Raw genomic sequence first — 72,089 nt, forward strand, 5'->3', positions numbered from 1 at the left:
AGGACATATAACTACACAGGTACATGTCCTGCCTTTTACCTACACAGCACCCTGCTCTAGGGGTTACCTAGGCCACACATTAGGGATGACCTATATGTAGAAAAAGGGGAGTTCTAGGATGGCAAGTACTTTTAAATGCCAAGTCGAAGTGGCAGTGAAACTGCACACACAGGCCTTGCAATGGCAGGCCTGAGCCAGGGTTAAGGGGCTACTGAGGTGGGTGGCACAACCAGTGCTGCAGGCCCACTAGTAGCATTTAATCTACCTGCCCTAGGCACATGTAGTGCACTCTACCAGGGACTTAGAAGTAAATTAAATAGTCAATCATGGATAAACCAATCAGTAGTACAATTTACACAGAGAGCATATGCACTTTAGCACTGGTTAGCAGCGGTAAAGTGCCCAGAGGTCAAAAAGCCAACAACAACAGGTCAGAAAAAATAGGAGGAAGGAGGCAAAAAGTTTGGGGATGTCCCTGTCAAAAAGCCAGGTCCAACATGACCCCCTACCAGCCTAAAGCCAGGGGTGAACAATCACTATCCTGATGTACTTCCCTGTTTGAGGCGACAGAACAAGGACCCAGGCCCACAACAGCAGGGGCATGCTCCAGTTCTTCGCCTTCCTGACTCCAATTGGATCCCTCTGTCCATACTCTCAGGGCCCACTAAGCCAACCCATGGGGAACCTTTCTCCTTACCTGCGGATCCCATCTGTGCAGCACCTAACCTTACTTTGCTCACAGATGTATCCCAGGAGCAGGATAGTACCACCATGACCAACACAGTGGTGTTGCCCACTCTACCCCCGGGGTGTGACACTTGTCCCCTCCCCAGGGATAACTCTGTCCACCCGGACAGCAAGCCACAGTGGTTACCGACAGCTGCCAGGGATGAGAGCCAGGCCCTAGGCCTCTAAAAGCTCTCCCACCACTGTGGCTGTGGAGTGTGGGGGGCGGTAGCCCCAGGTGCTGGGCACCCTTTAACCACTCTCCCTTCCACCAGGTCAGGGATGACAGCCTGAACCTGGTCCTCCCCTCTGGGGCTCTGTACCCTCCCTCCTGGAGCGGTACCCCCAGAGTCCAACATGGTCAGGGTGCTTATAGAAGTCGCCCTGTACCATTCCTTCACCAGTGCCGGGCTGTTAACCTGCAACTGGTCCTCCAACCTGGGGTCTGTACCTTCAGGTTGGACTAGGGCCCGGGGTGAGGCTTCCCTCCCCCTGCCCTCCCTTCTGGGGTCCAGCACCCTCCAACTAGGAGTGGCCTCCTCAGAAGACAACATGGTAGGGGCACTGTTATCAGTAGCCCCTCCCTCCAGGTCCGGGGGGACACCCTGAACCTGGTCTTCCAGCCCAGGGTCTGTACCCTCAGACTGGATCACTGCCTGGCAAACCAGGACTTTCTGGGAGGCACACCTACCCCCCACCAGGTCAGAGTTTAACCTCTGCACCTGACCATTCAACTCAGAGTCACCACCCTGAAGTTGAACAATTGCCTGGCACGCCAGGACTTCCTGGAGGGCACACTGACCCTCCACCAGGTCAAAGTTTAACCTCTGAACTTGGCCATCCAACTCAGAGTCACCACCCTGAAGTTGAACAATTGCCTGGCACGCCAGGACTTCCTGGAGGGCACACTGACCCTCCACCAGGTCAGAGTTTAACCTCTGAACCTGGTTCTCCAACCTAGGGTCACCACCCTGAGGTTGGGCAACTGCCTGGCACACCAGGACTTTCTGGGAGGCACACCTACCTCCCACCAGGTCAGTGGTTAACCTCTGAACCTGGTTCTCCAACCCAGGGTCACCACCCTGAGGATGAACAATTGCCTGGCATGCCAGGACTTTCTGGGGGGCACACCTACCCCCCACCAGGTCAGAGTTTAACCTCTGAACCCGGTTATCCAATCCAGAGTCAACACCCTGAGGTTGGACAACTGCCTGGCATAGCAGGACTTCCTGGGAGGCACACCTACCTCCCACCAGGTCAAAGGTTAACCTCTGAACCTGGGTATCCAACCCAGAGTCACCACCCTGAGGTTGAACCATTGCCTGGCATATCAGGACTTTCTGGGGGGCACACCTACCCCCCAACAGGTCAGAGTTTATCCTCTGACCCTGGTTAGCCAACCCAGAGTCACCACCCTGAGGTTGAACCATTGCCTGGCAGGCCAGGACTTCCAGAGAGGCACACCTACCTCCCACCAGGTCAGAGTTTAACCTCTGAGCCTGGTTCCCCAACCCAGGGTCACCACCCTGAGGTTGCGCAATTGCCTGGCACGCCAGGACTTTCTGGGGGGCACACCTACCCCCCACCAGGTCAGAGTTTAACCTCTGAACCTGGTCATCCAACCCAGAGTCAACACCCTGAGGTTGGACAATTGCCTGGCACAGCAGGACTTCTTGGGAGGCACACCTACCTCCCACCAGGTCAGAGTTTAACCTCTGAACCTGGGTATCCAACCCAGAGTCACCACCCTGAGGTTGAATCTTTGCCTGGCATGCCAGGACTTCCTGGGGGGCACTCTCACCACCCACAAGGGACACACCATCCCCAAGGGCCACACAAGAGTCTGGTTGGCGCAGGTCTCCCGACCTCTGCCCATCCGGCAGAGTCTGGGTTTCCCCCAAACCAGAAACGGTTTCACCTGGGTCATTCCTGGGGGGCTCTGCTCTCAGAGCTGACCCCTGACTCTCAAGGTCCTCCACTGGGGTCTGCAACCCCCTCTCAACCCTATGTCTGGACTTCTGCACCCCCTCACTAGGAGGGGTACTTCCAGACACCAGAACTGTTGGGATGCTGGCTACAGTCCCCCCCCTAAGTTCTTCTGACACTGTGGGGCTTCCCTCAAAAGGTGGCCCTACGGTACAGGCTAGGCTTCCCTCCTGGTGTTCCCTCATGGAACCCTCTAGGACCTGGGACCTACCTGGGACACTACAATCCTTTCCCACCTCACTCGGTTGGGAACCACCTAGACCACTCTCTTCAGGAGCACCCCCAAATGCCTCTTCAGACTCTCTGGTACTCACCCAGAAGTCTGCCTCCATTGTAAGTTCCCTGGGTCAGAGAACTCACACTCCACCTGGTGTTGGCGTAGCTCTGGAAAATAAGGACCAGACATATGCTCTCCAGCAATTACATCACTCTGCCCTTCACATGTATTAACCACAGTACCCTTCACCCAACCACCCAATAACTCAACCTTGGAAAAGCACTCTACCTCACCCTCCTGAGACTGGTGAGACAGTATCTGTCTGTCCCTGACACTCAACCCATACTCTTCTGGGATGTCTCTACACTCTATATCCAGGACGTCCACCAGGGGGGAACCCTTTTCTCTGTCACTCTCTGCTAGAGTCAGTAAAGTGTCCCTCCCCCCAGTAGGAATATGACTCCCTGTGCCAGTTCCCCAATCCTTCTCAGGGACCCTGTGCATAACGGGAACTACCACATACCCTTGAACCGCCTGGGGTGTGTCAACTCCCTTCTTCAAGTTGGGCACCACATCTCTGGGCTTGTGCCCTTCTTCAGCAGTACTAGATGCAAGATTTTTGCTGCCACCATCTGAACTGGACTCAGCCCTTCCGGCCTCCAGTTTCAGCTCTTTACAGCTCAGCTCTTAAGCTGCAATCTTTTCTTCTTTCAGGGCTAAGAGTCTTTTTGCCTCAACCCTTGCAAGATACTCCTCAAATTGTTGCTCCTGTCGCCTTTGACCTCAGAGCCATTCATCTATCTCTGGGTCTCTTTCCTCATCTGAGTAGTCTTCCTCCTCATGTGAGCAGTCTTCCTCCTCATGTGCGTAGTCCTCCTCCTCATTTCCTGATGATATGCAGAGCTTTGTGTAGGTTCCTGTTCTCAAACCAACAAGGAGAATTGCTTTATCAGTCTGCATTGACATGGATCCCTGATAGTGGGTGTCAAGAAACACTGACACAATGAAAGGTCATTTCTGCCCCATACTTACACCATGTTTCCACCCAGAGGGCCCTATTTAGAGTATGGGAGATGGGTTGCTCCGTTACAAATGTGACTGATATCCTACCCACCTTATTACATCTGCCATATTACATAATGCACCTGAAGCAGTTAGGATATCTACAGTGTTTATGATGTAGTAACCCATCCACTAAACTCTTAGAGAGAGGAATATTGAAGGGGGGGAACTAAAACAGCTATGAGAGGCATTAAAAAAAAGGTCTAATGAATCTTAGTCAGGACACGACAAGGAGGAGCATGACGTGAGGCAGCGCTAAGCATGCCAGACTGGAATAACAGGACTCCTCGCACTAAATCCAAGAGAGGCTGTGACGTCAGGAGTTCAACAGAATAGCAATATAGAGCGGCACCATATCCCCAAGAGGTTTCGCAGCTGGGGGGCGCTAACTGTGGAAGAAGTTGTCGAAGGTGATTTGGTGAAAGAATTAATGGTGTACTTCCGCTTACCACTAAAGCTCATCATCCCGCCACCATCCTGGTGGGCCAAGTGATGTTAGAGAAAAGTGGAGGAGGGGAAATGGGATCTGAAAAGAGAGTCATTTTATCATTTTTGAAGGCTGCTTCTCCTTGGACGTGGAATTTAGTCGAATTTCTGAGCCCAACCTGGAGCTAAACTGAAATTTTGCTAAATATTGCACAAACAAACAATCAACCAACCGCTAATTCAGACCATAAATATCTGTTTACTGGTCCTGTGTTATTCCAGGCTCCTTCATACAGATTCGGCTCTTAGTGTATTCTACACATCCCATTATTGAATACTCAGAAGCCAGGCGCTGCATTTGGCCTGTCCAGGGCCCTCATTTTAATCAGCAGCCAGGCACAGAGTTTAAATGTCAGACCCTGGGAGAATCCACTCACATTAATGGGCTATGAGCAGACGGTGAGGGCTTAACCAATAATATTTACTTTATTATTACTTTTCGTTTTACACTTCCTGGTGAGACTCAGGGCGAATTTAGGAAAATGTCACTTGCTAGAGGTGAAATCTATAAATAGTCACCTCTTAGATTTGCAGAGCTGGATGACTGACACACACACACAGCTTATGGTCTATGAAGAAACAATACTAATAAACACACATGCACATACGTATACCCACAGTGCAAAGGTCAAAGTCTATAATATTACCCCACTACAGCAAAAGTAACATGCGAAAAATTGTGGCCCTGATTTAAGAGGGCCTAGCGCCTCCTTGCGCCACATTAGCATAATTTGTTTATGCTAATGTGGCCCAACGAGGCCAAATTCACTGCTCCATATTTACAAAGTTGAGCAACGATGCATTGTCCCACTTTGTAACCCCTTGCGTCACAATATGCCTGCGCCAGGCATAATGTATGCAAGTGGGGGGCGATCCCCCGTTAGGGAGGGCCAAAAAATGGCATAAAGATTTATTTGCTCCATTTTCTTTGGCATTTTTAACACCTGCTCAGGTCAGGCGTTAAAAGGGGGCACACCACTGGTTACAATAGGCCCCTATGTACTGTTCAGGGTTAGCGCCAAACTTTTGGCAGTAACCCTGAACAGTACATCAATAGCGTCAAAAATTCTGACGCTATTGCCCCCTACCCTGCTCCATTGTTCACTGTATTTTAAATATGATGCACACATTGTGACTTTAGTGGGGCGCTAAGAGGCGCAAAGAAAGTGGCGCTGTACTGGGTGCAGTGCCACTTTTCTTAAATCTGCCACTATGTTTACAGCCTCAAAAGTTCCATGGCACAATTACATTATACAGTGAACCAACTCTGCTAATAGTCACCAGGCTTTTGCAAAGTGATTTAATCACTTTTCATGAATTTCATGAATCCTGCTTTTGATAAAACACATTTGTAAAACAAATACAACCCCATGAACATGGGCGTAATGGTCAAAATGCGTTGATCCTGGGTAGAAAAACGTTTTTCATGCATAACACCCCTAGGATTTATTTTCACTGAAAGAAACACAGTATGTATACAACACATGCCATAACTGGTGACACCAACCATGCTCAAAACACCAATTTCGTAAAAAGTTACAGAAGCAAACAAAAGAGCAACCAAGATAAAAAGGTGACATCATGATGGGTTGCGCAAGTTATGGTGTGTATTGTGTTCTTTGCTAATCATAAATTGAGAATTTCAGTGATTTGACAAGTTTGTATTAGGATCAAAACTCACTTCTTTACTTTTTCAGGAATTCTCTTTGTTTTTTTATGATTTGCTTTATTTTCCATGCAGTTGCCCTGCACTCAACCTGTTTTGAGTGACCAGTCCCCATTATGCATTGGTGTCAGCTTATCCTGCAGGGGCTGGATCCAGGGCCTGGCTTGACCCTGTGCATAATTTCCGGGGGCACTGTACAGCAGAGCTTGACCATAAAGCCTGACTAGTGGTCAGGCCCTCCTCTCTACTTTGTGCCTTCAAAGCACAGATAGATACTCATTTTATTGTTTGGCTTGCTTGTGCTTCTTTTTTTTTTACAGTGCATGAAAATCGTGAGTCGGCTCTGATTTGAGAGGCAGGAATTAAATGGACATCAAATCATAAAATCATGAGTCACCTCTAACCACCGGGTCGAGTGACGAAAACCGCACTTTTTTCTCAGGTGTGCCTTATACTTATTTGATGCGTCTATGTATTCTCCACGGGGATAGTCAACGCTGAGAATGACCCCATGGCTGTGGACTTTTTTTTGGGGCACTACCGAACTCCCGAAATTAGTAGTGATTTGCAATTTTCATGGTCGAAAAAAAATAATTCTGCCATATTGTAAACAATCACAGGTGTTTAAAAAAATGCAATATATGATTGACTGTATTGACGCCTCAGTTTAAATGGCAGAGATATACAAAATTGTTAACCCTTGAAGTATTGCCCAGCACCATTTTTAAACGTGAATATCTCACATGTCAAAAACTCCTGAAAGGACGTATCCCAAATGAAAGAAAATGTTCTTTTTTGTGTAAATTTTTCCTTCATGACAAGCTTGGTGTAAATCCCTTCAGCGTTTTAAGCTCTATATTTCAGGAAAATTTCCGATGGGAGGTAAAATTAGAAGTGATGCACTTTTTCACCTTTAACCTTTTTTGTCTGGGGACATAGACAAAGCCCAAAACGTGGCATGCTGAAACGCATGTGACTGAGCTAGTAGAGTTCCAAGTTTCGTGCAAATCCATCAAAGGGTCAAAAGTTACAAAGACATCGAAAAATGACTTTTTAGGGGAACGTGTAGGTGAATCATATCTACTTAGTGGTGACCACTTAGCTTTGGTTAGAAGATCTTATCATATGTTTAAAGAAATCTCAGAAATTTAAACAGTTAAGGTGCACTTATGATTGTCAATCAAAGCCCCCAAAACACTGAAATCTGCCAATTACAGAAAGAACTGCCTGCAACACGCAAGCAGCTAGTAATCTTGCAGTGGTCCACTGCTGGAGAATAATACCTGAAGGGTTTGTTTGTTTTTGTTTTTTTAATTAGTCCATGGTAGGTGTAAATTGATCCCCTGGAAAAAGCCCACTCACCTCAGGATTTGCTCTTAAAACAGGCAGAAAAAGTGCCAAACTCTAGTAGGGATGGGTTGGGACCAGAACATTAGAATGTTTGACTAGCAGGGAACAACCTCTATCCAGGTATTTGTCTCGACTAGGCCAGTGTTTTAAGAGGAAATAAAGATGTGCAACTAGTGACTACCCCAGAGTACCTTTTTGTTACTGAGAAGTGCTGGTACACTCCCTTTAAAAGTATTGCACCAGTGCTGAGAAATAAAAGAACTCTCTCTTGCAAATTAAAAACGGGCAGGTACTTAATACCGGACACTACCTGGCCATTTAAAGCAGTGGTCTAGTTTCTACGTAATTTCGTTTAAAGAATGGATGGTGGGTGAGTTACATGTGTTGTGACCTTTTTTCAATTTGCTAGTTGTTTTGAGATAAAAATACTAACCATGAATACCATTTATCCTTTTCTTTAAACATTCTGTGTGTAATAAATGCGAGGCAAAATGTTTTGCACCGAAAATCTCAATCTATCCTTTTTACTTTACTATACCAGAGTTGGCAGGTCCCCAGCCTACTGTCTCATCAGTCCCACAGGGCCCTCCTGTCAATCACTATCCAGAAACCCCACCTTGAATGTCAGTTGGTGGGAGAAATCAATTCACATTAGAGAAATTCGAACCAAGCATTGGTGCTTTCCTGATAATATACATTTTAATTTAGCTGTTGCTGCTGGAGTCCAGCGTAAAGTTAGAAAAATGTAACTTGCAAAGTCATAAACTATCTGCTTTTACAGAAGGGTGAGCCAGAGAGGGCTCCAGTCTGGCTCAAACCACGTCTTAATCTGAGTCCACAGATGTTTTACTCGGACTTGACTCAAAGTCCTTCTTAATTCTTTGATGGAAAACAAGCCAAAACCTTTATTATTCATTTCAACCACAACCTTCTTTTGTGTATTTTCATTTGGTTACAGCCTTCAGGTTACAGCCTTCAGTGGGTGCGATAAAGGAGGGGCCAGAAAATGTTGCTGCTTTTTAGGTCTCAGCTAGATAGCGCATGCTCTGTCTCAAAGAGATGTGTTCTGTTCAATCTGTGGGCTTCAGCCTGTCATTAGGCTTCCCATTGGCTTGCTTCATGATTACTCTCATATTCTTTGTCCCCATTTGCCCATGGCATGCATGCTTCATGCCTCTTCTTGTATTTAGCCTTTCCTCCAGAGCATGAACCATGTACTTGTGTCCATCCACTGTTCCTGTTTAGGAGCTACTTTTATCTTTGTGTTTGAGCACTCCACACAAGTGCTCATGTTTTTACAAGTTCCCTGTTCTTTTGTTTTTGTTCTCAAGCACTCTGCAGTCCTTTTTCTAACCATCTTTTTTTATGCACATTGGTAAAGTGTGAAGTAAGTATCGGAGTGCTTTAGATGAACATCAGTTGTGTCACTGTTAGAAATGGGTTTTTTGGTTGGCAGTCAGGTTGCCCTCTGTCCAAGCAAGAACCCTCACTCTAGTCAGGGTAAGTCACACACAATCCAAAATCAGCCTGTGCTCACCCTCCGGTAGCTTGGCACGAGCAGTCAGGCTTAACTTAGAAGGCAATGTGTAAAGCATTTGTGCAATAAATCATACAACACCATAGCATAACACCACAAAAATACACCACACAGTGTTTAGAAAAATATATAATATTTATCTGGGTATCTTCAGGTCAAAACGATCAAAGTTGCAATATGAATTTGTAAAGATATCACTGAAAAGTGATATAAAGTGTCTTAAGTCTTTAGAAAGTAAACAAAGTCTCTTTCAAACACAAAGTACCTGGTTTCTGGTGGAAAATCTCCTCAGAGGGCCACAGGAGAAGAGGTATGTGGAAAACTGGTGTGTGCGTCGATTTCTCCACAGCACACACGGACTTGCGTCGTTATTTTCCACGCGGGGAGTCGTGCGTAATTTTCCGGCGTGCGGACAGTCTCTTTCTGTGGATCGCTGGGAGTACCAGATGTCCCGGGTCTGTGCGTGGATTTTCCTGCTTGTTTTCCGGCTGCGCGTCGTTCTGCGGGGCTGCGCATCGAAGTTTCGATCTCACGGCAGGCGCTGCGTCGATTTCTCCTGGGGAGTCGGGTGGCGTTGTCCTTGCGAGGCCGTGCGTCAAAGTTTTGATCTCACGGCAGGCGTCGCGTCGATTTCTCCTGGGAAGTCGGGCGGCGTTGTCCTTGCGAGGCCGTGCGTCAAAGTTTCGATCTCACGGCAGGCGTCGCGTCGATTTCTCCCGGGAAGTCGGGCGGCGTTGTCCTTGCGAGGCCGTGCGTCAAAGTTTTGGTCATCCCGAAGGCGTCGCGTCGATCAGCGTCGGTGTGCGGCGTTTTTCTTGCCGTGGAACAAGCTGTGCGTCTAAAAGTTCGGCGCACGGAGCGTCCAAGAGGAAGAGAGAAGTCTTTTTGGTCCTGAGACTTCAGGGAACAGGAGGCAAGCTCTATCCAAGCCCTTGGAGAGCACTTTTACAGCCAGACAAGAGTTCAGCAAGGCAGCAGGCCAACAGCAAGGCAGCAGTCCTTTGTAGAAAAGCAGACAGGTGAGTCCTTTGAGCAGCCAGGCAGTTCAGCAAGGCAGCAGGCCAACAGCAAGGCACCAGTCCTTTGTAGAAAAGCAGACAGGTGAGTCCTTTGAGCAGCCAGGCAGTTCTTCTTGGCAGGATGTAGTTTCTGGTTCAGGTTTCTTCTCCAGCAAGTGTCTGATGAGGTAGGGCAGAGGCCCTGTTTTATCCTAAGTTGTGCCGTTGAAGTGGGGGTGACTTCAAAGAGTGTCTAAGAAATGCACCAAGCCCCCTTTCAGTTCAATCCTGTCTGCCAGAGTCCCAGAAGGGGGTGTGGCAGTCCTTTGTGTGAGGGTAGGCCCTCCACCCTCCCAGGCCAGGAAGACCCATTCAAAATGCAGATGTATGCAAGTGAGGCTGAGTACCCTGTGTTTGGGGTGTGTCTGAGTGAATGCACAAGGAGCTGTCAACTAAACCTAGCCAGACGTGGATTGAAGGGCACAACAAGATTTTAGTGCAAAGAAATGCTCACTTTCTAAAAGTGGCATTTCTAGAATAGTAATATTAAATCCGACTTCACCAGTCAGCAGGACTTTATATTACCATTCTGGCCATACTAAATATGACCTTCCTGCTCCTTTCAGATCAGCAGCTGCCACTTCAACAGTGTCTGAGGGCAGCCCCAATGTTAGCCTATGAAGGGAGCAGGCCTCACAGTAGTGTAAAAACGAATTTAGGAGTTTTACACTACCAGGACATATAACTACACAGGTACATGTCCTGCCTTTTACCTACACAGCACCCTGCTCTAGGGGTTACCTAGGCCACACATTAGGGATGACCTATATGTAGAAAAAGGGGAGTTCTAGGCTTGGCAAGTACTTTTAAATGCCAAGTCGAAGTGGCAGTGAAACTGCACACACAGGCCTTGCAATGGCAGGCCTGAGCCAGGGTTAAGGGGCTACTGAGGTCGGTGGCACAACCAGTGCTGCAGGCCCACTAGTAGCATTTAATCTACCTGCCCTAGGCACATGTAGTGCACTCTACCAGGGACTTAGAAGTAAATTAAATAGTCAATCATGGATAAACCAATCAGTAGTACAATTTACACAGAGAGCATATGCACTTTAGCACTGGTTAGCAGCGGTAAAGTGCCCAGAGGTCAAAAAGCCAACAACAACAGGTCAGAAAAAATAGGAGGAAGGAGGCAAAAAGTTTGGGGATGTCCCTGTCAAAAAGCCAGGTCCAACATGACCCCCTACCAGCCTAAAGCCAGGGGTGAACAATCACTATCCTGATGTACTTCCCTGTTTGAGGCGACAGAACAAGGACCCAGGCCCACAACAGCAGGGGCATGCTCCAGTTCTTCGCCTTCCTGACTCCAATTGGATCCCTCTGTCCATACTCTCAGGGCCCACTAAGCCAACCCATGGGGAACCTTTCTCCTTACCTGCGGATCCCATCTGTGCAGCACCTAACCTTACTTTGCTCACAGATGTATCCCAGGAGCAGGATAGTACCACCATGACCAACACAGTGGTGTTGCCCACTTTACCCCCGGGTTGTGACACTTGTCCCCTCCCCAGGGATAACTCTGTCCACCCGGACAGCAAGCCACAGTGGTTACCAACAGCTGCCAGGGATGAGAGCCAGGCCCCAGGCCTCTCAAAGCTCTCCCACCACTGTGGCTGTGGAGAGTGGGGGGGCGGTAGCCCCAGGTGCTGGGCACCCTTTACCCACTTTCCCTTCCACCAGGTCAGGGATGACAGCCTGAACCTGGTCCTCCCCTCTGGGGCTCTGTACCCTCCCTCCTGGAGCGGTACCCCCAGAGTCCAACATGGTCAGGGTGCTTATAGAAGTCGCCCTGTACCATTCCTCCACCAGTGCCGGGCTGTTAACCTGCAACTGGTCCTCCAACCTGGGGTCTGTACCTTCAGGTTGGACTAGGGCCCGGGGTGAGGCTTCCCTCCCCCTGCCCTCCCTTCTGGGGTCCAGCACCCTCCAACTAGGAGTGGCCTCCTCAGAAGACAACATGGTAGGGGCACTGTTATCAGTAGCCCCTCCCTCCAGGTCCGGGGACACACCCTGAACCTGGTCTTCCAGCCCAGGGTCTGTACCCTCAGACTGGATCACTGCCTGGCAAACCAGGACTTTCTAGGAGGCACACCTACCCCCCACCAGGTCAGAGTTTAACCTCTGCACCTGACCATTCAACTCAGAGTCACCACCCTGAAGTTGAACAATTGCCTGGCACGCCAGGACTTCCTGGAGGGCACACTGACCCTCCACCAGGTCAGAGTTTAACCTCTGAACTTGGCCATCCAACTCAGAGTCACCACCCTGAAGTTGAACAATTGCCTGGCACGCCAGGACTTCCTGGAGGGCACACTGACCCTCCACCAGGTCAGAGTTTAACCTCTGAACCTAGTTCTCCAACCTAGGGTCACCACCCTGAGGTTGGGCAACTGCCTGGCACACCAGGACTTTCTGGGAGGCACACCTACCTCCCACCAGGTCAGTGGTTAACCTCTGAACCTTGTTCTCCAACCCAGGGTCACCACCCTGAGGATGAACAATTGCCTGGCACGCCAGGACTTTCTGGGGGGCACACCTACCCTCCACCAGGTCAGAGTTTAACCTCTGAACCCGGTTATCCAACCCAGAGTCAACACCCTGAGGTTGGACAACTGCCTGGCATAGCAGGACTTCCTGGGAGGCACACCTACCTCCCACCAGGTCAGAGGTTAACCTCTGAACCTGGGTATCCAACCCAGAGTCACCACCCTGAGGTTGAACCATTGCCTGGCATACCAGGACTTTCTGGGGGGCACACCTACCCCCCAACAGGTCAGAGTTTATCCTCTGACCCTGGTTAGCCAACCCAGAGTCACCACCCTGAGGTTGAACCATTGCCTGGCAGGCCAGGACTTCCAGGGAGGCACACCTACCTCCCACCAGGTCAGAGTTTAACCTCTGAGCCTGGTTCCCCAACCCAGGGTCACTACCCTGAGGTTGGGCAATTGCCTGGCACGCCAGGACTTTCTGGGGGGCACACCTACCCCCCACCAGGTCAGAGTTTAACCTCTGAACCTGGTCATCCAACCCAGAGTCAACACCCTGAGGTTGGACAATTGCCTGGCACAGCAGGACTTCTTGGGAGGCACACCTACCTCCCACCAGGTCAGAGTTTAACCTCTGAACCTGGGTATCCAACCCAGAGTCACCACCCTGAGGTTGAATCTTTGCCTGGCATGCCAGGACTTCCTGGGGGGCACTCTCACCCCCCACAAGGGACACACCATCCCCAAGGGCCACACAAGAGTCTGGTTGGCGCAGGTCTCCCGACCTCTGCCCATCCGGCAGAGTCTGGGTTTCCCCCAAACCAGAAACGGTTTCACCTGGGTCATTCCTGGGGGGCTCTGCTCTCAGAGCTGACCCCTGACTCTCAAGGTCCTCCACTGGGGTCTGCAACCCCCTCTCAACCCTATGTCTGGACTTCTGCACCCCCTCACTAGGAGGGGTACTTCCAGACACCAGAACTGTTGAGATGCTGGCTACAGTCCCCCCCCTAAGTTCTTCTGACACTGCGGGGCTTCCCTCAAAAGGTGGCCCTACGGTACAGGCTAGGCTTCCCTCCTGGTGTTCCCTCATGGAACCCTCTAGGACCAGGGACCTACCTGGGACACTACAATCCTTTCCCACCTCACTCGGTTGGGAACCACCTAGACCACTCCCTTCAGGAGCACCCCCAAATGACTCTTCAGACTCTCTGGTACTCACCCAGAAGTCTGCCTCCATTGTAAGTTCCCTGGGTCAGAGAACTCACACTCCACCTGGTGTTGGCGTAGCTCTGGAAAATAAGGACCAGTCATATGCTCTCCAGCAATTACATCACTCTGCCCTTCACATGTATTAACCACAGTACCCTTCACCCAACAACCCAGTAACTCAACCTTGGAAAAGCACTCTACCTCACCCTCCTGAGACTGGTGAGACAGTATCTGTCTGTCCCTGACACTCAACCCATACTCTTTTGGGATGTCTCTACACTCTATATCCAGGACGTCCACCAGGGGGGAACCCTTTTCTCTGTCACTCTCTGCTAGAGTCAGTAAAGTGTCCCTCCCCCCAGTAGGAATATGACTCCCTGTGCCAGTTCCCCAATCCTTCTCAGGGACCCTGTGCATAACGGGAACTACCACATACCCTTGAACCGCCTGGGGTGTGTCAACTCCCTTCTTCAAGTTGGGCACCACATCTCTGGGCTTGTGCCCTTCTTCAGCAGTACTAGATGCAAGATTTTTGCTGCCATCATCTGAACTGGACTCAGCCCTTCCGGCCTCCAGTTTCAGCTCTTTACAGCTCAGCTCTTGAGCTGCAATCTTTTCTTCTTCCAGGGCTAAGAGTCTTTTTGCCTCAACCCTTGCAAGATACTCCTCAAATTGTTGCTCCTGTCGCCTTTGACCTCGGAGCCATTCATCTATCTCTGGGTCTCTTTCCTCATCTGAGTAGTCTTCCTCCTCATGTGAGCAGTCTTCCTCCTCATGTGCGTAGTCCTCCTCCTCATTTCCTGATGATATGCAGAGCTTTGTGTAGGTTCCTGTTCTCAAACCAACAAGGAGAATTGCTTTATCAGTCTGCATTGACATGGATCCCTGATAGTGGGTGTCAAGAAACACTGACACAATGACAGGTCATTTCTGCCCCATACTTACACCATGTTTCCACCCAGAGGGCCCTATTTAGAGTATGGGAGATGGGTTGCTCCGTTACAAATGTGACTGATATCCTACACACCTTATTACATCTGCCATATTACATAATGCACCTGAAGCAGTTAGGATATCTACAGTGTTTATGATGTAGTAACCCATCCACTAAACTCTTAGAGAGAGGAATATTGAAGGGGGGGAACTAAAACAGCTATGAGAGGCATTAAAAAAAAGGTCTAATGAATCTTAGTCAGGACACGACAAGGAGGAGCATGACGTGAGGCAGCGCTAAGCATGCCAGACTGGAATAACAGGACTCCTCGCACTAAATCCAAGAGAGGCTGTGACGTCAGGAGTTCAACAGAATAGCAATATAGAGCGGCACCATATCCCCAAGAGGTTTCGCAGCTGGGGGGCGCTAACTGTGGAAGAAGTTGTCGAAGGTGATTTGGTGAAAGAATTAATGGCGTACTTCCGCTTACCACTAAAGCTCATCATCCCGCCACCATCCTGGTGGGCCAAGTGATGTTAGAGAAAAGTGGAGGAGGGGAAATGGGATCTGAAAAGAGAGTCATTTTATCATTTTTGAAGGCTGCATCTCCTTGGACGTGGAATTTAGTCGAATTTCTGAGCCCCACCTGGAGCTAAACTGAAATTTTGCTAAATATTGCACAAACAAACAATCAACCAACCGCTAATTCAGACCATAAATATCTCTTTACTGGTCCTGTGTTATTCCAGGCTCCTTCATACAGATTCGGCTCTTAGTGTATTCTACACATCCCATTATTGAATACTCAGAAGCCAGGCGCTGCATTTGGCCTGTCCAGGGCCCTCATTTTAATCAGCAGCCAGGCACAGAGTTTAAATGTCAGACCCTGGGAGAATCCACTCACATTAATGGGCTATGAGCAGACGGTGAGGGCTTAACCAATAATATTTACTTTATTATTACTTTTCGTTTTACACTTCCTGGTGAGACTCAGGGCGAATTTAGGAAAATGTCACTTGCTAGAGGTGAAATCTATAAATAGTCACCTCTTAGATTTGCAGAGCTGGATGACTGACACACACACACAGCTTATGGTCTATGAAGAAACAATACTAATAAACACACATGCACATACGTATACCCACAGTGCAAAGGTCAAAGTTTATAATATTACCCCACTACAGCAAAAGTAACATGCGAAAAATTGTGGCCCTGATTTAAGAGGGCCTAGCGCCTCCTTGCGCCACATTAGCATAATTTGTTTATGCTAATGTGGCCCAACGAGGCCAAATTCACTGCTCCATATTTACAAAGTTGAGCAACGATGCATTGTCCCACTTTGTAACCCCTTGCGTCACATTATGCCTGCGCCAGGCATAATGTATGCAAGGGGGGGGCGATCCCCCGTTAGGGAGGGCCAAAAAATGGCATAAAGATTTATTTGCTCCATTTTCTTTGGCATTTTTAACACCTGCTCAGGTCAGGCGTTAAAAGGGGGCACACCACTGGTTACAATAGGCCCCTATGTACTGTTCAGGGTTAGCGCCAAACTTTTGGCAGTAACCCTGAACAGTACATCAATAGCGTCAAAAATTCTGACGCTATTGCCCCCTACCCTGCTCCATTGCTCAACGTATTTTAAATATGATGCACACATTGTGACTGTAGTGGGGCGCTAAGAGGCGCAAAGAAAGTGGCGCTGTACTGGGTGCAGTGCCACTTTTCTTAAATCTGCCACTATGTTTACAGCCTCAAAAGTTCCATGGTACAATTCCATTATACAGTGAACCAACTCTGCTAATAGTCACCAGGCTTTTGCAAAGTGATTTAATCACTTTTCATGAATTTCATGAATCCTGCTTTTGATAAAACACATTTGTAAAACAAATACAACCCCATGAACATGGGCGTAATGGTCAAAATGCGTTGATCCTGGGTAGAAAAACGTTTTTCATGCATAACACCCCTAGGATTTATTTTCACTGAAAGAAACACAGTATGTATACAACACATGCCATAACTGGTGACACCAACCATGCTCAAAACACCAATTTCGTAAAAAGTTACAGAAGCAAACAAAAGAGCAACCAAGATAAAAAGGTGACATCATGATGGGTTGCGCAAGTTATGGTGTGTATTGTGTTCTTTGCTAATCATAAATTGAGAATTTCAGTGATTTGACAAGTTTGTATTAGGATCAAAACTCACTTCTTGACTTTTTCAGGAATTCTCTTTGTTTTTTTATGATTTGCTTTATTTTCCATGCAGTTGCCCTGCACTCAACCTGTTTTGAGTTACCAGTCCCCATTATGCATTGGTGTCAGCTTATCCTGCAAGGGCTGGATCCAGGGCCTGGCTTGACCCTGTGCATAATTTCCGGGGGCACTGTACAGCAGAGCTTGACCATAAAGCCTGACTAGTGGTCAGGCCCTCCTCTCTACTTTGTGCCTTCAAAGCTCAGATAGATACTCATTTTATTGTTAGGCTTGCTTGTGCTTCTTTTTTTTTTACAGTGCATCAAAATCGTGAGTCGGCTCTGATTTGAGAGGCAGGAATTAAATGGACATCAAATCATAAAATCATGAGTCACCTCTGACCACCGGGTCGAGTGACGAAAACCGCACTTTTTTCTCAGGTGTGCCTTATACTTATTTGATGCGTCTATGTATTCTACACGGGGATAGTCAACGCTGAGAATGACCCCATGGCTTTGGACTTTTTTTTTTTGCACTACCGAACTCCCGAAATTAGTAGTGATTTGCAATTTTCATGGTCGAAAAAAAATAATTCTGCCATATTGTAAACAATCACAGGTGTTTAAAAAAATGCAATATATGATTGACTGTATTGACGCCTCAGTTTAAATGGCAGAGATATACAAAATTGTTAACCCTTGAAGTATTGCCCATCACCATTTTTAAACGTGAATATCTCACATGTCAAAAACTCCTGAAAGGACGTATCCCAAATGAAAGAAAATGTTCTTTTTTGTGTAAATTTTTCCTTCATGCCAAGCTTTGTGTAAATCCCTTCAGCGTTTTAAGCTCTATATTTCAGCAAAATTTCCGATGGGAGGTAAAATTAGAAGTGATGCACTTTTTCACCTTTAACCTTTTTTGTCTGGGGACATAGGCAAAGCCCAAAACGTGGCATGCTGAAACGCATGTGACTGAGCTAGTAGATTTCCAAGTTTCGTGCAAATCCATCAAATGGGTCAAAAGTTACAAAGACATCGAAAAATGACTTTTTAGGGGAACGTGTAGGTGAATCATATCTACTTAGTGGTGACCACTTAGCTTTGGTTAGAAGATCTTATCATATGTTTAAAGAAATCTCAGAAATTTAAACAGTTAAGGTGCACTTATGATTGTCAATCAAAGCCCCCAAAACACTGAAATCTGCCAATTACAGAAAGAACTGCCTGCAACACGCAAGCAGCTAGTAATCTTGCAGTGGTCCGCTGCTGGAGAATAATACCTGAAGGGTTTGTTTGTTTTTGTTTTTTTAATTAGTCCATGGTAGGTGTAAATTGATCCCCTGGAAAAAGCCCACTCACCTCAGGATTTGCTCTTAAAACAGGCAGAAAAAGTGCCAAACTCTAGTAGGGATGGGTTGGGACCAGAACATTAGAATGTTTGACTAGCAGGGAACAACCTCTATCCAGGTATTTGTCTCGACTAGGCCAGTGTTTTAAGAGGAAATAAAGATGTGCAACTAGTGACTACCCCAGAGTACCTTTTTGTTACTGAGAAGTGCTGGTACACTCCCTTTAAAAGTATTGCACCAGTGCTGAGAAATAAAAGAACTCTCTCTTGCAAATTAATAACGGGCAGGTACTTAATACCGGACACTACCTGGCCATTTAAAGCAGTGGTCTAGTTTCTACGTAATTTCGTTTAAAGAATGGATGGTGGGTGAGTTACATGTGTTGTGACCTTTTTTCATTTTGCTAGTTGTTTTGAGATAAAAATACTAACCATGAATACCATTTATCCTTTTCTTTAAACATTCTGTGTGTAATAAATGCGAGGCAAAATGTTTTCCACCGAAAATCTCAATCTATCCTTTTTACTTCACTATACCAGAGTTGGCAGGTCCCCAGCCTACTGTCTCATCAGTCCCACAGGGCCCCCCTGTCAATCACTATCCAGAAACCCCACCTTGAATGTCAGTTGGTGGGAGAAATCAATTCACATTAGAGAAATTCGAACCAAGCATTGGTGCTTTCCTGATAATATACATTTTAATTTAGCTGTTGCTGCTGGAGTCCAGCGTAAAGTTAGAAAAATGTAACTTGCAAAGTCATAAACTATCTGCTTTTACAGAAGGGTGAGCCAGAGAGGGCTCCAGTCTGGCTCAAACCACGTCTTAATCTGAGTCCACAGATGTTTTACTCGGACTTGACTCAAAGTCCTTCTTAATTCTTTGATGGAAAACAAGCCAAAACCTTTATTATTCATTTCAACCACAACCTTCTTTTGTGTATTTTCATTTGGTTACAGCCTTCAGTGGGTGCGATAAAGGAGGGGCCAGAAAATGTTGCTGCTTTTTAGGTCTCAGCTAGATAGCGCATGCTCTGTCTCAAAGAGATGTGTTCTGTTCAATCTGTGGGCTTCAGCCTGTCATTAGGCTTCCCATTGGCTTGCTTCATGATTACTCTCATATTCTTTGTCCCCATTTGCCCATGGCATGCATGCTTCATGCCTCTTCTTGTATTTAGCCTTTCCTCCAGAGCATGAACCATGTACTTGTGTCCATCCACTGTTCCTGTTTAGGAGCTACTTTTATCTTTGTGTTTGAGCACTCCACACAAGTGCTCATGTTTTTACAAGTTCCCTGTTCTTTTGTTTTTGTTCTCAAGCACTCTGCAGTCCTTTTTCTAACCATCTTTTTTTATGCACATTGGTAAAGTGTGAAGTAAGTATCGGAGTGCTTTAGATGAACATCAGTTGTGTCACTGTTAGAAATGGGTTTTTTGGTTGGCAGTCAGGTTGCCCTCTGTCCAAGCAAGAACCCTCACTCTAGTCAGGGTAAGTCACACACAATCCAAAATCAGCCTGTGCTCACCCTCCGGTAGCTTGGCACGAGCAGTCAGGCTTAACTTAGAAGGCAATGTGTAAAGCATTTGTGCAATAAATCATACAACACCATAGCATAACACCACAAAAATACACCACACAGTGTTTAGAAAAATATATAATATTTATCTGGGTATCTTCAGGTCAAAACGATCAAAGTTGCAATATGAATTTGTAAAGATATCACTGAAAAGTGATATAAAGTGTCTTAAGTCTTTAGAAAGTAAACAAAGTCTCTTTCAAACACAAAGTACCTGGTTTCTGGTGGAAAATCTCCTCAGAGGGCCACAGGAGAAGAGGTACGTGGAAAACTGGTGTGTGCGTCGATTTCTCCACAGCACACACGGACTTGCGTCGTTATTTTCCACGTGGGGAGTCGTGCGTCATTTTCCGGCGCGCGGACAGTCTCTTTCTGTGGTTCGCGGGGAGTACCAGATGTCCCGGGTCTGTGCGTGGATTTTCCTGCTTGTTTTCCGGCTGCGCGTTGTTCTGCGGGGCTGCGCGTCGAAGTTTCGATCTCACGGCAGGCGTCTCGTCGATTTCTCCTGGGGAGTCGGGTGGCGTTGTCCTTGCGAGGCCGTGCGTCAAAGTTTTGATCTCACGGCAGGCGTCGCGTCGATTTCTCCTGGGAAGTCGGGCGGCGTTGTCCTTGCGAGGCCGTGCGTCAAAGTTTCGATCTCACGGCAGGCGTCACGTCGATTTCTCCCGGGAAGTCGGGCGGCGTTGTCCTTGCGAGGCCGCGCGTCAAAGTTTTGGTCGTCCCGAAGGCGTCGCGTCGATCAGCGTCGGTGTGCGGCGTTTTTCTTGCCGCGGAACAAGCTGTGCGTCGAAAAGTTCGGCGCACGGAGCGTCCAAGAGGAAGAGAGAAGTCTTTTTGGTCCTGAGACTTCAGGGAACAGGAGGCAAGCTCTATCCAAGCCCTTGGAGAGCACTTTTACAGCCAGACAAGAGTTTAGCAAGGCAGCAGGCCAACAGCAAGGCAGCAGTCCTTTGTAGAAAAGCGGACAGGTGAGTCCTTTGAGCAGCCAGGCAGTTCAGCAAGGCAGCAGGCCAACAGCAAGGCACCAGTCCTTTGTAGAAAAGCAGACAGGTGAGTCCTTTGAGCAGCCAGGCAGTTCTTCTTGGCAGGATGTAGTTTCTGGTTCAGGTTTCTTCTCCAGCAAGTGTCTGATGAGGTAGGGAAGAGGCCCTGTTTTATACTAAGTTGTGCCGTTGAAGTGGGGGTGACTTCAAAGAGTGTCTAAGAAATGCACCAAGCCCCCTTTCAGTTCAATCCTGTCTGCCAGAGTCCCAGAAGGGGGTGTGGCAGTCCTTTGTGTGAGGGTAGGCCCTCCACCCTCCCAGCCCAGGAAGACCCATTCAAAATGCAGATGTATGCAAGTGAGGCTGAGTACCCTGTGTTTGGGGTGTGTCTGAGTGAATGCACAAGGAGCTGTCAACTAAACCTAGCCAGACGTGGATTGAAGGGCACAACAAGATTTTAGTGCAAAGAAAGGCTCACTTTCTAAAAGTGGCATTTCTAGAATAGTAATATTAAATCCGACTTCACCAGTCAGCAGGACTTTATATTACCATTCTGGCCATACTAAATATGACCTTCCTGCTCCTTTCAGATCAGCAGCTGCCACTTCAACAGTGTCTGAGGGCAGCCCCAATGTTAGCCTATGAAGGGAGCAGGCCTCACAGTAGTGTAAAAACGAATTTAGGAGTTTTACACTACCAGGACATATAACTACAAAGGTACATGTCCTGCCTTTTACCTACACAGCACCCTGCTCTAGGGGTTACCTAGGCCACACATTAGGGATGACCTATATGTAGAAAAAGGGGAGTTCTAGGCTTGGCAAGTACTTTTAAATGCCAAGTGGAAGTGGCAGTGAAACTGCACACACAGGCCTTGCAATGGCAGGCCTGAGCCAGGGTTAAGGGGCTACTGAGGTGGGTGGCAAAACCAGTGCTGCAGGCCCACTAGTAGCATTTAATCTACCTGCCCTAGGCACATGTAGTGCACTCTACCAGGGACTTAGAAGTAAATTAAATAGTCAATCATGGATAAACCAATCAGTAGTACAATTTACACAGAGAGCATATGCACTTTAGCACTGGTTAGCAGCGGTAAAGTGCCCAGAGGTCAAAAAGCCAACAACAGCAGGTCAGAAAAAATAGGAGGAAGGAGGCAAAAAGTTTGGGGATGTCCCTGTCAAAAAGCCAGGTCCAACATGACCCCCTACCAGCCTAAAGCCAGGGGTGAACAATCACTATCCTGATGTACTTCCCTGTTTGAGGCGACAGAACAAGGACCCAGGCCCACAACAGCAGGGGCATGCTCCAGTTCTTCGCCTTCCTGACTCCAATTGGATCCCTCTGTCCATACTCTCAGGGCCCACTAAGCCAACCCATGGGGAACCTTTCTCCTTACCTGCGGATCCCATCTGTGCAGCACCTAATCTTACTTTGCTCACAGATGTATCCCAGGAGCAGGATAGTACCACCATGACCAACACAGTGGTGTTGCCCACTCTACCCCCGGGTTGTGACACTTGTCCCCTCCCCAGGGATAACTCTGTTCACCCGGACAGCAAGCCACAGTGGTTACCAACAGCTGCCAGGGATGAGAGCCAGGCCCCAGGCCTCTCAAAGCTCTCCCACCACTGTGGCTGTGGAGTGTGGGGGGCGGTAGCCCCAGGTGCTGGGCACCCTTTAACCACTCTCCCTTCCACCAGGTCAGGGATGACAGCCTGAACCTGGTCCTCCCCTCTGGGGCTCTGTACCCTCCCTCCTGGAGCGGTACCCCCAGAGTCCAACATGGTCAGGGTGCTTATAGAAGTCGCCCTGTACCATTCCTCCACCAGTGCCGGGCTGTTAACCTGCAACTGGTCCTCCAACCTGGGGTCTGTACCTTCAGGTTGGACTAGGGCCCGGGGTGAGGCTTCCCTCCCCCTGCCCTCCCTTCTGGGGTCCAGCACCCTCCAACTAGGAGTGGCCTCCTCAGAAGACAACATGGTAGGGGCACTGTTATCAGTAGCCCCTCCCTCCAGGTCCGGGGGGACACCCTGAACCTGGTCTTCCAGCCCAGGGTCTGTACCCTCAGACTGGATCACTGCCTGGCAAACCAGGACTTTCTGGGAGGCACACCTACCCCCCACCAGGTCAGAGTTTAACCTCTGCACCTGACCATTCAACTCAGAGTCACCACCCTGAAGTTGAACAATTGCCTGGCACGCCAGGACTTCCTGGAGGGCACACTGACCCTCCACCAGGTCAGAGTTTAACCTCTGAACCTGGTTCTCCAACCTAGGGTCACCACCCTGAGGTTGGGCAACTGCCTGGCACACCAGGACTTTCTGGGAGGCACACCTACCTTCCACCAGGTCAGTGGTTAACCTCTGAACCTTGTTCTCCAACCCAGGGTCACCACCCTGAGGATGAACAATTGCCTGGCACGCCAGGACTTTCTGGGGGGCACACCTACCCTCCACCAGGTCAGAGTTTAACCTCTGAACCCGGTTATCCAACCCAGAGTCAACACCCTGAGGTTGGACAACTGCCTGGCATAGCAGGACTTCCTGGGAGGCACACCTACCTCCCACCAGGTCAGAGGTTAACCTCTGAACCTGGGTATCCAACCCAGAGTCACCACCCTGAGGTTGAACCATTGCCTGGCATACCAGGACTTTCTGGGGGGCACACCTACCCCCCAACAGGTCAGAGTTTATTCTCTGACCCTGGTTAGCCAACCCAGAGTCACCACCCTGAGGTTGAACCATTGCCTGGCAGGCCAGGACTTCCAGGGAGGCACACCTACCTCCCACCAGGTCAGAGTTTAACCTCTGAGCCTGGTTCCCCAACCCAGGGTCACCACCCTGAGGTTGGGCAATTGCCTGGCACGCCAGGACTTTCTGGGGGGCACACCTACCCCCCACCAGGTCAGAGTTTAACCTCTGAACCTGGTCATCCAACCCAGAGTCAACACCCTGAGGTTGGACAATTGCCTGGCACAGCAGGACTTCTTGGGAGGCACACCTACCTCCCACCAGGTCAGAGTTTAACCTCTGAACCTGGGTATCCAACCCAGAGTCACCACCCTGAGGTTGAATCTTTGCTGGCATGCCAGGACTTCCTGGGGGGCACTCTCACCCCCCACAAGGGACACACCATCCCCAAGGGCCACACAAGAGTCTGGTTGGCGCAGGTCTCCCGACCTCTGCCCATCCGGCAGAGTCTGGGTTTCCCCCAAACCAGAAACGGTTTCACCTGGGTCATTCCTGGGGGGCTCTGCTCTCAGAGCTGACCCCTGACTCTCAAGGTCCTCCACTGGGGTCTGCAACCCCCTCTCAACCCTATGTCTGGACTTCTGCACCCCCTCACTAGGAGGGGTACTTCCAGACACCAGAACTGTTGGGATGCTGGCTACAGTCCCCCCCCTAAGTTCTTCTGACACTGCGGGGCTTCCCTCAAAAGGTGGCCCTACGGTACAGGCTAGGCTTCCCTCCTGGTGTTCCCTCATGGAACCCTCTAGGACCTGGGACCTACCTGGGACACTACAATCCTTTCCCACCTCACTCGGTTGGGAACCACCTAGACCACTACCTTCAGGAGCACCCCCAAATGCCTCTTCAGACTCTCTAGTACTCACCCAGAAGTCTGCCTCCATTGTAAGTTCCCTGGGTCAGAGAACTCACACTCCACCTGGTGTTGGCGTAGCTCTGGAAAATAAGGACCAGACATATGCTCTCCAGCAATTACATCACTCTGCCCTTCACATGTATTAACCACAGTACCATTCACCCAACCACCCAGTAACTCAACCTTGGAAAAGCACTCTACCTCACCCTCCTGAGACTGGTGAGACAGTATCTGTCTGTCCCTGACACTCAACCCATACTCTTCTGGGATGTCTCTACACTCTATATCCAGGACGTCCACCAGGGGGGAACCCTTTTCTCTGTCACTCTCTGCTAGAGTCAGTAAAGTGTCCCTCCCCCCAGTAGGAATATGACTCCCTGTGCCAGTTCCCCAATCCTTCTCAGGGACCCTGTGCATAACGGGAACTACCACATACCCTTGAACCGCCTGGGGTGTGTCAACTCCCTTCTTCAAGTTGGGCACCACATCTCTGGGCTTGTGCCCTTCTTCAGCAGTACTAGATGCAAGATTTTTGCTGCCACCATCTGAACTGGACTCAGCCCTTCCGGCCTCCAGTTTCAGCTCTTTACAGCTCAGCTCCTGAGCTGAAATCTTTTCTTCTTCCAGGGCTAAGAGTCTTTTTGCCTCAACCCTTGCAAGATACTCCTCAAATTGTTGCTCCTGTCGCCTTTGACCTCGGAGCCATTCATCTATCTCTGGGTCTCTTTCCTCATCTGAGTAGTCTTCCTCCTCATGTGAGCAGTCTTCCTCCTCATGTGCGTAGTCCTCCTCCTCATCTGAGGGGTACTTAGTCATTTGGTTTCTTGCTGCCTCTCTCTCTGCCCATCTTTCCTCCCCCCCAGACTATGTAGTTATGTAGCATCTCCGCTTTAGTAGATCTCCTTGCTACAGGAAGGCCCCATTTTCTGCAAAGCTTCCTTAGGTCAGCCTTAGTGAGGTGGTCAGTACAAACAAAGAATGAGTAGGTAAGCAATCCCATTCTGATAAGATCTTACCAGCAAAAAACAAAATCCAAAGTCCAAAATATCAATAGTATATCCAGGAGGACATCAGAGAATCAAAAGCCAAAAAAAGATGAAAAATCAAGTTGACCTTCAACAGTGGGTAGGTAGTGAAATACTTAGCTACTGTATGTCACTGCACAAACACAAGTCCTATCCTCACCGCTGATCACCAATGTTAGAAATGGGGTTTTTGGTTGGCAGTCAGGTTGCCCTCTGTCCAAGCAAGAACCCTCACTCTAGTCAGGGTAAGTCACACACAATCCAAAATCAGCCTGTGCTCACTCTCCGGTAGCTTGGCACGAGCAGTCAGGCTTAAATTAGAAGGCAATGTGTAAAGCATTTGTGCAATAAATCATACAACACCATAGCATAACACCACAAAAATACACCACACAGTGTTTAGAAAAATATATAATATTTATCTTGGTATCTTCAGGTCAAAACGATCAAAGTTGCAATATGAATTTGTAAAGATATCACTGAAAAGTGATATAAAGTGTCTTAAGTCTTTAGAAAGTAAACAAAGTCTCTTTCAAACACAAAGTACCTGGTTTCTGGTGGAAAATCTCCTCAGAGGGCCACAGGAGAAGAGGTACGTGGAAAACTGGTGTGTGCGTCGATTTCTCCTCAGCACACACGGACTTGCGTCATTATTTTCCATGCGGGGAGTCGTGCGTCGTTTTCCGGCGCGCGGACAGTCTCTTTCTGTGGTTCGCGGGGAGTACCAGATGTCCCGGGTCTGTGCGTGGATTTTCCTGCTTGTTTTCCGGCTGCGCGTTGTTCTGCGGGGCTGCGCGTCGAAGTTTCGATCTCATGGCAGGCGTTGCGTCGATTTATCCTGGGGAGTCGGGCGGCGTTGTCCTTGCGAGGCCGTGCGTCAAAGTTTTGATCTCACGGCAGGCGTCGCGTTGATTTCTCCTGGGAAGTCGGGCGGCGTTGTCCTTGCGAGGCCGTGCGTCAAAGTTTCGATCTCACGGCAGGCGTCGCATTGATTTCTCCCGGGAAGTCGGGCGGCGTTGTCCTTGCGAGGCCGTGCGTCAAAGTTTCGGTCGTCCCGAAGGCGTCGCGTCGATCAGCGTCGGTGTGCGGCATTTTTCTTGCCGCGGAACAAGCTGTGCGTCGAAAAGTTCGGCGCACGGAGCGTCCAAGAGGAAGAGAGAAGTCTTTTTGGTCCTGAGACTTCAGGGAACAGGAGGAAAGCTCTATCCAAGCCCTTGGAGAGCACTTTTACAGCCAGACAAGAGTTCAGCAAGGCAGCAGGCCAACAGCAAGGCAGCAGTCCTTTGTAGAAAAGCAGACAGGTGAGTCCTTTGAGCAGCCAGGCAGTTCAGCAAGGCAGCAGGCCAACAGCAAGGCACCAGTCCTTTGTAGAAAAGCAGACAGGTGAGTCCTTTGAGCAGCCAGGCAGTTCTTCTTGGCAGGATGTAGTTTCTGGTTCAGGTTTCTTCTCCAGCAAGTGTCTGATGAGGTAGGGCAGAGGCCCTGTTTTATGCTAAGTTGTGCCTTTGAAGTGGGGGTGACCTCAAAGAGTGTCTAAGAAATACACCAAGCCCCCTTTCAGTTCAATCCTGTCTGCCAGAGTCCCAGAAGGGGGTGTGGCAGTCCTTTGTGTGAGGGTAGGCCCTCCACCCTCCCAGCCCAGGAAGACCCATTCAAAAGGCAGATGTATGCAAGTAAGGCTGAGTACCCTGTGTTTGGGGTGTGTCTGAGTGAATGCACAAGGAGCTGTCAACTAAACCTAGCCAGACGTGGATTGAAGGGCACAACAAGATTTTAGTGCAAAGAAATGCTCACTTTCTAAAAGTGGCATTTCTAGAATAGTAATATTAAATCCGACTTCACCAGTCAGCAGGACTTTATATTACCATTCTAGCCATACTATATATGACCTTCCTGCTCCTTTCAGATCAGCAGCTGCCACTTCAACAGTGTATGAGGGCAGCCCCAATGTTAGCCTATTAAGGGAGCAGGCCTCACAGTAGTGTAAAAACGAATTTAGGAGTTTTACACTACCAGGACATATAACTACACAGGTACATGTCCTGCCTTTTACCTACACAGCACCCTGCTCTAGGGGTTACCTAGGGCACACATTAGGGATGACCTATATGTAGAAAAAGGGGAGTTCTAGGCTTGGCAAGTACTTTTAAATGCCAAGTCGAAGTGGCAGTGAAACTGCACACACAGGCCTTGCAATGGCAGGCCTGAGCCAGGGTTAAGGGGCTACTGAGGTGGGTGGCACAACCAGTGCTTCAGGCCCACTAGTAGCATTTAATCTACCGGCCCTAGGCACATGTAGTGCACTCTACCAGGGACTTACAAGTAAATTAAATAGTCAATCATGGATAAACCAATCAGTAGTACAATTTACACAGAGAGCATATGCACTTTAGCACTGGTTAGCAGCGGTAAAGTGCCCAGAGGTCAAAAAGCCAACAACAACAGGTCAGAAAAAATAGGAGGAAGGAGGCAAAAAGTTTGGGGATGTCCCTGTCAAAAAGCCAGGTCCAACAGTCACACAAAGTCATATTTATTCTGTAGGCCCCCGGAGATGAAGTGCTTTTTTATATTAGGTGAGATGGCTGAATTTGGTGTAGTTTATTTTTCGGCATCCCCATCTTCTAAAAATTGTATTAGTCTGACTGAGATTATCATTGATGTTGACTTCTGCCATGATGGGAGGTGTTACAGGGAAGGGCGTTGCTTATTCACTACACATGTTCAATGTTTTTGGTGTCTGCCTGTACTCTTCTCTGTTGTGCTGCATGTTAGCGTGCCACCGGTTAGAAATCAGGGAAAACCATTTACTTTAGGTAACCTGCTCCAACCCCCACACATAGGTTTACCTTCTTTCATTCCAGGAATATATTCTATTATTTCCGTTTGCACACTTAAACCAGTTACAGATGGCAGCTTTTAATTGCCCTTCCACCCTGTTGTGTCAAAGGCCCTTTACTTTTGCTTTTGGACACAGACGGCTGCTGCTTCTGCTGCTGGTGCAGATGGACATGCATCCTTACTGCGCTCTTTAGATTCAGGCATTTTACTCACACCTCCTTGATGACCTTGATCTTTCTTTCCATTAATGGAGAATCCTAGGCTGTGTTGTGTCGGTTTTCCAGCCAGATACATTTAGTCAGTAGGGGCTCACTGCAGGTGTATGTCTTTCTTCCCATCTGCTACCAATGTACATGCCATATAAATGATGGCTTTATATGTATTATTTTCTTTGGTTGCTTCCTTGCCTGGGCAATAAGGTTCTTGCTGTTACCTCAGTCGTATTTGCTTGAATGTTTGCATTTGATTATAGGCAAATTCATTAGCAAATGTGGCTATCACGATGTGCATGAATTATTAGTTTTCATTGGTTTAGATGCAGCAAGGGTGAATGCTTAGGGTAAGAGTGCAGCAATTCTTCATGAGTTCGGATCCTAGAACTGGCAGACACATTTCCCATTTTTAGGTCTCGGCTAGACAGGACAGTGCATGCGTTGTTTCGAAGAGACTTGTTGAGTTTAACCTGTGAGCTTCAGCCCACCCATAGGCATCACATTTGCTCACTCCATTGCTGCTGGACTAAGGAAGTTGCTGCTCAGGCACTTTGTTTAACCCCTTAGCTGCTGGGCCTCACGAACAGGCAGACTTCAATCAGGAAACCACATTTCTCAACACAATTTTGGCATTTTATTGGGACATACCCCATTTTTATTATTTTTTGTGCTTTCAGCCTCCTTCCAGTTAGTGACAGAAATGGGTGTGAAACCAATGCTGGATCTTGGACAGTTAAATATTTCTGAAAAGTAGATACAATTTTGAATTCAGCAAGGGGTAATTTGTGTAGATTCTTCAAGGTTTTCCTACAGAAAATAACAGCTAAAATAAAAAAATATTGAAATTGAGGTGAACAAAAAGCTGTTTCTGTCCACATTTTCTCCTATAACTTTTTCCAACTATGGCAGATTTTTGAAAGCAATATATCATTACGTCTGCTGGACTCTTCTTGTTGCGGGGATATATAGGGCTTGTAGGTTTATCAAAAACCCTAGGCACCCAGAGCCAATAAATGAGCTGCACCTTGCAATGGGTTTTTATTGTATACCGGGTATACAGCAATTAATTTGGTGAAATATAAAGAGTGAAAAATAGGTATCAAGGAAACCTTTGTATTTCGAAAATGGGCACAAGATAAGGTGTTGAGAAGCAGTGGTTATTTGCACATCCCTGAATTCCGGGGTCCCCATAACAGCATGTGAATTACAGGGCATTTCTCAAATAGACTTCTTTTTTACACCCTGTCTTACATTTGGAAGGAAAAAATGTCTCCCGATAAAAATGGTACCTCACTTGTGTGGGTAGGCCTAGTGCCTCCGACAGGACATGCAACAAAACTCAACATTTACACATCACATTTTCCCAAAGAAAACGGACCTGTTTTTTTTTAAAGTGCCTTCCTGGATTTTTGCCTCCAGCTCAGCCGGCACCTAGGGAAACCTAACAAAACTATATATTTTTGGAAACTAGACACCTAGGGAAATTCAGAATGGGGTGACTTTTGGGGCTTTCACCAGGTTCTATCAACCAGAATCCTTTGCATACCTCACAATTTGGCAAAAAAATACTTTGCCCTCAGATTTCGGTGCTGCAAAGTTCTGGAATCTGAGCAGAGCCACAAACTTCCTTCCACCCAGCATTCCCCCAAGTCTCCCGATAAAAATGGTACCTCACTTGTGTGGGTAGGCCTAGCACCCGTGTCAAGAATAGATCACACAACGGTCAATGTTGGTCTTGACATGAGGGCAACTCTTGACCCTGGGGTGATCCATTTCTGATGCAGGCACTAGGTACAGGCACTCAAGGGGGGTAGCGTTTTTATCAGGAGAGATGGGGAAACACTGGGTGGTAGGAATTTTGGGGATCCCAGCATATTCCTGTAGTTTGTGTGACAGAAATGCAAGACAAAATTGATTTTTTATTCAACATTTCACCTTTGCAGGGTATTTTGGGTAAGAAAACTTTGGGGAATCCACACAAGTCACATGGTAGGATTCCCTATATGGCCGCCGAACCCAGGACCAAAAACACAGGTGCCCACCTTACAAAATCAGGTTGTTTTGTGATAGATAATTTTGATGTCTCCACAATACAATTTGGACGGTGGAATTTGGGGCTGAACTAAATTGGGAGAGCACTCTCTCTGTGCTTGCCACAGCATGTACCTGCTCTCTGGGTTGGGCTAACCCGGTATTGTCCTACTGCACAGACTGTGCTGACGAAGGGACAGCAGGGCTGTCCTCATCACCTCCTTCAGAATCAATGGAAGAGGAGTAAATGAATGGGACTCCGATGACTGAAAGATCACTCCCAGAGTCTGCGCCATTGTCCTATCCCTCAGATGCTGTCTCAGTATCTGGTGTCTCAGTCTCTGATCCTATGTCAGAGTTGTCCTCCATAACCCGAGTTAGGGCATGAGCAGCAGTCATCCAACGAGATGTGATCTCTGCTACAGGCTAAACTGTTGCTCTAAAACATTAGCCTACATAGACAGTCACAAAACCGCTGCTGGGTGTGTGATGCATGCAACAGTAGAGGTCACTTTACCTTCGCTTCTTCCCTCAATCAGCGCGTTCACTCAAGACACTCAAAAAAACATCACACTAACTTCACCTTGTCACATACCAATCGTCACAGTCTTTAGCAACTCAAGCGCCCAGTCCAGGAATTATTATTGGTGCTCCCACTCCCATGACCTCCTCCTCTTGGATTCCCTCACTATCACCCAGCAAAAGTGCCCTTCATCTCTCCATAGCCCCCCTTGCACATACATTTAATTTGTTTTATAGTGCAGGTGATGACTGGCTTTACTAATCCACTCAGCTATTTCCATAAAGTACAGATTTGATCTTTGCAGTAGACAAATAAACCTACTGTGCTACTTTATGGCATTAAAACTGCCACTAGAAAAAAGTCAGATCCTTTAGTAGCAGTAGCATAATCACAAGACTTACTTGACTTTTTTATTGCTGCCTAAAAGCTACAGTTGAAACGCATCAGTTGAAGTATGTGCATTGCTTTGAATACACAAGCTGCAACTGCAAGAGAACTGGTGGCGAATATAGGGTGCTCCTTCCTAGAGCTGCTCTCCACCTAAACTTGGAACTACCCAGAGTTCTCTTTTTTTGTGTGCATATGTATACATATATATACAAATGTATATCTATATAATCTATATATATCGATGTACATATCTATATAATAATATATCTTTATAGATATGTGCATCTATATATTAATATAAATACCTTTATAAATATATCTATATATAGATCTATACAGATATATATATATATATATATGTATATATATATATATTTTTTTTTTTTTCTTTCTAACAGCTGCATGGTTTCCCTGGGGGCCATAGCGGCCCCGTGGGAAACCATGCAACTATTAAAAAATATATTTGCCCCCACAGGGGGTCCCCCTGCTTACGGGCGACCCCCCCCTGTCAATTTCATTAAAAAAAAAATATATATATATTTTTTTAAATGTTCCCCGTGAGTGGCCTGTTTTCTGAGGGGGCTAACCCCCCTAAGTGAAATCCCTGGTGTCTAGTGGGGTTACCTGGCCCTCGATTGCAGTCGCGCTGCGATCAAGGGCTAGGAAACCGTTTCAGGGAAGGCCTTACCGCCGCTTCCAACTGCGCTGACGTCACAAGGCAGCGGGTGGGGGTGCAGTGCGAGACATGGAAGATCTTTTGTGTTTCTCCGGGTTTTTTTAAGTAAAAAAAAAAATCCTCATGTGCAATGCACCCGAGGATTTTTTAAGCCCCTCCCTGGTGTCGGCCACTGGTCGTGACCCGCACCCAAGGGGTTAAGAACTGCTTCCTGTGTACTCTTGCCCAAAAAGTTATTTCACCAAAACATTCTGCTTCATTAATGTGCATGAAAGTGCTTGCAAACATGGGAATTCAGAATACAGTGCAGTGTGCTCTTGCCCAAAGATTATATTTCACCTAAATTGTTAACTTCATTATCACACATGAAAGCACTTTCAAATATGTGAGGTCAGAATACAGTGCAGTGTGCTCTTGCCCAAATATTTTATTTCACCTACATTTTTTACTTCATTGTCGCTCATGAAAGCACTTTCAAATATGTAAGTTCAGAATATAGCTCAGTGTGCTCTTGACCAAATATTTTATTTTACCTAAACTTTTTTCTTCATTATCGCACAATACTTTTTTTTCATTATCACATATTAAGGCACTTTTAAATATGTGAGTTCAAAATACAGCTCAGGCTGGAACCCAGTGCTTTTTTATATGAATTTCAGCCATGCTGAACAACAGCCATGCTGCAATTCTACTTAGCTAAAAGGTATTGACATTGACAACGCCAACAGCTATTGGATTGTCGAACTCTGTTAGCTTTGCCAGTGCTTGTTGAGGTTTGAGCCTGCCAGTCAGCGCAAATGTTTGGTTGCAAAAAACGACTTGGGGACAAAATGATAGCAGAAATGGAAAGCAACTTCACCCTTGGCATTCCATTGGCTTTTTGTTTAGTCTCTTTTATCTTCTTGCTTTGTTTTTATTTGCTTTAGCCATTCATCTAGCCTTTTTCTCTCCTCTGGAGCAAATCCTCTTTACAGTTTCTCTGAATTACTTCTTTTATCCATCCACAAGTTTCTGCTTTCAGCAACTTTTTCTCTTTTTCTAAAAGCATTCCATGGAAGTTCATGAGTTTTCCCCATTCTATGTGTTCCCACTTCTCCCAGTACATTTCTTTACATAACATTATAACAGTTCAACTTTCACTTTCCTCTACCTTTTTCCGTCTAGCCTCTTCTAGTGAGTTTATCCTTTCACTTGCTCTCCAATGCAGTTTTAAACCATTTCACCTAGGGACTCTCTTACACCTCTAAGTGCACATTTCATTTCTTACCATTAACACTATCATATTTTCAAAACCTAAAACCATGCTTTTTTAAAGCATTGAGAGTGTATCCATGTTTACCATTCAGCATGTTTGCCCTCTTCTCTGCGCACCTTTCTTTTCATATCATTATTAAAATATCATTATGAACAAATTTCAGCCACCCCAGATGTTGCTCTGTTTCTGTATGCTTCCCTCCCAGCTCCTCCCTACCACCTGCGCCCTCCATGTTGCTTCCCTGTGCACCCCAGTGTGGCTTCAGCCCATCCTCTGTGCTGTGTTCCCAGCCCTCCTGTTGCATACATGCCCTTTTCCCAGACCTGCTTTTTTCTGTTTGCGAAAACAAAATAAAACACTTCAGTTATTTTATAGGCGCGCTCAGTGCACCGGTTGCATATGCCTTTTGTTTGTTGCTTTATTAGGCATGTTGCACAGCATCAAGGATGCTATGCAGCATGTCTAAACCCATTGTGAAAGCCAAAAGTTCCCAAAGGCAAGACCTATTGTTTGCCAATGCTTGTGCTTGTTTCTTTATTCCTATTTTTTGGACTACTCTGAGTGAGGAATGGCATCGTAGAGGCAGTTTAAGCTGTATAAGTAAATAAGTCTCCCTTGTCATGAGGCCACTACAGCATTACCCACCTATTGCGATGGCCAGAGCTGCCAATGACAGTACCAACGCAACTACTAACTATCACACTCCTACAAGTATGACAGTTCAGAATATTGCCAGCCCCCAAAGCTATAAGAATAGCTTGGGCAGCGAGTATTAGTCATATTTAAGGTATAATGAATTAATAAACAACCGTTGTTGTGTTCATCTCTAAATTTAAAAGACACCCCCACCATGTGGCAGACTGTCATAAGTGCACGTGTTGACAAGTAAGTACCGGTGCTGAGCACTGGAAACCACCTGCTCAAAGTAAGCACTGGTGGGTAGGGAAGAGCAGGTTAAAGGTGATTCGAGTTTGACACGGAGCAATGCACAATTGCATTTCGATCCCTCTCTTTTCTTTAGAGAAAACCCACTTACTTTTCTTCTGAGATGTTACAAAGGTGAAGTGGAAGCCTTGTCGGTGAGCACAAACAGGTATTTACACCACATCGGCTTGTAAGCAGACCCAGCAGAAAAGGGGGTGAGGGCAGAGAGGGCATTATTCTCTACTCATCCCTCTTTTGCAGCCCTTGCCCTCTTGCTGTCACATTTAGTTATAGATTTTGGATCAAATCGCTTTTTTTGGGTTTTCAACATGAGGCAAAATGCCCTTGCCTACAGCTACATGCTAGCAGGGGTCAGCCTAAATCAAGGTTCCCCAATAATTTATTTAACAAAGTAAAACACAAAACAAAGTTTCCGTTGTACGGATTGACAAAAAAATAGTTATGTTGCAATCGTCTAAAAGCAATATCTCTTACAATGTTGTGGAAGCTCAACTCTTGATCCCAAAAATGTTTCTGTGCAGTTTCATAATCACTCCTTGGTCAATGGTATGGTTGTCAAATATACTTTCCCATCGCTGTTGTTGAGTCAAAATTCAGGGGACACAATAGTAAAAACGGAGTCCAGTCTGTCTCTAATGCATTCCATTTCAGTTCTATTGTGGCAGATAGTTTCTTTATCCAGAACAGAGCCCATAGTCTATGTTGCCAACTACCAAATATGGAGTCTTGTCCTTGGCTCCTTACCCCACAGAGCTGTTATGGGTTGTTTTGCTGTATTTAGTGCTAGGGGCGATTTCTGACACTTAGTGAGTCAAGTTTAAATTTTTGTCTGTTGGGATGGCCGAGTATCATATAAACTGGATATTTGGAGATAGATGTCAATTTAAAAAAAAATATCTTTAAGCACTCCCTCCGGGTAGGTGTTAAGTTCTGGACATTAGAACTGTAGATCTGCTTCTATTCCACAACCCCTGCAACAAGATTCTGACTAGTTTCTACACCGCTTATGCAATCTATCCAGCATCTAGTACAAGCGTAGCATCACTTTTGAGAGTGTCTCCACGCCTGATACGCTATTGGCTGATGTGTGTCCTGATAAAATGTCCTCACAATCTCTGCCTGACAATACACAAAGCAGTTGATTCTCCCATCTATTCTGTTCCAGGGATTGCTCCTTTTCATGAGTGTTTCGTAGACGTGTATTATGTTCTGGCATGAGGTTTCATCTCCTTTCTAGAAGAGTATCTACTTTTCAAATATAGTAATGTATCTCATTGCCAGTTGCCTAATGAACATTTGCATTGCTCCTTATAGTACCTGCAAGTTCAGGCTCAGGTAGCCTGTAATTCTTAGCGAGGGTGTCCATTTTAAATTCCAGATTCTTCCAAAAAGGCCCCCACCTTAAATATCTTTCATATTTCCTTCCTTTGAAGGAGTCCTCATTTAATGGCTGAATTAAGTCAGGGCTACTAACTATGGCTGGGAATGGTGAAGGCAAAGTGTTCAGGTCGATCTTACTGGCCACCCTGTCCCCCATAGCTAATGAGGATCTATTTATAGCAGAGATGTATAATTCCCAGCTGCAGTTTTTTTTTTAAACCATAGAATTTTCCATATGTTCAAGCCATCTATGGTTTCATTGATAAAGTATCACTGTTTTTCGGATTCTATTGAGCAAGATAATGCGCAATAAGGCCAGCTTTAATGGAAAAGGTCTGGAACTTACAGAGTCAAACCAACCTGGGCAGGGATTAACTCGCAAAGCTAATACAATATAAACAACCCACCCATCTAAAATCCCACTTGCCCCCAACAATTCCTCCATTCACATCCCAACCTGTCATACAACTCCTATCCCATAGACGTCATAAAAAAGATTCCCCTGTTATCTTTTCCAAATCCACCTCTTTGCTCCTTGCCAATATCCTTGACCTCCCTGACTGTGTAAACTCCCCCCCCACCTACCCCAGGTAAACACCCCATCCCAACAATTGTCCTTTTTCCAGGCCACCCTAAGAATCCCAGACCTGTCTATCAGCAGAAAAACCTATACAAATCATTAACAAAAACACATCCAAAAAAGCACCATACTTGTCCCATCAAAACTAACCGGGAACAATAATAAAATCTAATATTATTATGGGTGGGTGGGAGGTTGACACTAAAACTGACTGACTGGCCCCCGGGTGTGACAAGCGGCCAAAGAGGCCGCCACCACGCCGTCCTGTCTACTTAATCCTACATTCCCCACCTATGAATGTCAATTCACCAAAATGCCAGGGGTAGCGGAAGTGCCATCACACGCCATTTGAGCTTTACTTTCACTCACGCAAACATGCTTCAACATATACTCACACATACACAAACAAGCTCTCACATGCAAGCACGCACACAACATAGATTTAAAAACATTTTTACTTGCCTCAGCTGCCAGGGAGGCTCGTATTCCAGCTAATCGTACTCCATTCTTTGTTAAGCTAATAGTGAAGGATATACTATTCACTGTTAATATAAGAAAACACATACAGAAAACATGAAAAATGAAGCCCCAACCTAAGTCCACGAGGACGAGCTGCCCTTGTGTTCCTGACACAGATTTTGTCATCTCTGAGGCCAGGGGTCGCAAAGGCAGTACAAGGGTCACAAGGGGAAAGCCCGGGGTCGCAGCTGTGACCCCTGGCGATCCCTAAATGACAACAGTGTTCCCTCTTGCCAACCCTGAACAATTGGCACCCCTAGAGTGACATTTGGTCACACCACTTGCCTGAAAAGTTCAGGGGGGAGACCAGGCAAGCCTGGTCCCCGTCAAATCCACATCGGGCAAGACAGCGCACAAAGAAGGCACATTCTTCAAATATAGGGTAAAAGGCTGCTTTAATAGAACAGTTCTGCAAATTATTTTAAAAAAAACAACCTGTGCAGAGAATGCCTTACAAAACTAATAATACTTCACTAATACAATATACATTTCCTAAACAACCCACCCTTCCAAAATCCCACTTGCCCCCAATAATTCGACCCTTCACATCCCATCCTGTCATTCAACACCTGTCATACAACTCCTGCCCAATGACGCCATCAAAAACATTCCCCTTTAACCTTCTCCCAATCTATCCCTTTGTTCCTTGCCCATATCCCTGACCCCCCGACTGTGCCCCTCCCTTGTGCGCTCACTCCCCTATCCCAACAATTGTCCTTTTGTCAGGCAACCCAGGAAAACCCAGAGGTGTTTTCCTGCTGCACCTAAAAGGCTTGACTCTCTTCTTACAAGGAAACAACATATTAGCGACTTAACGCCACAAGCATTCCCCCAACAACTGCGTAATCTTCAGATGAAGCTCCAAAAATAATATTTGTTGCCAAAAACGGACAAATGAACCCTGTCCTGTTGAAACAAAGACTGGTCTTCCTGGACAATATCTTTGTGTTTTAAAAGTAAATGTCCCTAATACTGCAAAAACTTCTCATTGCCCTATGGACCTTCCACCTCTGTGTCTCAATCGGAGCTGGCTTTACTACTTCCCTCCTTATCCCCTCTGTATCATCTCAGTCCAAAGAATGTGTGTACCTGACCAGCATTCAGAAATCCATCTTAAACCCGTATTCATGGCCTTTCGTAAAACAATTCCAGATAAGGAAACTAGATCATTCTCCCCTAGGTGTAGAACCAGTAGATCTGGACATTCCTTACCACTCATCAGTTTCATCAAGAAACCCAACGACTAACCCCACGCATACTGCTCTTTCCCCACCAGGAAACTACAACTCTTACCAACGAGCCGTATCTGCCTGCTGAAAATCTATTTTTCTGCTTGTTTTGCCTCCCACTGGGCAAAGGAATGTCCAACGGTCCAAACTGCAGCAGTGTTACTCTGCTACCCAGTGACACAATCTATAAATAAAGAAACCAAAATTGTTCCAAGCAATTACCAGGAACAACAAACTCTGCCCATCTTTAGAAACACATATAGCTCCAAATGGCTGCTTGATCTCCACAGACCAAACTTTTTCACTAAGTTATCAGAGAGACCCAGATGTTTGACCTCTGTTGCTGCCCCAATCCGAGATAAGTGTGTCCCATAATCAGCCGCCTGCAAACAGACATTTGGGGCCAGATGTATCAAGGTTTTTTGCATTCGCCAACGGTGCGAATGCCTGTTTGCGAATGCAAAAACTATTTCAGAATGTATGAAAGACATTCTGAACGCAATTTTAAGGAATCGCTAAAATAGCGATTCATTAAAATTGCGAACCTGTTTAGAGAGTCGCAAATTGCGACTCTCTAAATAAGAAATCGCAAATAAGGATTCCTTACGCGTATGAAGCAATTCCTAAATGCGATTTGGGCATTTAGGAATCGCTATTTACCACCAAGTTGAACTTGTACAAATTTTAAAAATGCATTTAAAAATGCATTTTCAAAATTTACATGTAAAGCACACATGCCCTTTTGGCATGTGTGCACCTTACATGCTGAAAAAAATAATTTTGGGGTGCAGCAGACGGGGCCTTAGGCACCCTGGGGTTTTGCATTTCCAAAATTGCGATTTCTAGTTAAGAAATCGCAATTTTGGAAATACAAAAAATTCGCAGATATGGGCCAACAGGCCCATAGGTGCGAATGGGGCCGATATCGCAATTTGCGATTCGGTAATTGCATTTGAGATTTTTAAGAAATCGCTATTACCGATTCGCAAATGTGATACATGGTATTTTGCGAGTCGGAAATAGCGATTTCTTAAAAAATCGCAAATTCCAAATCGCAAAAGGCCTTCATGATACATCTGGCCCTTGGATCCATCCTCATGTAGAAAAACTAGCTGATAGAAACCTCCTGAAAATCTTTCCAAAACCCCCATCTGTAAACTGGGCAACAAAGTTTAGGAAAACATTTTGGCATGATCAATTCTTGACCTCTGCCTATCTGCTCAGTCTTACTTTATGATAACCAAACTCTTACATCCTCCACCCGAAGAAACACATCTCTCTACAGTAATCAGTACTTGTCCTTCAAACCCAACAATTCAGAAATGCGAAAAGCAACCATGCCTTACACAATGGTAACAACGCCAACTGCCAAGCCGAAAAGCAGAAACGCTGCAACCTGACCACAATATCTGCCAACTTACTGGAAACCGGTCTGCATCTATCACAACAAGCACCACCTACTCAAGCCCAATCTGCGAAAATCCTTCTACTTACCTACACTTTCATTGGATTATTTCCTCAAAACCTATGGATATTCCAGTCATTTTGCCTGAAATTCACTGCATCATTGTGCCTCAAGGCCAGCATATCTCCCCCTCCCCTGCAGGCTTCAGATTTCAAAAACTCCTGCCACGCTTGCTTGTAAGCCTTTTTAGTAGACATATCAATTGAATTCTTAGTGAGCTCAATAATTCTCAGCTCGTCAGCTGCCAAAGCTCCAGTGACATCCTGGTCTTCTCCGAGTCTGCTGCAGATGCTAGCCCACTATGCTACTGCGAATGAGATAGTGCATCCGCTATGTTATTTTCCACAACGGGCATATATCTCACTTTAAACAAAATGTTAGACTTCAAACATCTTAGCAGAAAAACTTGCAAAAGCCTCAAAACATTCTCATCTTTGATTCTCTAAGTATTTACCATGGTAAACTGTGTGATGTGATTGTTAACATCACTGTCCTGTTTGCAAGAAGGTCACCCTACAATACAATCAGCACTACTAGAGAAAAAACACTGAAGAAAGGCAATACTTATCTTCTTGTGGATCCAATCTCTCAGTCAAGGTTCAGCAGCCCACCTTCCATCCGAAAACAATCCAAAACTAAATGCACCAGCTGCATCTGAAAATATCTGCACTTGCCAAAGCCAAAATATCTGCCTGCCAAAAATAATATGATAACTCCATTAAACTCTTTCAAAATTAATCTGAATCTGCAAATCCTTCTGGACACTTGCTTTGATGTACATCCTATGATGTGGAAGAACAGCACCTGAAACTGATTAGCCCAGTCTCCTACAAAAGACTCTGCCTGCCCTCACAACCCCACACATGGAGAATTAAGATGGCTCAGCAGCTTTTGGACCTTCCTCAATGCCAACTTGTGGGATACCACCACTTCCATCAACAAGGTCAGCTGGGTGTTCACTTTCTCTTGAGGCAAACAAACATATATATGTACAGAATCAAGTTCAATGGCCAAAATCAATTACGTTACTGTACCTTCCATTTATTTGGAAGCCTAAGGAAACCCAGACTCTGCCACTGCCACCTGAAAATCACTTAGGGCTTTCTGGCAATCCCTGGTATATCATTTTCCAACCACAAAGAAAATCATCCAGATAATGTAAAACAATGATCATATTGAATCTGAAAGAATCTTTGCAAAAATGAACTGAACATCTCAAACAATGAACACGAAACTGAATATCCCAAAGGCAACATTCTGTCATAAATATGGCACCAACAAACTGATAGCCTAACAATGAACAATCCTCTGGATGAACTGGCAGCAGCTGAAAGGCAGACTGTATATCTGACTTTGCCATCTTTGCTCCTTCCCCACAAGTTATCACCAACTCAGTGGCATGATCAACTGATGTATACCTGACAACAGCATCTTCAGCAGCAATAGGTCATTACCTGATTGTCCTTTCAGCTATGACAAATGATGCATCAATCCAAACTCACCCTGTTTTTTTTCTGCGACCACTTCCAATGGAAAAATAGTAAGGTGAGCCAATGGCCACTCGTAAAAGGGGCCCATAATCCACCCAGCTGATGCTTCCTTGATCAATATTTGTTTAACCACCATCTAATTAGCAATAGCGGACCACAAATTGTTTGGCCAGTGCCTGTGTTGGAGACCCTGATAACACAATCTAAAACTCTCTGCAAAACCCCAGAAAGGCATTGGGCTTCAGGCCGTCTGGGATAAAATTGAACATATTAGCTGAGCATCTCAAACTTAATTGGAGTTGGGCCCTGTTCCCACCACCTGTTGTTGACTCATCCCTCTGTCACTGCCTCTTTATTGTCCTACCATTAGAGGTGATCTATATTGCCCACGTATTGCACCAGTGGATGCCGCCCTCGACAGTTGGCACAATTATGTTGAAGTCTACACTGTACACACATGCACATGCCCCTGTTGAAAGATTAGCATGCTCCATTCTGTAAGAATTGTCCCCTCCAAATGAACCCACCCCAAAATGGGTGGTATTGCCTGAAACGGTGTATACTGTAAAGGCAAACCACTCTCCATATGAACCCATGGAGCAGGTTTTTTAGGCGACATCCATTGAATCCATAATTCATTATCCACATCATCATATTCTTTCCTAGGATTCACTACCAAACAAGTCCTAAACTCCTCATCATACCTAAACCAAGCAAAACCACCATAATCCATATGAGCTCTCTTGACAACATCCCTATATTTAAATAGTGCAGCACATCGCTCCGTACACTAGCATAGGTCAAGAATGTTGGTGCCCATTTATCAATCATTGTAATAACTATTGACCGTCTTGCCAATTCCTATTCCTCTTCCTTTACACCTTCCTTCCCCTGTATTTCCCTGTGTAGAATTTTAAAAACATCCACAAACTCCAGCTTCCAATTTTTTTCTTTCATTGCTTTGGACAGATGCTTCCCCATTGGCATCGATATCCCCATATATACCAATTTCTTATTTTTTATACTTCCCCCCAGCATCCTCTTTTTTATTCTCCTCACCTTTTCATGTATAATCACCCACCTTATTATCCTCTTTATCATTTTACTCCACTTATGTCTTTGTGATCATCCACATTAAATTCATCTTCCTTGCCCGCTAAAGTTTTGGCTCTTGACACCCTCTGACTTTCATCACCAGCTAGCACATTTTAGGAGGACTGTTTCCTATAGCCTGATCACCTTCTTTACTTTCTTATTCTATACCCTCCCCAAACACTTGTGTCCGCTTACCATGTCTCATGTAAATCTGATCAGTCTGCATCATCTCTACTACCGTCTGTTGCATACCTGTAGTAGCCACATTCTGGTGTGTTTGTGTGTCCATCTCCTTAAGCCTTTTCTCATCTTTGAACTGCAAAACACCAAAGTTCCCTCTGACTTTAAGATTCCCCTCCCCGAATCTCCCAGAAACTTTGACCCTTGCACACATCCTGTTGTTATTTGGCTCATCTCTAATCTTACCCTCCTCCAATAAAACATCCTAAAAATCAGGAGCCAACAATTATTCCTGTCCCTCTCCATTGCCCCTTACCCAAAAAGTAGTACTCTGTTGCTCCCCATCACCTACACCCCATCATCATCCCAGTATGTGTGACCTGTTGAGCGTGATGTAAGGTAATTTGCCGCAGACCCATCCTTCAGTTCAGATCAGTGCCCCAAAGTCCCCTAGGATTTCACCAGTAACTGGAGACCATCACTGACCTCTGCCGTCAGCACTGAACCTTTGGTCTCAATTGGACCACTCAGCCTGACTGGTTTGCCACGCCCAGGGGCCCCAGGCTGTCCTTGATTCCCTCTGAAGCTATTTATACACAAACTGTGGTGTTCTAAACTTGCAGAATGGGTTCCCATTGTCACCTTACACTCCTCTGACATGGATAATTCTGGACTGTTCCCAGAGTCACCATGCAACTCAAACAACTTAGTAGGAGCCAGTTCCCTATTTTGAAGTTCCCATCATTGTACCTTGTTTGCCATGGGGTTAACCTGTCTATCTGTAATGGAAAAATCGGTAGCCAATCACTTCATCCCACCCTACCTCACCTAAAAATGCCTCTAAATCTGTTATTTTTCCTTTTAACAAACCTCCAGACACTGTGCCTCCAGCCTGCTCCATTTCCTATTTAGTGTCTGGCAATTAAACTATCGGCTCCGTTTTCTTTTGTATGGGCGCTGACATCTTGGGGACTTCTAACAGTCTTTACTCTAATGCTTGACAGCTGACATTAGCCGTTATCAGCACCCCTGCCCCTTTCTGCTGTGCAGCTGCTAGTGCACTTATAATAGGCCATCCCCACCCAAAACCACCCACACTATCTATCCCTCAATAACGCTCCTCTATGGCTCAATATTCAAAACGCACCTCTTTTGCATGCTGGCTGCTCAGGAGGCAAGCTGCTGCACTACAACAGACTCACTGACAGGTAGGGCAACCCTCCCAGCTCGCCCTTAACGGGACTTTACTCTACATTTTACACCTTTTGTTCACGGCTGCAGGCAAACCATCTGCCGACACCCTTTTCGTGTGCCTCAAACCCCCCACACCTGCTGAAAGACCCCCTGCTCTATGAGGTTTTCCCTGCTATCATCCTGAAGCACTTTCAGTGCTTTCCCTGCTTTAATGGCTCTTGACATTATGGGGGTCATTACAACATTGGCAGTAAATCCCGCTTACCGCCGTGCAGAAGACCGCAAACACACCGCTGCAGCCGCAGAATTCCGCCACAGCTACTACAACCCACAGCTCGGAATCTGCCATAATCCAGACACCCACACAAGTCCGCCACACCAAAGGTCAGTGATAAACTGGCGAGAACGAAACCTCCACCGTCACGCCAACAGGAATACGTCCACACTATCACGACCCACGAATCCACGCGGCGGTCTTTCACACGCGGTAAACCATTGGCGGTACACACCGCCACGCTCAAAATACACACACTCTTACAAAACATCACCACATTGGACAATTCGAAATACACACACCTGATACACATACACACACCTCACCCACACACCCAATCCAATATAAAACACACACCCACATCACCCATAAACTCTTACTACCTAAAATATTGACCAAGGCCAGAGAGACAGCACAGCAAAGACAACACCACCATACAGAGGCACACAACACCATCACTTAAACAACATCCACGCACAAAACACCACACACCCCTAAACATCACCCCACACATCACAACCCACACCACCTCACACATCACCCACACCACCCCATGGCACTGCAAAGACACCCCAGGTTTTCTGAGGAGGAGCTCAGGGTCATGGTGGAGGAAATCATCCGGGTAAAGCCACAGCTATTCGGATCACAGGTGCAGCACACCACCATAGCTAGGAAGATGGAGCTATGGCGCTGAATTGTGGACAGGGTCAATTCAGTGGGACAGCACCCAAGAACATGGGATGACATCAGGAAGAGGTGGAACGACCTACGGGGTAAGGTGCGTTCCGAGGGAACCAAACACCACATCTCAGTTCAGAGGACTGGCGGCGGACCCCACCTCCTCCCCCACAACTAACAACATGGGAGGAGCAGGTCTTGGCTATACTGCATTCTGAGGGCCTCGCAGGAGTAGCAGGAGGAATGGACTCTGGTAAGTCAAATCTAAACTATTACATCCCCCACCCTACCTGCATGCTAACACATACCCCCACCCTTACCCTCACCCCCATCACTCCAACTCCTCACATATGTCCCACTATCACAAACCACACATCCCAATACCAAGCCCTCGCATGCAACACCAATGCATAGACACCCATCACCACTGGGGTACGGGGTCACCCACCAATTGCACACCATGTCACACACAGATACTAAAACTATGTCTTTACACCACTGCAGGACCCCTACCCAACGTCACCGGACAGGAGGTTCCAGACATGTCCACTCCACCCACAGAAGAGGCCCACAGTGATGACAGCAGCTCTGTCCAACTGGATCTAGATGACAAGCCGGCCCATCTGGGACCTCAGGACAGTCGGTTCCCCTCACACTGGCACAACAGAGCCTCCCCCCTCTGGAAACACCAGCACAGCACCCACCCAGCGGGCCCATACCTCTGTCCCTAGGACACGTCAAGCAGCAGTGTGTCCACCACTACAGGGAACCCAGGCTAACCCACCACCCCAAGAACAGCAGGGACCTGGGGGCAGTGGTAGTGGGCACATGGTTCAGGGGACAGAGGCCCAGGAACACAGGGGAAATGGGAAGGCTGCTGTGCGACAGGGGAGGACAGGCCCAGGGAACCCACTCTCCACGAGGCCCTCTCCAACATCATGGGAGCCTACCACCATTCCCAGGAGATAATGGCAATGGTACTGGCCAAGTTTCAGGAGACCCAGCAGCTGCAGGAGGAACAGTATTTGGGGTTCAGGGAGGCGCTCAAATCCATCAATACCACCCCGGGCACCATTGTAGGGGTGCTGAAGGAACTTGTGAACACCAGGAGGGACACTGTGGCACCACAAGGGGCCCCTGACACAAGCCTGGATGATGAACTGCCCACCACCTCCGCCGGTGCTAGTTGTCAGGAGGCACCGCCACAGGACCACAACACCAGCACCCCACCCCGTGCAGAGGGAGAACCACTTTGCAAGCGGGCCCCTGAGATCCAGGACAAACACAGAGAACAATGCCAAGAAATGAGACCACCCTGAATGTCATCCTTCTGTCCCACTTTGCCACCCTGTCCATCCATCAACTGCCCCAGCTCCACTTCCTATGCCCCTTTGGACAATGCACCTGTGAGACAAATAGACTGGACTCTGCCATGGACATTCCTCCACCATCACCCCTGCCCATTTTACAACCCCCTCCACTATTTAACACTTAAATAAACACCCTTAAATCACAAAATTATCTGGAGTCAGTCTGTGCTTTCACAAATGTGTATTTGCAATAACTGAGGGAAATTGCAATATCCATTGTATTGTCAACATACCTATGTCACACAGCTCTAGTACATGAGGAAACTTAGCAGAGGTCACACAGTGGGATCCACATCTGTGAAATCGAAAGGGAAAGTGACAAATCAGGGTCCATACACTGGGTGAAAGTGACAGACAGATGAGAGGTAGAACAAGTGTATCAGATGTAGCAGGCGGTGGTGTCTTCTTACCTGTGTCTTCCTGGAAGTATTGATGAATCACAGTGTTTCTGTTGTCGATATCTTCTTCTTCTGCTTCCTCTTCTTCACTGTCCACAGGCTCCACAGCTGCCACAACACCTCCTTCAGGACCATCCTCCTGCAGAAAAGGCACCTGTTGTTGCAAAGCCAAGTTGTGCAGCATACAGCAGGCCACGATGATCTGGCACACCTTCTTTGGTGAGTAGAATAGGGAACCACCTGTCATATGGAGGCACCTGAACCTGGCCTTCAGGAGACCGAAGGTCTTCTCTATAACCCTCCTAGTTCACCCATGTGCCTCATTGTAGCGTTCCTCTGCCCTTGTCCTGGGATTCCTCACTGGGGTCAGTAGCCATGACAGGTTGGGGTAGCCAGAGTCACCTGCAAATGTTGAGGGACAACTGTTAGACACACACTAACCCTTAGGGACAACCCAGACAACAATTCACACTGTATAGGGTCCATGTCCTCACCTAATAGCCACACACGGTGCCTCTGGAGTTGCCCCATTACATAAGAGATGCTGCTATTCCTCAGAATGTAAGCGTCATGCACTGAGCCAGGAAATTTGGCATTCACATGGGAGATGTACTGGTCAGCCAAACACACCATCTGCACATTCATAGAAGTGTAACTCTTCCGGTTTCTGTACACCTGTTCACTCCTGTGGGGGGCGACGAAGGCCACATGTGTCCCATCAGTGGCCCCTATGATGTTGGAGGTATGTCCCAAAGCATAGAAGTCACCTTTCACTGTAGGCAAATCTTCCACCTGAGGGAACACGATGTAGCTGCACATGTGTTTCAGCAGGGCAGACAACACTCTGGACAACACGTTGGAGAACATAGGCTGGGATGCTATGGCCACTGTTGTCTGAAAAGACCCACTTGCCAGGAAATGGAGTACTGACAGCACCTGCACTAGAGGGGGTATCCCTGTGGGATGGTGGATAGCTGACATTAGGTCCTGCTCCAACTGGGCCACAGTTCATGGACGGTGGCACGGTCCAGTCTGTAGGTGACAATTACATGTCGCTCTTCCATTGTCGACAGGTCCACCAGCGGTCTGTACACCAGAGGATGCCGCCATCTCCTCACCTGCCCCAGCAGACGTGCTCTATGGAGGAGAACAGCAAGCAGAGGGTCAGCCAACACTGAGGTACACCGTTGCGGTAGGCGGTCGAAGACTGCGGCGCAATCCTGCATTGGTTAACATTGGGGCCTATGGGTCCCAGGAGCCAATGACGATGTACGCCGGTGGTGACGTTACGCACCACTGCGTACGTGACTGCCATTTTCTATCTCTTCACTCACTTGATACCTGATCTTCGACAGGAGAGGACCTACACTGCAAGTGCTGCTGTGACCTCAGTCTGGAAGCAACAATGGCTCATGTGTCTCTGAAAGGGCCCCTGCCTTTACCACGGAGGAGTTGGAGAAACTAGTGGATGGGGTCCTCCCCCAGTACATGCTACTCTACGGTCCTCCAGACAAACAGGTAAGTACACTGTGAGCATGCTGTATGGGCACTGCCTGTGTGGAGTGGTGTGGATGTAAGATACAGGGGGGGGAGAATTAGGCATGCGTGAAAGGACGGTGAGTGTATGTGCGTCATGGCAAGGGTAGGACTTTGGCGGTCCAGACGGTTATATCTTCTCATTTTCCCCTTACTATTCCTGTAGGTCGGGGCCCACCCGAAGAAGGATATTTGGCGTGCCATCGCCAAGGAAGTCTGGACTCTGGGGGTCACCACAGACGGAGCACCCACTGCCGGAAAAGATGGGAGGACATTCGCCGCTGGAGCAAGAAGACTGCAGAGGCCCAGTTAGGGATGCCCTCCCAACGTGGAAGGGGTGCCTGTCGCACCATGACGCCCCTGATGTTCTGGATCCTGGCAGTGGCATACCCGGAGTTGGATGGGCACTTGAGAGCATCACAGCAGCCACAAGGGGGTGAGTACACTCTCATTCAGCTGAATCAGCGCACATTGGAGGTGTCTGGGCGGGGGAGGTGGGCTGTGGGTACCCCTAGGCCAGGGCGAGTTTTGTAGGCAAGGTACCTTCGTAAGGCAGGCCATATGGCACCCCACCCCTCCAGTGTTAAGAGTCAACTACACCTAGTCAGGATCCTGTGACGTCCATGTGTGCAGCAATCGGGCATAGGGCTTGTACCCCATGGCCCTGTGATTAATGAGGGAACTCTAAGTGCATGGCGTAGTGCAGAGGGCTGCTGTGTCTGTAGTGTCTGCCAACGGTAGCAGTATTGCATGCTCTGAACATGTCTTTCTTCTGTCACCTCCCCCCCCCTTTATGTGGTCTCCCTGTTCTTGTGTGCAATAGCATCATCAGCTGGAGGAGCAAGAGGGAGCTGCATCCCGCATGGCCCTGGAGAGCGAGACAACGGACTCCGAATTCACCAGTGGGACAGAGGGCAATGGGCGCTCCACGGTGGGGAGAGGAGCTGAGACTAGCGACACGGACTCCTCCTCTGATGGGAGCTCCCTTGCGGTGGTGGGACCCTCTGTGCCCCCCACATCTACAGGTACAGCCACCACCCCCCCCCTGCCAGCACCGCCCTCCCAGCAGCCCCTCAGCGTGTGCCCCGTGGCCACTCACCCAGGAGGTTGGGCATCTCCTTCGCCCCAGGCACCTCAGCCCCTGCCCCTGTCAGCCCTACTGCCCTCAGTGAGACGGCCATTGACCTCCTCAGATCCCTCACTGTTGGGCAGTCTACCATTCTGAATGCCATCCAGGGTGTAGAGAGGCAGTTGCAACAGACAACTGCATACCTGGAGGGCATTCATTCTGGTCAGGCAGCCCAACAGCGAGCTTTTCAGACTCTGGCCTCAGCACTGATGGCAGCTGTTGTCCCTGTGTCCAGCCTCCCCCTCCAACTTCCTCCACCCATCCCCAATCCCCTGTACCTCAGCCTATCCCAAGCACACCACCAGACCAGCATGCACACACCTCAACACACAAGGGTAGCTCTGGCAAACATAAGCACCCCACATCCCACAGGCACTCACACAAGCATCATACCCATGCACACATACCAACATCCACTGCCTCCACTGTTCCCCCCTCCTCCTCATCTCCCTCCTCCCTCCCTGTCACATCTCCACTCTGCATGCACTACATCTTCAGCCACTACGTCCATCACCAGCACGCCCATCACCACACACCACTCATGTGCACCCACCACCCCCACTACCATTCACACATCCCCTGTGTCCTCTCCCAGTGTGCCTGTGAGCCCACTTCCCAAAGTACACAAACGCAGTCACACACCCACCCAAATGCCATCTACCTCACGACAGCCTCCAGCCCATGCACCTTCACCCAAAGTCAGCAAACATACACCTCCCACAACCACTACCTCTTCCTCCACTCCCAAACCCCCTCCATCTACCCGTCCCAGTGTGTCTAAAAAACTTTTCCTCTTAAATGTTGACCTCTTCCCTACACCTCCCCCACCCCTTCCGTCCCCTAAGGCACGCCTTTCCAGGTCCCTACCCAGCACCTCGGCCACCACATCACCGGGAACAGGGGTGCCAGCAGTAACTGGCTTCTGGAGTGCGCCAAGCAGCAGGGCAGCCAGTGTGCCACGGAGCCAGACCATAGATAGTACCCCGCCTCAGAAACATAAGAAGTTGGCCACCGCCCAGAGGGAGAAGGGCAAAACACCTGCCACCAAGAGCGCTCCCAGGACTTCAGCTGGGAGTGGCAAGACAGCTGCGCCACCATCTATGGTGGGGAAGGGGCAGAGAAAGAAAGGGAAGTCGCTGCCAACCTGCACAGTGGACAAGACCACCACCAGCTCCGCTTCCCAGGACACCGCGGCCACCAGCACCGCTTCCCAGGACACCGCCGCCACTAGCACCGCTTCCCAGGACACCGCCACCTCCAGCACCGCTCCAAAGGACACAGCCGCCACCAGCACCGCTTCCCAGGACACCGCCGCCATCAGAACCGTTTCCCAGGACACCGCCGCCACCAGCACCGCTGCCAAGGACACCACCAGCACCGCTGCCAAGGACACCACCGCCACCAGGACCGCTTGCAAGGACACCGCTGCCACCAGAACCGCTCCCAAGGACACAGCCGCCACCAGCACCGCTGCCAAGGACACCGCCGCCATCAGCACCGCTTCCCAGGACACCGCCGCCACCAGCACCGCTGCCAAGGACAGCGCCGCCACCAGCACCGCTGCCAAGGACACCACCGCCACCAGGACCGCTTGCAAGGACACCGCTGCCACCAGAACCGCTGCCAAGGACACCTCCACCACCAGCACCGCTGCCAAGGACACTGCCACCACCAGCACCGCTGCCAAGAACACCGCCGCCACCAGCACCGCTGCCAAGGACACCACCACCACCAGCACACTCACTGAGCCACCCACCATCACCACAGGTCCATGAGCCCTGCAAGCACCGCCGCTACTGAGGCCGCCGCAAGCACCGCCAGCGGCCACGCCACATCATGTGCCACTGGCACCACCGCAGACATGGCTGCCATCCCCAGTGGTCAGTCGTACGAAGCTGGTGGTCAGTTTCAGGGGCCTGGTCGGCTTCCATTTAGGCCCACCGTCAGTGGAGAAAGGCATCCACTACCTCAGTCCTTGGCAGGATGAAGCACTCTGGGCACAAAGCCCCCTCCAGAACCAGTGGAGAGTTACATCCACTACCTCAGTCCTTGGCAGGATGAAGCACTCTGGGCACAAAGCCCCCCCAGAAACAGAGGAGAGTTACATCCACTACCTCAGTCCTTGGCAGGATGAAGCACTCTGGGCACAAAGCCCCCTCCAGAACCAGTGGAGAGTTACATCCACTACCTCAGTCCTTGGCAGGATGAAGCACTCTGGGCACAAAGCCCCCCCCAGAAACAGAGGAGAGTTACATCCACTACCTCAGTCCTTGGCAGGATGAAGCACTCTGGGCACAAAGCCCCCTCCAGAACCAGTGGAGAAAGGCATCCACTACCTCAGTCCTTGGCAGGATGAAGCACTCTGGGCGCAAAGCCCCCTCCAGAACCAGCGGAGAGTTACATCCACTACCTCTGTCCTTGGCAGGATGAAGCACTCTGGGCACAAAGCCCCCTCCAGAACCAGTGGAGAAAGGCATCCACTACCTCTGTCCTTGACAGGATGAAGCACTCTGGGCACAAAGCCCCCCTCCAGAACCAGTGGAGAAAGGCATCCACTACCTCAGTCCTTGGCAGGATGAAGCACTCTGGGCAAAATGCCCCCTCCAGAACCAGTGGAGAGTTACATCCACTACCTAAGTCCTTGGCAGGATGAAGCACTCTGGGCACAAAGCCCCCCCCAGAACCAGTGGAGAGTTACATCCACTACCTCAGTCCTTGGCAGGATGAAGCACTCTGGGCACAAAGCCCCCTCCAGAACCAGTGGAGAAAAGGCATCCACTTGTGAGACTGTGGCTTTGCACTCCCCAGGATGCAGCAGGGGCAACCCACCCACTGTAAAGACTTGTGAGACTGTGGCTTTGCACTCCCCAGGATGCAGCAGTGGGCAACCCACCCACTGTAAAGACTTGTGAGACTGTGGCTTTGCACTCCCCAGGATGCAGCAGTGGGTAACCCACCCACTGTAAAGACTTAAGAGACTATGGCCCTCATTCTAACTGCGGCGGATGCGGTAACCGCCATATGGCCGCTCCGCGGTCAAAAGACCGCTGGGGCCATTTCAACTTTCCCGCTGGGCCGGCGGGCGCTAGCCAAGTTAGCGCCCGCCGGCCCAGCGGGAAAGGGGCCTGCAACACTGAAGCCGGCTCCGAACGGAGCCGGCGGTGTTGCAGGTGTGCGACGGGTGCAGTTGCACCCGTCACGCTTTTCACTGTCTGCTAGGCAGACAGAGAAAAGCAGGCTGGGGCCCTGTTAGGGGGCCCCTGCACTGCCCATGCCATTGGCATGGGCAGTGCAGGGGCCCCCAGGGGCCCCAGGACACCCGTTCCCGCCATCGTGTACCTGGCGGTAAAAACTGCCAGAAACAGGGTGGCGGGAAGCGCCGCCATGGCGGATTTGGGCAACGGGGGAAATCCGGTAGGAAACCGCCGGACCCGGTTTTCAGAATGGCCCAGGAAGCACTGCCAGCCTGTTGGCGGTGCTTCCGTCACCCGCGGCCCTGGCGGTCGGAATGAGGGCCTATGGCTTTGCACTCCCCAGGATGCAGCAGTGGGCAACCCACCCACTGTAAAGACTTGTGAGACTGTGGCTTTGCACTCCCCAGGATGCAGCAGTGGGTAACCCACCTACTGAAAAGACTTGTGACACTGTGGCTTTGCACTCCACAGGATGCAGCAGTGGGCAACCCACCCACTGTAAAGACTTGTGAGACTGTGGCTTTGCACGCCCCCGGATACCTCAATGGGTATGGAGCCCCCTCGTGGATCTGGTGTTGTGCACTCATCCGGCTGAGGTGCCCCCCCTTCCCTTCCCCCTGAGGTGCCTGTTTTATTTCGATCTGATGCCCCTGCAGTGTTCTCTCCGTTTTGGTCAGGTATCTTGTGTGGGCCTCGCCCATGCATTCTGGGCCCAGTGGTCCACGAACTATGTCTGTGCAGTACATGGACTTGAATTCTTGGTGTATATATTTCTTAACAGTGTATATATATTTTATGAGTACTGGATTTGTATTAATTACAATCATTCAACTCATTTCCTTTTGTCCCTGCATTCTTCCGGGGGGGGGGGTTGGGAGGTGTAAATGTAATGTATCAACATGTACTTGTGTGTGTGTTGTAGTAGGTAAGGGTGGGGGTGGGGGTGTTGCGTGTGTGTGTGTCACTCTCTTTTCCCTCCCCCCACCCCTGTGTCGTAGGTGCAGTACTCACCATGGTCTTCGCCACTGGCATTCGTGCTCCTGGTAGAGGAGCAGGAAGACAATGGCAGGTAGAATATGGAGTTCCGGCTCCACGGCGTCCTGTTTTCTCGTGGGGTGTGTGGCGGTGAGCGATTCTCCTTCCACGTCCTGTTTCCGCCGTGTTTTTGTTCACGGTGAATCCGCCCCGGAAAAGGTGGCGAATTGGCCTCTCATGATACTGTGGGCGGTACATTGTCTTCAGACTATCTGTTGCCGGTAACCGCCATGCTGTTTGTTTGTACCGCTGTGGCGGTCGGACTGTTAAAGTGGCTGTCTATGTTGGCGGTTTCCGCCACGGTCGTGATTCCATTTTTTTTACTGCCGGCCTGTTGGCGGTTTTACCACTGCTTTAACACCGACCGCCAGGGTTTTAATGAGGGCCTATATCTAACAGCAAATTTGCAAATCCTTACCCACCTCTCTCTGACCTAGGCCTACCCCAGATAGCTTTGACACTAAAACTGACTGACCTGTTCCCTGGGTGTTGCAAGACGCCAAAGAGGTCGCCTCCAGGCCATCCTATCTATTTAATCTTACATGCCTGCCCCCTTCCCAAATCTGGTCAATTGGCACCCCTAATGTACCACCCGGATGCCCCACTCGCCCGAAAAATACAGGGGGAGACCAGATGAGCCTGGCTCCCCACATGCCCCAATCTCTCCCAATACCACGGAACATAGTTGGGAATCTGGCTGATATTTATTCAAATTGGAGAGACAGAAGCTACCACTTTTTCTGCTGCATTCAACATCATTTTTGCGATTCATCCCTTTTCCCAGCACAGACAAAGTTGTCCAGTACTTTCTGAAATTTCCTAAGAAGAGACATTGGCACTGATGAATGTAGTGTTTGAAAGAGGCATACGATTTGGGCAATGCTGTTATTTCACTGCCAGCTAATCTGTCAAACCATGATGAGCCCCCCTCCATGTGTCAGGTTCGAAAGCCATTTGATGGATATTGCAGAAGTGATGCATAATGTGCGATACAAGCCGCTTGGTGAGGGGGATAGGTAAAGCCCCAGGTATATTAAAAAGTCAGTTGCCCACGTTAAAATACAATACTTGGTCTTGTGGGATAGAGATATTGAGAATGTGCGATTTGTGTAGATTGAATTTGTGAATTTGTGTATTCCACTTTGCCCTTGTATAATGCCTTTACTTGTACTCTAACTGCCATCAACTTGACCACATTTTAAAGCTATTGTCCGCTTATGAATGTATTGCAATTTTTCTATTTAGTCTTATAAATGAGTTCATTTTTGCATTCTCATTTTATTAAACTTGGTAGAAACCAAGAACGGATTGCCTCTGGTCACTGCTTTAAAGAGTCCCAGAAGGTATTTTTTTTACATCTCTCCTGAGTCATTAGTGTGTTTATAGGTGGCGATACATTTATCAATAAGATCTCCAATGTTTTTTATCCTGCAATATTCTTTTGTTTACTTTCAATGGCTTAACTGCTGGTTGGTCTTGTCTTATCAAGATAAATAAATCGTGGCATGGTTTGGCTGGACACATCAGTGTTTTCGCATTTGGGATAGCACTGAAGAGATCACTATGAAATGATCTAATAAGGCAAATGCCTTGTGTGCTCTTGAGTAAAACGTGTAGTCATTTGTATCTGGGTGTTGGAGTCACCAAACTTCTACAAAACTTAGATTTTCAAGCCATCCATTTTCTTTATGACATGGGGACTGCCTGTGCCGACGTAAGAGCAGATATGTGTTCAAGGTTATTTTTAACTAAGTTAAAGCTCCCTCCAAAAATACAGTTCCAATTGGTTAGTGTTAAAATAGATACTACCATGGTTTTAAGAACATTTATCGGTATGAGTTGGGCGCATATATATTTGCCACAGTATGTGTCATAGCTAAATATTTAAGATCAGGACTCAGTCCTTTTTATCTGGGACGGCACCTCCCAGTCTATGTGTCATGCAAGCAGTATTGCAACGTGCTGTCTTTGGTGGATCTGATGATAAGTGTTGATAACGCGTCCCGCCCTAGGTAATTTACTTACTCTGGGACTCGTTTTAGGCCAATGAATATTTTGACCCTGCTTGGAGACACCTTAAGACGAGATAACTAATCAGCATATCAAACGATGGGTCAATAACCTCATTAATTTCACAACAGTATATTAATCAAATTAGTTCATGACATTAATAAGAATCCAAACTCACCATGATCTTTCAGCCACGAATAACCACACTCGATTTAGTAAGGTTCATAAGATTTATTCCCTATTGATTACAATCTACTAGCAAGTTTATTAGTCCCAACACCAGGAAACACATCAATAACGTCACAATATGACAACTTGAGTAAGATTTAAGTAAAGCAAAGATTATAAACATCAGGACAAAACACGGCGTTAACATGAATCAACTTTAGCAGAGTATCATTAGTACATCTATTCAACAAAGCAAAAATTCAGTCATTTGTCTATTTGCATTTGTTTAGTGAACTCCTTAACTAACCTCAAATTAGCATTAGCATGTTGGGCTTCATGCAAAACAATTTAGTAACGCAAATTTGGAAAACATCTAACTATGGTCTCTATCAAAAGCAGTTGGTACCTGGAAAGGAAAGGCATGCAGATAATTACATTTCATCATCATATAGTTACCCTCCGTAATGGGTCAGCAGACAGAGTCAGTCTTCGTCCTCAGGACAGCAGTTGATCTGCCATCAGCCAGGATAGAACAGCAAAGTCTCAGAAACTAGGGCAGAGAGTTCTTTCCTCATAGGGAGGAGAAGAAATAGATGGTTTTGAAGAATCAAAACAGCAAAGGTAAAGACGGAATGCGAGAGTAACATCAGGGGTGTCCCCTAATGGCTGATGTCCCCTTGTGACATGACGTTAAATTGAATTTGCCAGACAAGTCTCTAATTTCCCATTGGTCAGTATTTGGTGCACCATTATCTCTATCCAATGATCCGTTGATCGCCTCACCAAAATTTTCAGTTAAGACAGTTCTCATGCAGTTTATTGGCTCCTGTTATTTACGTCTTCATCGGGTGAGATGGCAGGTAAGAAATGTTACACACACGGCTTCAGTTAGTAGCTCCATTGTATTTACCAGTTTAGGCGACCTTGTACCTGTTGCGAATTACACTGCTACATTTGGCAAGAATGTCTCCTTGAGCAAGTCGGGTCTCATGAGAAATAATTTACTACGTTTACACACATCTCTAGTTTCTGGAAAAATACAGCTTCATGTCATTCAGGAAGACAGCACATTGCACGTTAGAAAACACATTTAATATGACGTCAGGCAGCTAGGCTCAGACTCTTGCTAACTAAGGCCTAATGATTAATTCAACAAAATCTTCACATATAGCTCTTAATACTAGAACAGAATCATACGTTAGTATATTAATAATTCATTATTAGTCAATTTCATTAATCATCGTATACATTGGTGGCCACACCCCATGGGCACATTTCAAACGCGTACATTAGAAACATATTACGGCGTTTTCTATGCAGCTTCATTACACATTATTATGCAAGCAGTTCATGTTAAACTTTGATCATAAAAGCTACACTCCCACAGTGTTTGCAAGGGAACCAATTAGATTAGAGCCTAAATCAATCCTTATTGAGAGATGTGTTTCTTGGATAAGACATGTCACTGTTAATTTTGTAAAGCATATTTGGAACCATTAAGCATTTGTGGGTGGATGTGTTGTGCATTAAAATTAATTATCTTCAGCACTGTATCGTTCCAATCTGAATGGTAATATCTTAGAAAGGGTGTGCAAGTTCTGTAAATTTCAGCATTTTGAAGTTCAGGGTGGTTCATGTTTTAAAAAGAGTTTTTATACTCTATTCAAAATGAACCGGAGTAAGAGCTTGTGAGCTTGTGAGGAATCAGAGTAAGAGCTTGTGAGGAATCGTGCAGCATTGCCAGACCTTTTTCAACAAGCAGAAAATGGACGTCTTTCCAAAGATTAAGAAAACGAGGTGTGCTCCTGAAAGCACAAGAGCAACAACTAAAATTTACCACTTTGGAAGTCATAGATCACCTCACTTTAGGGCTATCTTCCTGCAAACCTCTAACTGCACAAGAGCTTCAGCATACAGATCCCTTTGGGAACCAGCAAATTTGATTCCATGAAATCAACATCATGTTTTTCAGACTAAGGTCCTGAATTAGAACTTGGCAGATGGAATACTCTGTCACGAATGAGACGGATATCTCATCTGTAGTATTACGATCCCCATAGGATTTAATGGAATTGTAATATGGCGGACCGGATATCCGTCACGTTTGTGATGGTATTCCTCTTTGCCAAGTTCTAAATGAGGCCATAAGTCACTGCACAAGTAAGAATCAATTTTATTGGTGAATGTGTTGTGTTTACAAATGATGGAATAAAAATAAACTCTCATCTGTGAAACACATTCTACTGAAACTTAGGGCCAAATGTATCATTTTACCAAATAGCAATAACCTAATTGCGATTATCTGCGAATCACAATTACATAATTGCTATTTGTATTATGAAACTCCTGGAGTTTCACTTAGCGATTTCCAATGGCTTTCAAATCGACCCACCTCATTAATATTCATGAGGTAGGTCACAATTTGCGACCCATTGTGAATGGCTATAATCACAGGGATGGTGGCTTGCTGGGCTCAGCAGACCACCATGTCTATGATTGCTTTTAAATGAAGCAATCTTTTATTTTTTTTAAATGCAGCCCGTTTTCCTCAATGGAAATAGGATGTGTTTAAAAAAGAAAAATGAAAAGTTTTCTTTTCATTTTTTAAGAGTAGGCAGTGGTCCGTGGGACCATTGCATGCTCTTAAAAATGTTTTTGCATGCATTCACAAAGGGGAAGGGGTCACCTAATGGCTCACATCTTGGTGATGGCACACCTAGACCTTGATGGGTGTTTGACGAGAACACAGCAGCTACAAGGGGGTGAGTAAAGGGCAGCGTCCTGCCTGTCACATTGCTAAGTTAATGTGTTAGGTTCTGACATTCCCTTTGACAATTAGGGATGAGTCATGTGTAATACAGTAAGTGAGTAACTGTATGTGTAAATATGTGATGTGGTGTATAATGATGTACCTTGCCAATTTGCTCTCCGGGGACAACATATGTCTGTGTATATTACTCAATCAAGTAATGTTTTCTGTTGTAGTGGGTGCAAATTCCACACTACAAACCACTACTTCTCAGTGTTACAGGCCAAATACAAAAGAAGTGATGGAACACTGTCCTCAGCCATGTGTCTGTTCAAATGAGTAAACAGGCATTTACCTCCCCCCACCACCCAGAGGACACTTGTCTTAAGTGTATGACGAGTGCTGGTGCCTCTCTACTGTCTGTAACGTGAAGATGATCATCATACATGTGACAAGGCATACATTGTTCTTTGGGTGCAGCTACAGATCAATACTTTCCCTTGGTAAGTGGGCAATGTCCATTGGCATGATTTATTTGCCATCACTGTTGACAACATTCCTTGTTCCAACATGTTAGCATGTGTACCTTTCTATTTTGACAAAATGTGTACACTGCTGTTTCATGCATGTTCTACCTGTGTTGATGGGATGATTTCAGTATTCCATCACACATATGTTCATGAAAATCTGTGTTTGGAATAGGACATTTGCAGTGGGGCTACATTTCATGTGGTGCCACAGACAGGAATGTGTCACCATTGATTGTTGGCTCGCACATATCCTTACCCATCAGAGCATGTAATTTGGCATGTACAACTGCCGTAGCAATGAGGGACATGACAGGTAGGACTAGATTTTTTACCCACAATGTGCATTTCCATGCCATTGATGTGGTATCATGTGGAAAAGTGCACTACACATGTGTAATGGGGAAGGTTTGTTACCTGACTGTGGGCATGCATCATGGAGTACTTGCAGTTATGTTAGAATCACATGTGGTTGGGGATAACCATTCATCCACAGTTATCTGGGTTTGCAGGACCAAAATGGAGACAGTGATGTAGCTTCCCATTCGGCAACACATTGAAGGATGTCTACAAGTACTTGCAAATGTCTGTGCCTCTTCAACATACAAAGGACTAACAGTGACTACTGATGCAATCAGAGTATGTCATTGTAGGGGGTGCCAGACATTAGTGTTGATTTCCCTGCAGCTTTCTGATTCATTGTTTTGTGGATTGTGAGACATATCTCCTTGACAATTTGCACATTTTGTGTACAGTATCCATTTCCATGCCAAATGTGCAACATATCTGAGAAACATTAGTACTACCTCCATGAATCCATTAGGACACATTATACATGGTGAAGTGTGCATTATTGATATGTTTCCAGTGTGACATGGGCTTTCCATGTTACTTTCTCCATGATACTGTACTACTGCCAGCAACATGTCAGTTTTTAGGAGCATCATTTCTTATTGTTGTGTTATTGTGTATGTGACAAATAGATGTCTGCATGCCCTTGTGTGGGATCTGCGGGTATGAAACTGGCATTGGCCTACTATTGAGTGACCACAGGTAACTGAGCTATGCTCCATGAGGCAAAACCTTGAAGGTGTTGTGGTCTCCTATTTGTTCAATGGTTACAGTGATTGCGCAACTTCAGCCAAGCAATTGTAGATGTCTGATACCCTGCCTTTCCTGTGGGCAGCTGTTGACACTTCAGATGGCATTCATGTATATGGTATGGAACATGCAGGAGGCACTTTGATGTAGTTTGTTGCTGGGGCCTACTTGACATTAGGGTAATGTTTGCTAATCACAGCTGTTGTTCAAGTGTGATCAGGAACTTGTGATGACCCTTTCCTTCTTCGTATTTGGAGTATCAGCCCATGAAAGCAAGACACACAGGGCACAACCAAGTGAGGAAGCATCTGGCCACAGTACCTTCAGTCATGACACTACAGACACGGTGGTCCGGAGGATGAGGCGAGAGCCACGGTGGAGACAGGATCAACATTGTCATCATCGGATTCTTCCTCTAGTGGCCACTCCCTAGTGATGGTGGGCCCCATCAGGACGTGCTCCTGTACCCTCTTTGTCCGCCACTCCTAATTCTATCACCACCCTCCCTTTTGATTCCCAACCAGTTGGCCGTGCCTGCTCACCCAAGAGGGTAGCAGGTTTCCTTTGCTGCAGGCATCTCAGTCCCAGCCACAGTTACCCCTGCTTCCCTGAGTGAGGAGGCTATTGACTCCTCAGGAGTATCTCTATGGGGCAGACAGTCATTGTGAATGCCATCCAGGGGTTGGCAGCCAACGTCAGCAGACCAATGCTTTCTTGGAAGGCATTCATAGTACCATGTCTGGCCTACAGAGATTTTTTCTGGCTCTGGCCTCCTCACTGACGGCAGCCAGTCACCCCCCAAATTCCTCTTCCTCCGCCTCCCAGTTTCCAATCCAAATCCCCTATTCCCCTACCTGTCCAAGCACACAGACACATCTGCACACACCCTCCTCAACACACATCAACACAAACCCCATAAGACACACCGAAATGCAGGCACACAATATACACCCACAAACACCACATCAGCTACCACTTCACCACACCCCCACCACACCCCAAAATACACACCACATTCAGCATACCCACAGACACCACCACAACAACCAGTGACACTTTCACCACACCCACGATACACCAAAATACCAGCACAACACCCACAGACACATCCACCACTTGAACCATGCCAGCAGACACCACCCCAGCACACACAGGCAGATACACCACATCCAGCACACCCACAGACACCTCCCCAACTGACATACAAACATCCACCACAACCAGCATACCCACAGACACCACCCTAACAGATACACACACATGTACCACTCCCACATCACCCAGGACCACCACTCCCAGTCCCCAAGACACGATAATGCCCATGCTCACAAAAGCAACAGATACCCCCAAACAGAAGCATACCCCACACACCCTACGCACCTACACACAAGACAACCACTCCCTCCATCTCCATATCTCCAACCCCTTCTGCAGGCTGTCCCTATCTACCCAAGGAGAGTTTCATTGTTGTGCATGTCCTTTCCCCTGTTCACTCTGCCCCCCTCACAAAACCAAGAGGCCCCCACCCACATTGAAGTCCTCGGCTTTCACACCTGTGCCCCTGAAAGCACCCATACCCCTCCTCCCTAGAAGAAGCCCACCCCTCCAAAGAAAACCCCCTCCTCCCAAACCCAAACGGAACAGAAACCCACCTATCTCAAATCCCAAATCTGACCCCACCCCACACAAGGATGATCTGTGAGATGCCTGTCTGCCCACTTGATTTTCGTTCCTGTGGAGGTTCTCTGGCAGTGATTGAAGTCAAGTGTTGGCACAGTAATGTGCATGGACGTTCTAATTGGACAGGCCAATGGCCTTTGCTCTGAATAATAATGAGTTAATAAACCCAAATTGTTGTTTTTTGGGTACACGTTTGTCCTGCAATTTATTTTCTATCTTTATGTTGTTCTTGAGTAACTTGTTTTGTATGCCCACAGTTGTGTGTGTTTACCCTGCTTTCTGATCCATTTGCTGTTGTTTGCAATGTCTGACTTTGTGGGCAGTGCTGGTGTCACCCAAGGCAAGGGTAGTTGTGCACTGTATGGATATGTGGTTGTTAATCCAAATGGGGTGTCAGAACATTGTGTTAAGTTCGCATGGTAAGTATTAAATCTTATGTTGTCCAATGTCAGCATGGATGGTGTTAAACTTGTCCCCCTGATATGGATTGTACATTTGTCTCATGCATGGAAGCTTGAGTTTTGTTTGTCCACAAATGGAGGTTGTTCAATTTTGCTAGCTTTCTTTTCATTTTCTGAGCATGTGTCCATTTTGATGTGTGTGCCTTGCAGCTACTTCATCTAGATGTCTGTCCCATGCTGTTGCTGTTGTATTTGCCTTCTTGACTTGCACTTCCACACTATGCAGATTGGCATGTCACTTGGCTCTACTATTGTTTGTCCCTGAGATACCTGAAGGGCCAGGTCTTTGCAAATGTTGTTTGAGGGGCATGTGCAAAGTGTAATGTTTCCCAGGGCAGTATCCTTCCATGTGTGCTCCTGATGCCCTATGCCTATTATGCAGGTATTGTTTGCATATTGAGCTTTGGATATTTGCCTCTCAAACTATTGTACATCCCATTGGCCTTCCACTGTGTTGCAATGTGGATGATGTGTGGGTTCATTGCTGGGTTGTTTCATGGAAGGGGTGTTTGTGTTCTGTGACACATCCATACACATGTGTGGTCAATCTGATGACAGTCCGTTGTATGTGTGCAATTTGAGGGTGTCAGTTGAATTGTCAGACGTGATGGTTGCTGTGGTGTTGCTGTTGTATGGCACAATGTTGTGTACACTTCACTGTCCCTGTGCCTGAGATGGTCAGACGTGCATTTTTGTGGAGTGTTGCGGTGCAGTGTCAGTGACCAGCCCAAAGGGGGGAAGGAGGAATCTTGACTGTGAATGTGTCATTCTTTGTGAATGACTCCTACTGTGGACACAATGACATGTGTACTTGGTGCCCATAGCGTGACCCCCATATCATGTGGATTACAGTGCAACGATCTGTTGTTCAGCTTAATGACACAGGTAGATAGGTGCACTTACCATCAGTAGTGTCCATGGCAGTGTGGATTTTGGGCACCTTCAATGAGCAACAGCAGGATGTGTAATGGGCTCCATGGCGCCACAGGACTTACAGGTAAGTTGCTCCCTTTATACACTCCGTTTCAGCCTGCTGATACGTGGTGGGTGGACCACCATGGTCACATTGCCAGTGAGCAACATCATAATGTGTCCAGCGGAAACACTGGCTCTGTCAACCCGTCTGTCCTGCCTTGTCACAGCGGTGGTCTGCGCTGCCTGGCGGTGCCGATGGGTTTGTGGTGGTCTTCACTCTATGGGACCGCCAACATCATAATACAGTGGTCTGACAGAAAAGCCGATGGCGGTCGGACTGCCGCCATGGCAATGCATGGACCACCAAACTTGTAATGAGGCCCTAGGTAAACCCAATACCCATTAAAAAGAAGCCTTAAGCTACCATTATGCCTTCCAAAAGAAGACCAAAAAGAACCAAGCCCTCAAAAAATCATCAAATGGAGGATCATGAAAGTTAAGAAAATGGTGTATTTGCATGAATGAATAAACCATTTATGTAAAATGCATTAAAACATACTCATTATTCTTCACAGACAGCAAAATACTCCTAGACCTCAGTGCAAAATATCTCTGTTACATATCCTGAAGATCCCAAAACAGAAGTTTGATTCCTGCATTTCAAGTTTGAATATTAAAATAACAAATATTTTATTCAAAATTGATTTTACTATTTTTCATCTATACAAAGCTTAGCTTAATCCATGCTCTTACCTTCATACAAACTATTATACATTTGTATGTGCACTTACTTTCAGTGCTTCATATGTGTTGCATCCCCAAGATGGCCACCACCATACCATTGCTTGGAGTCCCTTTTTTCTTCCTGGATTGATAAAAAATAGACTTCCTTCACACTATTTATCTTGCCGCTGGTTAAATTGTACATCATCTCTTCTGATGATGCTCGGTGTCCATATTCTTGCTTCTCCTCTTTCGGCAGACTATTTTAGGAGTCTCTAGGAGTAAAGGGGAGTTGAAATCAACACTTCACATCAATTAACAGTGTAACCTATTTGGTCACATATTAAATCTTGGAGATGGAGAGTAAAGTTCAAAGTATGCTTTGTAAATACAGAATCACTAAAGGTGAAGAAAAGTGTTGAATGGGTTTAAATTTCCTCTGGTGTCTGAATTTTTAATTTCTCTGCCAGTGCTCCAGAAAATCATGCAAGCTCCCTATTGTTTTCTGTATTTATGGAACTGAGGAGCCAAAGTGGTTCTCTAAGGTTTAGGGGGTCACTAAAAGAGCACTTTTCTTCAAGACAATGGCTACTTCACTTTGTCAGGTATTTATGGGACAGACAGTGGTGGCAGTATGATTGATAGTAAAAGGACAGGCTTTTTTCCTTGTCTCATTCAGAATTAAGGGGCATATTTATAAGCCCCTAGTGCCACCTTGCACGGCATTTGCGGCATTACTTTTGACGCAAATGTGGTGTTAAGGTGGCATTTCCCACACGCCATATTTACAAAGTGGTGCAATTCTTTCATTGTGCCACTTTGTAACTCCATGTGCCACATTATGCCTGTGCCAGGCATAATGTATGCAAGGGGGCATTCCAACACTAGGGTGGGCCGTAAAAATGGCGCAAAGGAATCTATAATATTCTTTGCGCCATTCTTACTGGCATTTATTAACACCTGCTAAGTGCAGGTATTAAAAAGAGGCTCCCATTGATTACAGTGGGCCTCTGGGTGCTTTGCAGGATTAGCGTCATACTTTGTGACGCTAGTCCTGCAAAGTGGCAGACTGGCATCACAAATGATGACGCTAGTCACCCTAGCTACCGCCATGGTGTGCCATGTTATAAATACGGGGCTACCATGGTGGCATTGGGGGGGCGCTAAGGGATGCAAGAAAAGTGGCACTACACTAGGCGCAGCACTACTTTTCATAAATATGCACCCCAGTGGCTTTTGTCCTCCCAGAACAAGACTATTATTGGTAATAGACTTGAACATTAAAAGAAACTATAATAGGGTACCTCTGCTATATTAGCACCTGGGGTCAGATATATGGCTTGGTGAGAGCTGGAAAATTCTATAGTATTTAATTTAGTTTCATTTGTGCACTTTTCTTTTTATTGAGGTAGGACTTTAACTGAATATACAAGGGCTTGTTCAGAAACTGCATTTTTTAGTATATTTAGTAGTATATACAATAGTGTAGTATTTAGTACTATAATAGCACTTCTAAAGTACTAAAAAAAAATTATTCACAAACCTACAAGTCTGCATATCCACCTCACCTGTCTTTTATTGGGGAGATCCTGACATGTGCAGGTTTACTACTTAGTAGTAAATGTGTGCGGGACCAGGGAGAGGAGGGAAAAAGAGGCATAGTTACTACTAAATGGGAGGAGTTTAGGGAAAAGTAAGGAGGTATTTAGAGAGGATTACAGAGGGTTTTAAGAAAGAACATTAACCCACTCTTATGTAATCACTAACTGCACTTCTAAAGTTATTGCAGCCAAAAAGGGACCTAAAACAGGAATAAACTACTCCACCTAAGAGCTTGAGTAGATCAAGCGCCACACATGGCCAACTACTGGAATTGCATCCCCGTCCCATATAAAATGATGGCGCAAAGGACATACATTTAAATCCCATGGGAAATAACGTAAATCAAATAAAATTATAATTAAATAGTAAATATGTAAATAAGTATATATATATATATATATTTCTGTATATATATATTTCTGTATATATATATGTAGAGAGAGAGAGAGAGTGAGAGAATAGTGCATATTTATTATTATATTATTACACATGGTATACCTTTTTAATTTAAACATTAATGTAGCAATACATTTTATTAAAATATACTTGAATTACTTTTAATTCATTCCCTACATCACTTTCAATAATTATTACTGCATAATAACAACATTGCTATACTTCAGGAGGGGATTTTTTTTCTCATTTAAACATCAGAACATACATTTAACTTAATACAGTTTAAATTAATTAAAACTTTGATTACAAATGTAGTTAATAATGCCGTAATGCTGTAGCATTTGTTCTTTAGATTTACATTTAAAATTCAAATATAAAATTAATTTACATTAATAATTAACATAAAAATTGTTTCACCATTTTTTTTAGTTTAATCAACTTTTTTTACATTCTCCTACACTTTACCACAGGGATACTCTGCAGTTGGACCAGAGATCGCCATATGGTACAGTGAAAATTAAGAAAGTCAATGAAATTTGAAAAACGTTTTAAAAAATATGTAACATTTTTAATATAAATGTTAACTTATTTTTTTATGGGGTTTAAATTAAAAAAGAATATACATTAAGAATGAATAAAAGTGATGTATAGCATTATTTTAATCATATTTTAGTAAAATGTATTGTTAACATAATTTTTAAAATTTAAAAAGGTAATTGAAATATTTTATAAATTGTTATTAAATATGTGCTTTTTTATATATTTTAACATCCAGTTATAAATAATTACACTTTTATTTATTTTGAAAAAAAACAAACATTTCATTTAACATTATTCCCATTAAGATTTAAATGTATGTCACTGCCTAAACTGTTTTCTTGGTAGGGTTTTGCAATACCAGCGATTGCCCATGTGTGGTGCTGGCGTTATTACTGCTTTTTTTCAGCAATAGGCTTACACTCGTACCATTGGCTCCACTTCAGTGGGGGTATACTTGTAAGTCTACACTTTTGAGTAACTCTGAGTAAAGTTACTCAAACGCTTGAGAGAAAATTGCACCTGCAAATAATTCAAAAGTGTAATTTATCTTTCTGAATAGGCCAGACAGTTACTACAAGATATTTTTGTGATTTACCTTGTCCTCTAGGTCTAAATCCATCTTCTTCAGTTAGGTCCTGATTACGAGTGAGGCGTTCGGACTGCCAAACAGCCAAGGTGGCGATCCCAAAAGGACCTCAGAGTTGACAGTCTCCAGCCCACGTAATACAATGTTCCACTGGCCCAGCAGTGGTGTACTTGATGGCGGTGGACCAGCGGTGAAGGAGGTCAGAAATATAAGGTACATTTTCACATGTCAATGCAGGTGTGTACATTTTGATCAAAAGGTACAAATATGCATGACATATGTTTAAAAATACTTTGCGCATGTACTGATCCATTGCTGGAGACTGGACCATATATGCCCAGTCCAGTCAGTGACAGAAAAATGCAAATTGTACTTGCATGTATTTTTTATTTTCCAGGGGTTACGTTGCTTCCGTAAAGGGTAGGGCCATGGACGAAGAGGCCTATGTTGGAGACTGAAGAGAAAAGAAGGAAATGGGCGAACTAGCACCTAATTTCCTTTGATTCTGCCATCTCAAAGCAGGAGCATTGTAATGTGTACACTTGTCTATACCGTCGTGTGACAGCTGCTTTTCATCAGCCGCCATTAAGGCCGTCAGGGGATGGTTGATGAAGTAACCAGAGACAGTCTCTGTAAATACAAGAGCTAGTGCATTACTAATGGGTAGATCCACTTTGCGTGGCAGTTCATAGTAGATGTGTCATCAGTTTCTGTTGCATTGGAGTAGAAGACAGACACATCTTGGACATATGTTGTCGGTGAAGTGGTAACAGGAATCAGCAGAAGCTCATTCTCCGCCTACCACATGCTCAAGGAGGCATCTGTAGCACTGTTGTATATGCTGGTATATTCAGAAATGTTGTTGTTTCTTCTTTGAAGTAGATAGTGAGAGATGACCAGGACTACCCAAGGGACCTCTGGGTCTACTGTGCAGGTTCGGCCACATGATGCAATTTGATGTTGTCAATGGAGACAAATCTGTTCCCTTTGGAACTTGGCAGCAGTGGTAGACTGACAGCTTGGTGGCTTGTATTCCCAGGACTGGAACCAGTGCTTTGTAGGATGGGCCAAATTCCTTCTTCACAGCAATCTTATCAATAATCCAATCCCCAACTTTAGGAATCCACCCTGTAGATGTTGTAGGCAAACCCCTTATTCCTAAAGTGGCAGCACTGGCAGATGAATTGTCATCAGAAAATTGCTGAAGCTCCTGTAAGACAGTGAGAAGTTCATTTACGTCAAAAGGTATGTCTGCTTTCACCATACCAGGCCCATCTAGATCTGGGACATACATAGGTATTGCAAAGAGGACATCATAAGGAGTTCGACCTCTCAAGGAGTGTTTTGGCAGATTATTCAGTGCTCTCTGAACCTCATATAGGTGATGAAGCCAACTGGGGCATGAACATATTACTCTAGCTGTTAAGGGCTGCTTGATTCCTCCTCTCCACAACACTATACCCTTGGAATGATATGGGGATGAGTAAGGAAGTTCAACACCCATCATCCGCATGGTGTCCCTGAATGCCCGAAAGGCAAAAGCAGAGCCCTGGTCCGAGTGGAATGCTGCAACAGCATATGTACTGATAAAGACCAGCAAGTCTTTTATAACATTTTGAGCGCCAGTTGATCGCTGTGGCCGTACCCACAGGAATCTAGAACAAGAATCTACAGTGACTAAGATGTATTTGTATGCACCATCAAGTTGTAAGAGGCCACAGTAGTCTAGGTACACACTTTATAGTGGCCTATTAATCACTAAGAGGGATGTCTGTGGTGGGCGTTTGATGTTTGAGCCCTTTATTTGCTGGCAAATGTCACAGCAAAGCACATATTGCTTGGGTTGTTTGTAGAGACCCGGCCACCAGAAGCATTTCTGTAAGAGCGATATTGTGGCTGCGACACCAGTATAAGCAGATGTAACACCCTCATGCTCTGCTTTGAAGAGATCAATTCTCTGGTCTTGGTTGGGGATCACTTCATCTCGCACCCCAGGAGTTGTTTCAAAGGCAACTCTCTGTGCACTGATATGGTAGGAATATTTAGTAGGGTATGCTTTTGGAAGACGCTCGCCCTCAGCCGAAGCTTTCACACCAGCCTGAATTAATTATCCAATCTCATGTGAGAACAAGTCACTGAAGCAACAAAAGCTGTAGTTACTGCAGATTTGGCCACTTCATCAGCCAAAGTGTTTTCTATAATGTGTACTCCTACACAGTGGTGGCCTAATGTATGTACTACATGAGCATCTGGTAGCTTATCCTTAAGGTCAGCCACCCTACCCTCAGAGTTCTGTGTTTTATGGTGTTCCCCTTTGAGTCTCTGAACCCGGTCAACCGCCATTGATTAAGATAATCATTGTAAGACTGGATACAGTAGTACAAATCACACACAATCAATGTGAGATGTTCTGGATATGTATGGTCCAGTGCCAAGATAAGAGCTTTAAGCTCAGCCAACTGTGCTGTGCAGTCCCCAGGGTCTGCGTGTAGGTATTCTGAGGGTAGAATATACCATGCTTCGTTACTCCGCTCAAGACTCCGCAAGTGGCTGAGGAGTGATGTTTTTTTACCTACAGCTGGTTGTGCTGAACCATCAGTGTAAATGACAGTGTGGTATCTGTCAAGTGGCAAGATGTTCAGAGGTGCTGGGTATTCCTGTTCATATTGGAAAAATTATTGTGTTTAAAGTTTTGGGTCAAAGATGTAGTCAACATCAGTGGCAGTCAGGAAGGTTACCCATTGAATCCAGCGTGGATGTAATGCTTTAGAGTTGGGAACGCTTACTTTGGTGACAGTCTCTAAGGCTGGCATCGAGGTAATGACAATAATGCGGTTCCCTTAGGCAAGTAGACTTTCCTTGATGACAGCCATCTAGGCAGCAGTCAGATTTTCTTCTGTGGGTGAAAGGCATTGCTATGCGATGGAATATAAATGTGATTTCTATGCTATGGGCTCCATGTTGCCCTCATTAAAGGTGACACAGGTGAACACCATGGCACCAGCAATTTGACCACATTTGTTTTGTTATCATGCGTGTAAGTGTTTTGCTTCTGGCATGTCTTGGTGTAATTCTCCAGGGATGCGTGTGTGTTCAACTGTCCAGTGTCTGCTTGAGAAATCTGGGCAAATTAAATCGTAGAGTAGCTTTATGCGTTGTGCATAATCTGGAATGTAAGTTCTGCCAAAGTTGAAGAAACCAAGTAAAGACTATAGTTTCTTGATAGTGTTTGGTGGTTGCAATTGAGCACCTTTTTCTAAAAAATGTGCTGGGCCAGGCTCCTGCCCTCGTTTGATAGCTCGTATCCCAGGAACAATGCACTGAGAAAGTGAATCCTAAGACGATCCGATCAACCCTGGCAAAATGAATGTTGAGGTCGTCATCTTTGAGATATATGTCATCCATATAGGACAACGCCTTAGGATAAATATCATGTAATATTGATGTTACACAGGCAGAAAACAAACCTGGGTTTTCTTGTAGCCCTGAAGCAAACTGCAAAACCGTTTTTGTGAGCCAAATGAGAAAGTGCACTCAGGTCCCAACTTTCATGCGCTAAGTTTTGGCAGAAAAAAACATTGCATATATCCAGGGTTGTTTTTATACTTTTTCTGCACTTTGTTGTTAATTAGTACGGTGCTGTGTGAATTTTGTATTGCATATGAGCGTGTGTAGTTGTTTAAGTGTCTGTAATCTAAGACTATTCTATATCAAAGGTCTGGTTTTGCAACGGGGAATAATAGGTTATTCATGCAGAGACACAGAGCTCTATTATTCCCTGGTACTCGTTTTGAGTGAGGATCTCCCTCACTGGGGATTTAGGGCCCGATGTAGCAAAATTTTGCGAGTCGCAAATGGCCCGAATTGCTATTTGCGATCCCGCAAAATCGGAAATGGGATGCAAAAACCCCATTTCCAAATCGCAAATAGCGATGCAAGCCATTACCGACTCGCAAAATTTGCGACCCCATTGTGCGACCCGCAAATAGAAAGTTGCAATTTGCGAGTCACAAACCATATGAAAAAGCCACTCGCAAAGTGCGACTAGTCGCAAAAAGCCCATTTTGCACACCCAATTTACCACTAACTCAGAGCAGGTGGTAACCAGAACCAAAGTATAAAAGGAGACCAAGAAGGCATTTGTGTGACTCAAGATGGCGGAGATATATGTGATAGCAAGGAGGAGGAGAGTCCACGCCGCACAGCAGAGGAGGAGGAGGAGACAGAAGAGGATATACAGAACCAGGCAGACACTTTTCCAACAAACAGAGGAGGAGATATATGATAAATACAGACTCAGCAGTGCAGCAATATTAGAATTAATAGATTTACTCAATCCGCAGCTGCAACGCCAGACTGTGCGCGGCAGCGCCATCCCCACACATGTGCAAGTGCTATGCTCACTGCACCTCTTGGCCTGGGGTAGCTATCAGGGGGTCATTGCTGTGGCAGGTGGGGTATCCCAAAGTGCACTCTCACGGTTTTTCAGATGTTTCTTAGATGCCATACTCACACACATGTCCAGATACATATACCTACCCAGGAATGAGGCAGAAATCAACATCACCAAGTTGGAATTCAACAGGATTGCCAACTTCCCGCATGTAATAGGGTGTGTAGACGGGACACATATACAAATCTGCCCTCCTGCAAATCTGGAATATCTGTTCCGCAACCGGAAGTGTACCCACTCACTGAACATCCAGGTGGTATGTGACGCCCATTATGTTATCACTGACATGGTAGCCAAATTTCCAGGAAGTACACATGACTCTTACATATTCAGGCATAGTGGGATACACCAACGCCTAGAACGTGGGGAGTTTGGAGACGGATATATCCTAGGTATTGCTGAATACACCCTGTAAGACATACACACAGGTCAATGTAGAAACCAACCATGCTCTGCTATCATTGTTCATTTTTGCCAAACAGGTGACAGTGCATATGCGCTACGACCATGGATACTTACCCCGTACTTCACACCCAGCAATGAGACTGAGAGGCGATACAACAGTGCACATAGGAGGACCCAAAATGTTATAGAGAGGACCTTTGGACTGTTGAAGGCAAGATTCAGATGCCTCCACAGAAGTGGAGGTGCGCTCCAGTATGCCCCAATAACAGCATTCAAGATCGTTGGCGCATGCACTATACTGCACAACATTGCCACCAGATGTGGGCTACATCTCACCCCAGAAGACCCAGATTCGGAGGATGATGAGCAAGAGCTACCACATCGCCATCATGGGGATAGAAGCACTGCAAATCATGGCAGACAGAGACGGACCACATTGCAAACCAATACTTTGGAAGGTATGTGCTGCCTGTCACCACACACACGAATGTCACACACAAAGAGCCCAGGTGTGAAGTGGAACAAACAAGAACTTTTATTAAGTGAACCAAATAACTAAAGAACTGAATTGTTGGTCAGGGGCTGTAAATGTCCACCTGCAATGAGGACACATTCACATCATGTGCCTCAATTGTCTGTAGGTGCATAGCTCAACTCCTACGTCTGGGATGCCCAGCATGGCTAGTGCCTGGAGTGTCAGCAGATCCCTGACGT

The sequence above is a fragment of the Pleurodeles waltl genome, chromosome 9 (assembly GCF_031143425.1).
Source record: "Pleurodeles waltl isolate 20211129_DDA chromosome 9, aPleWal1.hap1.20221129, whole genome shotgun sequence".
Classification (NCBI taxonomy): Eukaryota; Metazoa; Chordata; class Amphibia; order Caudata; family Salamandridae; genus Pleurodeles; species Pleurodeles waltl.